This window comes from Hyla sarda, chromosome 5 (genome assembly GCF_029499605.1).
Source record: "Hyla sarda isolate aHylSar1 chromosome 5, aHylSar1.hap1, whole genome shotgun sequence".
NCBI lineage: Eukaryota > Metazoa > Chordata > Amphibia > Anura > Hylidae > Hyla > Hyla sarda.
In genome coordinates this window covers 361,264,634-361,320,412 of record NC_079193.1, presented here as the reverse complement: position 1 = coordinate 361,320,412, position 55,779 = coordinate 361,264,634, and the positions used below count along the sequence as shown (strand labels likewise).

Below are 55,779 nucleotides of genomic sequence, written 5' to 3'. Positions count from 1 at the left end.
GCACTGCACAAAAATAACACCTAGGCCAAAATATTAAAAAGAATGTGTATAACTATTATATATCCTGATAGAGATAGCAGCAGCAGTTTACAGATAGAGCTGGAGGGGAGGTTTATAACTACTATATATCCTGATCCCATAGAGATAGCAACAGTATACTGAAAGAGCGGTATGGGGTATATAACTACTCTATATCCTGATCCAATAGAGATAGCAGCTGCATCAGCAGCCGTATACAGATAGAGCTGGAAAGAGGGTATAGAACTACTATATATCCTGATCCAATGGAGATAGCAGCAGCAGTATACAGATAGAGCTGGAAAGAGGGTGTAGAACTACTATATTTCCTGATCCAATGGAGATAGCAGCAGTATACAGATAGTGCTGGAAAGAGGGTGTAGAACTACTATATATCCTGATCCAATGTAGATAGCAGCAGCAGCAGTATACAGATAGAGCTGGAAAGAGGGTGTAGAACTACTATATTTCCTGATCCAATGGAGATAGCAGCAGTATACAGATAGAGCTGGAGAGGAGGGATCTGTGAGCTGCTGGTAAGGGATCTGGAAGGCAATGATGTCATGTAGTTTTTTAGGAACTCAGACCCAGAACTAACATCCTGTTCTAACCACTATATTTGGAGAGTCAGACTGATGATCACAAAACCCAGTTATAGCAATTAGAGATGAGCGAACTTACAGTAAATTTGATTCGTCACAAACTTCTCGGCTCGGCAGTTGATGACTTTTCCTGCATAAATTAGTTCAGCTTTCAGGTGCTCCGGTGGGCTGGAAAAGGTGGATACAGTCCTAGGAAAGAGTCTCCTAGGACTGTATCCACCTTTTCCAGCCCACAGGAGCACCGGAAAGCTGAACTAATTTATGCAGGAAAAGCCAGCAACCGCCGAGCTAAGAAGTTTGTGACGAATCAAATTTAATGTAAGTTCGCTCATCTCTAATAGCAATGAATACAGCAAGAGTAAATGAGAGGCACTCACCATTCCATGTGCTTCCTACGCTGTATTAATTTCTTTGTGCACATAACATTGCAGCAAGGTAGGTACAGACACCACAGATGGAGCTATAGTGACAGCTGTTTCACACTCTTAATGTGTTAGTTTAGACTACAATTCTTCGCCTGTGATAGCACAATGTTTAAATAAACATACTTAAATCGAGCCTGTCATTGAGTCCCAAATCACCTAATGCTTGAGTTTTGAGTGTTCAGCGAGCTTTACACTGAAGCAGTGTTTTCTCTTTATCTAAAGTGATAGTGAGTGTGCATGTTATAGGCAAAAAAAACAAAAAAATAAAAACGGAGGGCTTCTTTAAAGCCAAGGTCGAAAAGCTGGCTACTGCAGGAAAAATTTGGTATTGAATGAAGTCTGTTAACCCCTTAAGGACTTAGCCCATTTTCACCTTAAGGACTAGGCCGTTTTTTGCACATCTGACCACTGTCACTTTAAACATTAATAACTCTGGAATGCTTTTAGTTATCATTCTGATTCCGAGACTGTTTTTTCGTGACATATTCTACTTGAACTTAGTGGTAAAACTTTGTGGTAACTTGCATCCTTTCTTGGTGAAAAATCCCAAAATTTGATGAAAAAAATTTAGCATTTTTCTAACATTGAAGCTCTCTGCTTGTAAGGAAAATGGATATTCCCCCCAAAAATTTTTTTTTGTTCACATATACAATATGTCTACTTTATGTTTGCATCATAAAATGTATGAGTTTTTACATTTGGAAGACACCAGAGGGCTTCAAAGTTCAGCAGCAATTTTCCAATTTTTCACAAAATTTTCAAACTCGATATTTTTCAGGGACCAGTTCAGTTTTGAAGTGGATTTGAAGGGTCTTCATATTAGAAATACCCCATAAATTACCCCATTATAAAAACTACACCCCCCAAAGTATTCAAAATGACATTCAGTCAGCATTTTAACCCTTTAGGTGTTTCACAGGAATAGCAGCAAAGTGAAGGAGAAAATTCAAAATCTTCATTTTTTACACTCGCATGTTCTTTTTGAATTTTTGAATTTTTGCAAGTGGTAAAAGGAGAAAATGTTTACTTGTATTCATAGCCCAATTTTTCTTGAGTAAGCACATACCTCATACGTCCATGTAAACTGTTCGGCGGGCGCAGTAAAAGGCTCAGAATGGAAGGAGCGACAAGGGGATTTTGGAGAGAACATTTTTCTGAAATGGTTTTTGGGGGGCATGTCACCTTTAGGAAGCCCCTAGGGTGTCAAAGCAGCAAAAAAAAAAAAAAAAAAAACACGGCATACCATTTTGGAAACTAGACCCCTCGGGGAATGTAACATGGGATAAAGTGAACCTTAATACCCCACAGGTGTTTCATGACTTTTGCAAATGTAAAAAAAAAAAAAATGCTGTTTTCCCAAAAATTTTACATTTTTAAAAAGGGTAAGATCAGAAAATACCCCCCAAAATTTGAAGCCCAATTTCTCCCGATTCAGAAAACACCCCATATGGGGGTGAAAAGTGCTCTGCTGGCGCACTACTGGTCTCGGAAGACAAGTAGTCACATTTGGCTTTTTGGGAGCAAATTTTGCTCTGGGGGCATGCCGCATTTAGGAAGCCCCTATGGGGCCAGGACAGCAAAAAAAAAAAAAACACATGGCATACTATTTTGGAAACTAGTCCTCGCGGGGAACGTAACAAGGGGTTAAGTGAACCTTTATACCCCACAGGTGTTTCACGACTTTTGCATATGTAAAAAAAAAATATTTTTTTTTACCTAAAATGCTTGTTTTCCCAAAAATTTTACATTTTTAAAAAGAGTAAAAGCAGAAAATACCCCCCAAAATTTGTTAGGCAATTTCTCCCGAGTACGGTGATACCCCATATGTGACCCTAAACTGTTGCCTTGAAATACGACAAGGCTCCAAAGTGAGAGCGCCATGCCCATTTGAGGCCTAAATTAGGGACTTGCATAGGGGTGGACATGGGGGTATTCTACGCCAGTGATTCCCAAACAGGGTGCCTCCAGCTGTTGTAAAACTCTCAACATGCCTGGACAGTCAGTGGCTGTTTGGCAATACTGGGAGTAGTTGTTTTGCAACAGCTGGAGGCTCCGTTTTGGAAACAGTGGCGTACCAGACGTTTTTAATTTTTATTGGGGAGGTGAGGGGGGTTGTATAGGGGTATGTGTATATGTAGTGTTTTTTACTTTTTATTTTATTTTGTGTTAGTGTAGTTTTTTTAGGGTACAGTCGCACGGGCGGGGGTTCACAGTAGTTTCTCGCTGGCAGTTTGAGCTGCGGCCGAAAATTTGCCGCAGCTCAAACTTGCAGCCGGATAATTACTGTAAACCTCCGCCCATGTGAGTGTACCCTGTACATTCACATTGGGGGGGGGGGGGGGGACATCCAGCTGTTGCAAAAACTACAACTCCCAGCATGCGCTGACAGACTGTACATGCTGAGAGTTTTAGTTTTGCAACAGCTGTAGGCACACTGGTTATGTATCACTGAGTTTGTGACCTAACTCAGTGTTTCACAACCAGTGTGCCTCCAGCTGTTGCAAAACTACAACTCCCAGCATGTACAGTGCATGCTGGGAGTTGTAGTTTGCAACAGCTGGAGGCACACCGGTCGTGAAACACTGAGTTAGATAAAAAAAACTCTTGAGTTTCACAACCAGTGTGCCTTCAGCTGTTGCAAAACTACAACTCTCAGCAGTCACCGACAGCCAACGGGCATGCTGGGAGTTGTAGTTATGCAACCAGCAGATGCACCACTACAACTCCCAGCATGCACTTTAGCTGTTTGTGCAAGCTGGGAGTTGTAGTTATACAACAGCTTAAGGTACACTTTTCCATAGAAAAAATGTGCCTCCAGCTGTTGCAAAACTATAAGTCCCAGCATGCCCATAAGGGAATGCTGGGAGTTGTGGTGGTCTGCCTCCTGCTGTTGCATAACTACTGCTTCCAGCATGCCCTTTTTGCATGCTGGGAGCTGTTGCTAAGCAACAGCAGAAGACTGTCACTCACCTCCAACTGCTGCTACACGCCGCCGCACACAGGTCAGTCCCTTGCCGCCGCCAACTTCCAGCATCCGCTCACGTCCTCCGGAAGAGGGGCAGAGCGGGTTGCGGGAGTGACACCCGCAGCAGGTGCCCTGATTGGTCGGCCGGTAAACCAGCCGACGAATCAGGTCGATCATGAGGTGGCACCAGTGCCCCCTCACCCCTGCTGGCTATGGCTGTAATTCCGGGTCACCGGGTCACTGGAGACCCGATTGACCCGGAATCGCCGCAGATCGCTGGGCTGAATTGTCCAGCGATCTGCGGCCATTGTCGACATGGGGGGACATAATGACCCCCCTGGGCGATATGCCGCGATGCCTGCTGAACGATTTCAGCAGGTATCCGGCTCCGGTCCCCAACCGGCTAGCGGTGGGGACCCGAATTCCCATGGGCGTATGGATACGCCCTGCGTCCTTAAGAACTCGGAATGCAGGGCGTATCCATACGCCCTGCGTCCTGAAGAGGTTAAACTTAATAAGCACAATGAGTCCTTTAGAACGGCTGATGCTTGTTGTGTTTCTTTGTGCTGGCTTATAGAGAGAGGCCCAGAAGTTGTCTTTAAATCTTTGGTTTGACTCAAAAAGATTATTGCAGTCCGAAAAAACACTTTCTTTATTATGTAAGTAGTTTTCACCACACTCAACAATGGTTACTGGAAAATTAAAGGTCGTTTAAAGGGGTTATCCAATATAAGGTGACTTTAGTTATTAAGGGTCATACAGTAATGGACATGCTTACCAAGGATCTGTGCTTGTGTTAGTGGTCGTGTCCTGTGTTCCTCATCACGTTGCTGGCTTGCTTTTAAGAAACTAGCTACTTCCTGTTTCTGTGGCCTCCCTCAGACTACAATCCCCAGGATCCTTTGTTTCAAGGTGGGAGGCGACTTATTTCCCACCCAAACATCAGTCACCCCACCCATTGCAGACAAGCCACGCTCCCATTGATCACATGACTTGCCCGACATCACCTGACACACAAGCTGCGGATCTGTGTGATGACGAATGCACGCACATGTGCGCCGGTAACAGAATCAGGGGTCCGGCTTCACACACAGCAGACAAACCAGCCAAGCCCCCTTTCAGCACCTGACTTGTGATGTAATGTCTTGGGCTGCACAGCAAGCTGGGAAAGGTCCGAGACAACACTCATTTTGTAGGCTGCGGAAAATAAACTTCCTGGGAAAAGAAAGACATTTGATCCCAGCCACCAAAAATTTGATCCCAGCCACCAAACACAGGTAAGTGAAGTATATTAGTAACTAGACTAACTCTGCTGCCCCTTTCTCATATTCAAAGAACCAAAAATCCCAGAATACCCCTTTAAAATATATATGTTTTTCACATGGAGGGAAAACATCTTAAGAAAATTGCAACGATTGCAAGAATCCTAACGATCACTTGCCATCTTTATTGGGAAACACTGAGGTATGGTAGCCGTAAATACATTTTAATTTCTAAAATATTTTTTATATGAGTTTTTCTGTATTTATTTATTTATGTAGTTGAGTAAAATATCAGTGGAAGCTTACTTTTCCATAATTATTTAACATCCTTCTCCATCTTGACTCGCCCACTAACATTTTGGATATTTTTGAATATATCTCTCCCTCTCACAAAGGTCCATAAAATAAGTCACAATAATGACGGATCAGATATTTGAAGGCTGAATTCCAGACGACTGTTCTCTCTGTGACCTCTTCCTACAACTTTACCCATATTCCCAGTTGTGTCCTTTCCTTCACTTCTGGAGATGTTGTGTAGTAGCTGGGGGCGAAAACATTTCATTGACAAAAAAAAAAAAAGTTCTAGTTGTGTATTACGAGTTACAGGAAGAATCGGGGGTGGTAATTCCAGTCAGTGATGAAAGAGTCTCAACATTTATATCCACCTCATTGTAAAGAAACACAACATGGTTTCAATTCACAGTTTAGTAGCATGATTCCTTTGTGTATTCCAATAAAGGGATTTCCAAAAGTCATCAATGCTTCACAACCAAAGACTGAATCTAGACTGGTCTAAGTGGTATCATTATAAGACAACAATATATATATTACTATTTTTATACATAAAAAAAAATATTTATGCTCAGAGATGGTGCAAAATAAGAAAGAAAAACATGAAAAAATGTACAAATATTACACAATTTTTGCATGGAAATATCATAGCGAAATTTTACCCAGATATCCTAGTGGGTTTCACCTTTGAAAGACGGAATAGTTACTCAGTTAGAGTAAAAAGAATGGGGGTGGGGGACATTTTTGGAGCTAAACTATATGAACACTGAAAAAATTGGCAATAACTGATACATTTTAAAACATCATAAACAAATAACATAAATAAACACAAAACAATATATAAAAAAGATCAAACAAAAAAATTAAAGCCTTCAATGTAACACGAAGGAAAATGTTATGCCGACAAAAAGTTATATAGAGACAAAGACATACATGTAGTGTCACAACATAATCTAAAGGTCAGGGATAGTAATATGAGGTATATCCCCCCCCTATTAGAAGGAAGGGAAATTACTGGATTTTAGGATGGATACGTTGGGGACTATATCACCACCGGAGCCTTTCAAACCCTTTTTATCTGGCGTACTTGCCCCAACCTGAAGACTGTCGCCACCTTCAATTTTTTGTCAATTCTTTTGTCAAATCTGGTACAGGAGCAAAGTCGCCAGTCGAATTAACAGGAATGACTGCTCCTTTACCTAGTTTCTGGTGTCTTAAAATAGGGTATCAGAAATACTACATAGGAGAGCAGGGACTCCTGTCTTTATGACAGGAGTCCCTGCTTCTCCATCATTAGCAGCTTCTTACTTATCTTTAAGCAACAGGAGGTAAATAATGATACTGCGCATTATTACTTAACTCCTAACACTCCCTAGGCTGGAATCTTGGCACCTGATCTGGCAAGTGTAGGCCAAATCCAATTGGCCATAAAATGAAGTTAACAGGTGATTCCAGTGAAATCTCCCAAAATGAATTTTTAGAGGTTTGCTCATCTTTATAGTGAATATAAAGAAAGGACTTATTCTCTTTTTGCAGGATTCCCTTTTGCATTATGAATTGTAGTGACTTTTTCCCCAAAAATTTCACGCATGAAAATGGTTAAAATACATAACAAAAACGCAGGTAGAGTGAATGTGATACAGAGTAAATTGCAGACTGATATAAAGGAAGGGAGAGGGGACACTGTCCCCGAGGCAGAGGAGGAGCGAGACAGCTGGTCTTCTATGAGAGGTTCGGTAAGTGGCTGTTCCCAGTACATGGTCATTGTAGGTCATTGGCTTTCTTGAAGAGATGGGTCTTCAGATGGCTTTTGAATGTCTCGTGGAAGGATGAGAGTTCGGTAATAAGTTCCAGTGTATGGGGGAAGCACGGGAGTCATGTGAGGTGTGGAAGAGGGTAGAGCACACAGGGGTCTTGAGAGGATCAGAGATTGCGTGAGGGGCGGTGTGAGGAGATAGGGTCAGAGATGTATGGAGGGGACTGGACGTGGACGGCCTTGTATGTTGGTGAATAGTCATCGGGCAACAGGCAGCCAGTGAAGGGATTGGCAAAGGGGAGAGGCATAAGAGAAGTGAGGGGAGAGGTGGATCAGTCGGTCAGCAGAATTGAGGATGAAGGGGAGCAATAGTGTTTGATGGAAGGCAACAGAGGAGGATGCAGTAGTCCAAGCGGGAGATGATGAGGGCAGGTACCGATGGTTTAGTTAAGTCAAAGCTGAAGAATGAGCGTATTCCTACACAACTGTGTCTCTTCAATAGGAACCAGTAATCCCAAAACCACAGTAACTCAAAAGCCTAAGTGAGCAAATCTGGAGATGGCTGAAGACCGCATACAACAATTATGGAAAGGATTTTATCTGTGTTACTTCCCCAAACCTACAGTAAATCTGAAAAGTAATGTTTGATGATATGTTCAAACATCTGTTGATAGAATTATTTTGTAAAAAAAACAAAAAAAAAACATATATATAAATATATATATATATATATATATATATATAAAACTTTGTGAATAGGGGAGGAATGACTGGCCAGTCCATTCGGACGTGGTCTGAGGTCCCATCCAGGTGAAGGGCCCACCGCAGCCGCTGGTACTGAGTATCCAGGACACTCGTCCCGGATCCCCAGGCAGACAGGGCAAGTTTCTGATGTATGTGCGGCTCACGCACATAAGGGAAGAAAGCCTTCTCTCTGTATAAGCTGCATCTGGGGCCTACACAGAGAGGAAACGTGACCTCCACCCCCATGCAGCATGCAGTGCAGGCATCGATGACGTCACTCATTGGTGCCTGCACTATGGAGGATGGGACACGTGGTCCCCTGCAGTGGAGGAGATCGCTGCGATTGACATAATCAGGTGAGCAGATTTTTTTTCCTTCCTGGGGAGGGGACTCTGCTGCCTGTACCTACTGTGGGGGAACTCTGCTGTCTATACCTACTGTGATGGAACTCTGCTGCTTATACCTACAGTGGGGGAACTCTGTTGCCTATATCTACTGTTGGGGGAACTCTGCTGCCTGTACCTACTGTGTGGGAATGCTGATGCCTGTACCTACTAAGGGGGAACTCTGCTGCTGCTTATACCAACTGTGGGGGATGTCTGCTGCCGTCTATACCTACTGTGGGGGAACGCTACTGCCGTCCATACCTACTGTGAGCAAGGAGACACACAATGGCCTGACGAAAAGGCCATCCTGGTCTAGAAACATGTTGTGTGTTCAAAATAAAACAGTAATTTTACCCTTTGCTTGTCAAGTTTCAATATATTGTCTCACCGGTAGTGCTGACATCCACTTCCAGAATCCATTGTGTGCCTCCTTGCATAAGTTGCCCGCCAGCTTGGTGTGGGAAGCCTGCGGCAGCCGGAATTACCATTACCGTGATCTGCTATCACGAGTGTTGTGCCTTACTCTGCACACCCTGAGAAGGTTAGTATATATCGTACCTACACAACACTGATATTGTAATAACTTGTTCTGCACATAGGAGTGCTCCATGTTGTCTTTTCTTTTCTATACATACTGTGAGGGAACTCTGCTGCTGCCTATACTTAGTGTGGGGAAACACTGCTGCCGCTTATACCTACTGTGGAGAAACACTACTGCCACCTATACCTAATGTGGGGGAACTGCTGCATACCGAATGTGGGGGACTTCTGCTGCCTAGCGAATGTGGGGGACTATTATGTTCCTGCCTAGCTAATATGGGGACAAGCTACCAAACTAATAGGAGGGCTACCTACATAGGGGTTTTCATACAGGGTCAGCTATCTGTGGAATTAACCTACAGGGGGCATGACTACCTACCTGGGGCACATTAACTTCCTGGGGGCATGACCTACTAGGGGACACTACCTACCTGGGGACATTACCTACATGTAACTTCCGTAAGCAACACCTTAATTTCTGGCTGCCAACACAAAATACTCTGATAGTGCCTACTTACATATCTTGATACCTACCTAGATACCTGGCTACCTAACTATTTACATACCTGACCTTCATAGATGGATGCCTAACTACCTAGCTAGCCACCTACCTACATGCCTGGCTACCTATCTACCTCTCTGGCTAGTCACCTACCTGGCTACCTGATCTACCTACCTAGTTACCTACCTACCTGGCTTCCTACCTACTTGCCCTTTTACTGTGCAGGACACCAATGAAGGCATTATTACAGTTTGTGGGCCTATAGATGGGAAAATGATGTAGAGGATAGGATGGCAAGGTAAAAATGCAGAGTCTAACATGTTTGTCCTGCAGATGTTAAGATATCGACATGGTGGTCTTCTCCGGATAGAGAAGAAAAGGAAAGAAGGTGCCGTCAATCAGAAAAGATGTAATTGTAAGTCCCTAGAGGTAACTGTAATCACTTCTATGGAATACAGATCCTGTGTACAGCTGATATCTACCACTATATGGTCCTGTATATAATCACTTATATAGTATACAGATCCTGGTCTGTGTATAGTGCTTTTATTCAGAACAGAATGGCGGAACTATCCTGTTATTGTGCGGAGGTATATATTTACTTGTATACTGGTATTATTGGTCATGGAAATTATTTTACCTATTTTACCTACGTTAAAGCATTTCTTACATATATAAAATTTAGTTTATTTTGTGTGTAGGATTTGGGTGGAATAGGGACATAGCAGAAGTGTGACCAGCGGCAGGGGGCCCTTGCCTTTTTTGGTCCGGGGCCCTGAGTGTTGTTAGTTCGCCTCTGTCTGGGTATGTGCTTATACATGTGCATATGTATGTTTCAGCATAACTTACAAATAGCAAATTTCAATTGAACTTAGTACACTATATGTCAAATTAAATTAAAGTAGAGTTTAGGGATGTCCCGATACGACATTCTCTGCTACCTGAAAGAAATGTGATCAGTAAATGTACCGAAAGCCATAAACAAGTCTATGGGACTTCAAGTACATTTCCTGATTGCAGAACTCTCGGGCTGCGGAGATTGCCTGGGAGTTTTAATCTTCCTGCTGCTGGTAAAGGAAGATTTAACTATGCAGCAGGCAGGTGCAGCGCAGGGAAAAGGGACAGGGCAGGTGGGGAAAAAACATTTATTGTGGGCTAAGAGAAGACATCAGTACAAGGGCACGGAGAGGGCATGGCAACGCTGCTGCAGTAAAGAGTGCAAAGGGGACGAGCAGCTTATCCCTGCTGTGGCTTCAGAAGACTGGTAAAGCTGGGTGGGATTCAGTATGTGTGCCACCCAGCTTTCCCAGTCTCCTGAAAATAGCTAATATACTAGATAAATATACTCTTCAGCAGACTGGGAAAGCTGGGTGGCAGTCCACAGGGCAGGGCTCACAGTACTCCCTCAGATTAACCAGTCTGCTGAAGAAATGACATATCTGGAGATGCAGCCATATTGCAGACATGAAGAGAAGTCGCAGATGTAACTTAGCTGTGTTGCTTTTTCTCCCCCACAATGGAAATATTTTTTCCAGCCGCGTAAATGAGTAAGATGTCACATATTTATGCAACTGGAAAACACCTCCATTTTTTTTTTTTACACATTGTGTGCTCAGACAGCCACTTTTCTATAGACTTACATAGAGCACATTAATGTTACAAGTATGGACGTAGTTTTACCTGTAATGTTATTGTGTTAAAACCAAAATTTAGAAACATTTTAGCAAATTTGTATCTTTTGTTTTCCTTCTAAAAGATTTGCATTATAGGACAATATAGGACATTACTCCTGTAAATTATTTTGTAATTTTATGGTATTTTTAAGAGGAATTTTATGAGGCTGCATTGCTGGTAATTCAGTAACACTTTTATGGCTCATTGTGGTCTCCCAGCTGCTGTCAATGACTGGAGGTCAGAGATATATTCTGTGTGAATCATAGGGCAGAGCAAAACATACAGACATTGTAATATCATTAGATGGATATAACATGTTCCTACTCTGGTCTCAGTTGTGGTTTACCCCATGGCGCTTGGGCCACTATAATTCTGCTTAAATATCTCTGACAAAGTGGATGGGAATATTGTAAGAAAATAAAAAAATAAAAATTACCATTAACTACTAAAACTGCCCCAGTTTCCCCTATATACAAGAATATTACTACTATAATACTGCTCCTATATACAAGAATATAACTACTATAATACTACCTCCTATATACAAGAATATAACTACTATAATACTGCTCCTATATACAAGAATATAACTACTATAATACTGCTCCTATATACAAGAATATAACTACTATAATACTGTCCTCTGTACAAGAATATAACTACTATAATACTACCTCCTATATACAAGAATATAACTACTATAATACTGCTCCTATATACAAGAATATAACTACTATAATACTGTTCCTATATACAAGAATATAACTACTATAATACTGCTCCTATATACAAGAATCTAACTACTATAATACTGCTCCTATATACAAGAATATAACTACTATAATACTGTCCTATGTACAAGAATATAACTACTATAATACTACCTCCTATATACAAGAATATAACTACTATAATACTGTCCTATGTACAAGAATATAACTACTATAATACTACCTCCTATATACAAAAATATAACTACTATAATACTGCTCCTATATACAAGAATATAACTACTATAATACTACCTCCTATATACAAGAATATAACTACTATAATACTACCTCCTATATACAAGAATATAACTACTATAATACTGCTCCTATATACAAGAATATAACTACTATAATACTGCCTCCTATATACAAGAATATAACTACTATAATACTGCTCCTATATACAAGAATATAACTACTATAATACTGCTCCTATATACAAGAATATAACTACTATAATACTGCTCCTATATACAAGAATATAACTACTATAATACTGCTCCTATATACAAGAATATAACTATTATAATACTGCCTCCTATATACAAGAAAATAACTACTATAATACTGCTCCTATATACAAGAATATACCTACTATAATACTGCTCCTATATACAAGAATATTACTACTATAATACTGCTCCTATATACAAGAATATAACTACTATAATACTGTCCCTATATACAAGAATATCACTACTATAATACTGCTCCTATATGCAAGAATATGACTACTATAATACTGATCCTATATACAAGAATATAACTACTATAATACTGCCTCCTATATACAAGAATATAACTACTATAATACTGCCCCTATATACAAGAATATCACTACTATAATACTGCTCCTATATGCAAGAATATGACTACTATAATACTGATCCTATATACAAGAATATAACTACTATAATACTGCCTCCTATATACAAGAATATAACTACTATAATACTGCTCCTGTATACAAGAATATAACTACTATAATACTGCTCCTATATACAAGAATATAACTACTATAATACTGCTCCTATATACAAGAATATAACTACTATAATACTGCCTCCTATATATAAGAATACAACTACTATAATACTGCCCCTATATACAAGAATATAACTACTATAATACTGCCTCCTATATACAAGAATATAACTACTATAATACTGCCCCTATATACAAGAATATAACTACTATAATACTGCTCCTATATACAAGAATATAACTACTATAATACTGCTCCCTATATACAAGAATATAACTACTATAATACTGCTCCTATATACAAGATTATAACTACTATATACTGCTCCTATATACAAGAATATACCTACTATAATACTGCTCCTATATACAAGAATATAACTACTATAATACTGCTCCTATATACAAGAATATAACTACTATAATACTGCTCCTATATACAAGAATATAACTACTATAATACTGCTCCTATATACAAGAATATAACTACTATAATACTGCCTCCTATATACAAGAATATAACTACTATAATATTGCTCCTATATACAAGAATATAACTACTATAATACTGCTCCTATATACAAGAATATAACTACTATAATACTGCTCCTATATACAAGAATATAACTACTACAATACTGCTCCTATATACAAGAATATAACTACTATAATACTGCTCCTATATACAAGAATATAACTACTACAATACTGCTCCTATATACAAGAATATAACTACTATAAATACTATAAATACTACTATAAATACTACTATAAAGCCTTTATTGCATTGCCTCAGGATTTCATTATTGTACAGGGATATTTGCTCTTTGGTGCCACTTTTTTCCCCTTTCTCTTTGGACATATAACTACTATAATACTGCCCCTATATACAAGAATATAACTACTATAATACTGCCCCTATATACAAGAATATAAGTTTAGTGAATCACAAGAGCCATATGTTTTTTTTTCTATTTTATTACAAGTGGATGATGACTGCAAAATGATATTTATTGGAAGGATCAGGAAAGCAGTGTAACGTTATCCTGTAATGGGTGAGTTGGGGACAAGAAGAAACTTTGCACATTAGTGATGGGGGAGATTTTCAGTGATTCGTAGATTTTCTTGTCATTGGGCTGATGTCCTGGGAAGAAACCAGAATACTAAAGATCAAAGTCGTTCTATAGAAGAAAACACACATTGTCAGGGATTGATACAATAGCATTAGATAGGAGCCCCCCACAGTCTGCGGATGCAATGCATTTCATGGCGATGAATCATCCGCCGCTGTTTCACGGGGTTAACTGCAGCTGTTCTGCCCTCGTGCCAGGTTCGTGGGGGCAGAGTTATTACAGCAACAGCCTGAGGGCAGTTTTTTCCCAAGCAGAATACCTCCAGATGTTGCAAAACTACAACTCCCAGCATGCCCGGACAGCCTTTGGCTGTCCGGGCATGCTGGGAGTTGAAGTTTTGCAACAGCTGGAGGCACCCTGCTAGGGAAACGCTGACCTAAGGACATGCGGATCAGTATCACGTTCCACCCAAATTGTGCCTTACTGACAGTATATTCCCATTGCATAAAAAGATTTTATATTACTAGGATATGCCATCATAGGATACGGTACAAGAACCCCTTTAAATTAACTGATTCTTAGGCCATGTTCATACATCCGGAATTTCCGTCGGAGATACCGAAGCAGCAGAGTCCGTTGTTTTCAATGGGATTATGCTATGCTGTGCACACAGCAGAATTTCCGCGCCAGATATTTCTGGCTTGAAAAGTCCGTTTTCCGTGTCCGCAGAAAGAATGAATCTGTTTTTTTCCCCCTAGTCTAATGCAGACTCCAAAACAGGAGACACCAGACCAGACCCCCTAGACTAATCCAGACCCTTAATTAATAAACTCTTAATTAATAATCTCCTCAGACCACTAGAATAATACAGACCCCAGATCAGACCCCTAGACTAATACAGATCCCAGATCAGACCACTAGAATAATACAGACCCCAGATCAGACCCGTAGACTAATACAGACCCCAGATCAGACCCCTAGACTAATACAGACCCCAGATCAGACCCCTAGACTAATACAGACCCCAGATCTGACCCCTAGACTAATACAGACCCCAGATCAGACCCCTAGACTAATACAGACCCCAGATCTGACCCCTAGACTAATACAGACCCCAGATCTGACCCCTAGACTAATACAGACCCCAGATCAGACCCCTAGACTAATACAGACCCCAGATCAGACCCCTAGACTAATACAGACCCAGATCAGACCCTAGAATAATACAGACCCCAGATCGGACCCCTAGACTAATACAGACCCCAGATCAGACCCCTAGACTAATACAGACCCCAGATCAGACCCCTAGACTAATACAGACCCCAGATCTGACCCCTAGACTAATACAGACCCCAGATCTGACCCCTAGACTAATACAGACCCCAGATCAGACCCCTAGACTAATACAGACCCCAGATCAGACCCCTAGACTAATACAGACCCAGATCAGACCCTAGACTAATACAGACCCCAGATCGGACCCCTAGACTAATACAGACCCCAGATCAGACCCCTAGACTAATACAGACCCCAGATCGGACCCCTAGACTAATACAGACCCCCAGATCAGACCCCTAAACTAATACAGACCCCAGATCAGACCCCTAGACTAATACAGACTCCAGACCCTTAGATAATAAGGAAATTAAAACTATAAAATAATAGGATGTAGCTGGTTACTATATAAGCATATTTTTTAATGATAAAAATCTTATAAAAAGCATTTGTGGTCATAGCTTCCCATGAGAGAGACGTACTTACCCAACCTATAACCTATAAGCGTCCGAGGTGTGCCATAACCGCACTTATTGAGGGAACACCTATAGAGGGCATACCCCATAGTAAATATTATGAAAAGGGGGAAGGCTGGGTGGGAAAAATGCAACACCCGCCCTGAGGTAGCGCTATGAGGGGGTTTATATAATGATCAGCCCCTCCCACAAATACAGCCCTTTGGGCTTTATACTTGTGGTGATGGCTTCCCATGAGAGAGACGTACTTACCCAACCTATAACCTATAAGCGGCCTGAGGTGTGCCATAACCGCACGCCTATAGAGGGCAAAAGACAAGCCAAAATAGGTAAATCATTTCAATGATTAAGAGTTACAAAACTATCAACTTAAAGACATCAGACATTTCTTTCTCTGGATTTGGAATATACCGAACGTAACAAGATGATTTCCACCTACCCAGCCTCTAAATAACATGTGCGGGCACCTTGTGTTTAGACGCAGCCGATGCGGCCCTTATTCGGAAACAATGCCTCGAAAAACTATGTGCCTCTAAACCTAGCATAGACAACAAAGAACGGACCGAACTTATGAAAGAACTAGTGGTGAGTGGACCCATACCTAATGGTAGCAGAGGAGAATTAGGACCCATCCCGCTTGTGGCCACCAGAAACTCAAACACCCTGACGGACACTACTTATGACCGGTGGGGAAATATGTAATCAACACTTCTGATTTAGACGTCTTAGTAGACAAAAGGGACAAAACACATCGATCACCAACTAGTGCCAACTGCTGCCTTAGCACTGCTTTATCTCTACCGGAAATGGTAGTAATTTCGCCAGGCCTCAGAAAACCATAAAAGCTAAGTTCATAGCTGTTTTGATTATGGAACTACGTACAAAACCGAACGGTGCTGAATCAAGCAGAATGGATAATTCCTAGAAGTATCACCGAAACATACAACCTGACCCCTCTCTTAATAGTCAATGTGCTATGTATACCACACAGCATGAACCAAGAACAGTGAAGGCCGGCTTGGGTATTCCATCAACAAGAAATGTTGTATCCCTACCAAGTATACCTTAATCGTGTTATAAGATAACTTTTTCATATGATGGCAAAAATCACAAAACAAACTAAGTTAGATATAATCATTTGATTCCCTACCACCCTCTGCCAGTGATATTATTGCTCTGAAGGCATGTCAGTAACAATAATTTCACAGTGCTTTACCCTGCAGGCATGGCAGGCATAACAGGCATACTACCCCATATCGGTCATGATATTATTTCTCTGAAAATGTGTCAGTAACAATAATTGTGCAGTGCATTCCCCTGCAGACGCTGCAGACATAACAGGTATACTACCGCATGGGTCGTGATATTATCGCTCTGAAGAGTTGTCAGTAACGACAATTGCGCACTGCATCCCTCTGCAGCCGTGGCAGGCATAACGGGTATACTACCTCCTATGGGTCATGATATTATTACTCTGCATGTCTCAGCAACAATAATTACGCAGTGCATACCCCCTGCAGATGTGGCAGGCACAACGTGTATACTACCGCCTATGAGCCATGCTATTATTGCTCTGAAGACATGTCAGTAACAATAATTACGTAGTGCATCACCTTGCAAACGTAGCAGGCATAATGGGTATACTACTGCCTATTAGTCGTGCTATTATTGCTCTGAAGACGTGTCAGTAACAATAATTACGCAGTGCATCACCCTGCAAACATAGCAGGCATAATGGGTATACTACTGCCAATGAGTCGTGATGATATTGCTTTGAAGACGTATCAGTAACAATAATTACACAGTGTCTTTCCCTGCAGGCATGGCAGGCGTGACATGTATGCTATCATCTATGAAAAAACATCTGAATATCGCTTAAAGTTATGTAAGGCTTTGAAAACCAATTATACCAACCTGAAGCAGCAACTCTCAGCTATAGTACCATAACCAGAATATCAGCTATACTAACCTAAACACCGAAATCCTATCTGCCGAACAGTATAAATTATGAACCTATGCACATTCTACCCTATAATGTAAACACTGTATAAGACTATAAACAGGAACATGCTAAAAATGCTAATGCAGTGTATACATACTATAAATAATGAAGGTATATACGCTATGAATGTGTCACTTTCATTCTATGAACATTTACCTCCCGTACATGTTACCAAGAACATTTCACACAAAAAATGCTATGAATCTATACACATTCTAATTGCATGGAAAACTTACGTATGCTGCTATAACCATAAAAAATTATTAATTTTTTTAATGCTATGTATGAATGCTATGAGCGCATGTACAGTGAGAACGCTAACAAACGTATGTATAGTAATAGTTCTACAAACGTATGTACAGTATAGATGCTATGAGCGTATGTACCGTATGGACCCTAAGTACTACTAGCTTATGACCAATATAAATGTTATGAGCGTATGAACAGAATGACTGCTATGAGCATATGAACCTTATGAAAGCTATAAATGTACACCTGGCATAAATGCTATGAGCTTATGACCAGTAAAAAGCTATGTATCTATGTACCGCACCATACTATAAGCGCATGAAAATGCTGTGGGCGTATGTGTGATATACAAGCTATGAGCGTATGTACAGTATAAAGGCTAAGAGCGTATGTACAGTATAAAGGCTAAGAACGTATGTGCAATATGGGGGCTATGAGCATATGTGCAGTATAATGCTATAAGCGTGTGTGCAGTGCAAACACTATGCGCGTACGTGCAGTACGTACAGTATAAATGCTATGAGTGTGCGTACAGTATGAATTCTATGAGTGTGCGTGCAGTATGAATGCTATAAGCTTATGTGCAGTATAAAACTATGATCGTACGTGCCATATAATGCTATGAGCGTACATGCAGTACAAATGCTATGAGAGGCACGTATCGGCGTCCGACTCGAGGTGACAGAAGTGGGGCAGCTGAGGTAGTGCTGGCACTGGTGATCCAGGCGTCCTCGTGCGGCAGTTAGAGCTTGAGGAGCTCAAACACACACGTTGGTGGTCCCGGTTTAAGGAGACTGTAGCGCTTGCGAGGGATGGACTCAAAGGTAGGTAAATGCAGAAAGGTGACAATACTGGTCAAAGTAGTACGGTGGATAATCCCAGACTTGTTTCTGGGAGGTCCCCCTTTATCAATGGCTGAATAGCTATTTGATGCTTACTGTGCCCGGATCTTCTATTTTCTGTATCTGCTAAGGAGGTGCATCGGCCGTGCTAACTGGCCCTCTGATGTCAGTGCCGCCTTCCGCAGCACCGCCCAGCTCACCAATATTCCTCCCCTCCCTCCACCTCTCCCTCTTCTCCCCACTCTGTAATGAATAGGGAGAGGTGGAGGGAGGGAAGGAATATTGATGAGCTGGGCGGCACTGACATCAGAGTGCCAGTTAGCCCGGCCGATGCCAGTTAGCACCTCATTAGCATATGCCGAAAATAGAAGATTACGGCCGAACGGCGCGGCAGATCTGGGCACAGTAAGCATCAAACTGATCAGCGTCCCCCGCACTACCAGCCAGTTCCACTGATTAGTGCGGGGGAGAAAGCTGACAGTTTTTCTTTAAGCCATTGATAAATGGGGACCTCCCCGAAACGCGTCTGGCCAGAGCAGGAGAGGTTTTCTATGGGGATATGCTTCTAATCTGGACAGTTCCTGACATGGACAGAGGTTTCAGCAGAGAGCACTGTGGTCAGACTGGAAAGAACTTAACAATTTCCTCTGTAGTATACGGCAGCTGATAAATACTTGATGCTAATTTACAAATCTGTTTAACTTTCTAGCACCAGTTGATTTGAAAACATTTGTTTTCCACTTGATTTCACTGGAGTTCCCCTTTAATAAAAACCATGTGATTATAGAGAAACCAGCTACATCCTATTCTGTTATAGTTTTAATTTCTTAATTCTGCAGAAATGTCAGCTATTTTTTGATTGCACATGTCTATGGCACTATTGGGTATAGTGTAACTCAATATCTCGGAACAGACACAAATTTTATCCATTTTAGTGTGTAGCCACTCAATATCTTTATATTTGTTTTCTCCTTAGATAATAAAGACCCCAAACCAGACCACTAGGCTAATACAAACCCCAGATCAGACCCCTAGAACCCTAGACTAATACAGACCTTAGATCAAACCACTAGACTAGTACAGACTCCAGACCAGACCCCTAGATAATAAAGACTCCAGATAAGACCCCTAGATAATACAGACTCCTAGACTAATACATACTCCAGATCAGGCCCCTAGACTAATACAGACTTCAGACCAGACCCCCTAGACTAATGCAGACCCCAGACCAGACTCCTAGACTTATACAGGCCCCAGACCCCCCTAGACTAATACAGACCCCGGACCCCTAGACTTATACAGACCCCAGACTTCTAGGACACCCAGAAGGACTACTGTACAGTAAGGTTAAGCCTGGTAGAGCATGACACAGAAATTTAAATAACAACAAACATAATCCCTGTGTCATACCTCATCCCCTTAGGCACAAGGCATAACAGTTAATCGGTTTTACCTAGATTGTTCCTTTCACACCCAAGAACCCTCCAAACCTGCAGATGTCGAACTTATATAATTCCAAGTTCTAATAAACTGCTGATGTGGCAAAGTCTTGTGCCCAGGACATGTTGTCAATATGGAACGTGCCGGTAGCAAAGGGCGTTTGTCTCTTCGATCCAAGGGTGTGCCATCTGACGCACTTGTAAGGAAGAGATTTCAAAACAGATGGATGTGTCTCCCAGTGTATGAGGCCAAGAATATTTTATTGTAAATGGAGCAATTATACAGCAAATTGCATATACCTGAAGGCATTTCCATAACACAGCAATGTAAAGGAGGTCAAGGAACAGTAATGGGAGGAGAATTGTCATGTGTGAAGAAGCATGGGCAATATCTTACTTTTGTATTATTAAAGGGTCCTTGAACATCTAAAAAGTGCATCCTGTTCAACCTGAATCCCAGAGATATCAGGGTTACTTAGTTACGCTACAGCCAGGTCTTCCATGACGAAACTATACAGCAAGATAGACAATGAACAACCCTGAAGGGTTCTATTTGCGATGTCCATTGGGATGTCCTGAAGGGTTTCATTTGCGATGTCCATTGGGATGTTCTGAAGGGTTCCATTTGCGATGTTGTCCATTGAGATGTCCTGAAGGGTTTTATTTGCGATGTTGTCCATTGGGATGTCCTGAAGGGTTTTATTTGCGATGCTGTCCATTGGGGTGTCTCGAAGGTTCCATTTGCAATGTTGTCCATTGGGATTTCCTGAAGGGTTCCATTTGCAATGTTGTCCATTGGGATGTCCTGAAGGGTTCCATTTGTGATGTTGTCCATCGGGATGTCCTGAAGGGTTTAATTTGCAATATTGTCCATTGGGATGTCCTGAAGGGTTTTATTTGCCATGTTGTCCATTAGGATGTCCTGAAGGGTTCCATTTGCGATGATGTCCATCAGAATGTCCTGAAGGGCTCCATTTGTGATGTTGTCCATCGGGATGTCCTGAAGGATTCCATTTGCGCTGTTGTCCATTGGCATGTCCTGAAGGGTTCCATTTGGAGTGATGAGAATCTGCTTGAATTCAACCTGAAGGCTAAGAATAAAGCACCATGACCCGTTCTACAAAGCCCAGTCCCAACTCAATCTGTTTTAAAGATATCAACAAGAATCTCCAATGAATCCTGACAAACACATTTTCAGCATCTATTAACAGATACATTGTTGAGTCAGAGCATTTGGCATGGTCAATAAAAGTCAGTGTCCTAAGGGCGTTCTCCCTTCCTCTCTGCAACCAAACTCACCTGATCATCATGGATAATGCTCAAAATGACCCAAGCTGAAGAACAAGAATTTTAAAATAAAGCTTGATGTCACAATAAAAGAAGAATATAGGATGATAAATGCATTAGAGTGTCAGATCCTTATTCAGCTTAGGCAGGACCACCATGTTAGCTTTTAAAGGGGTACTCCACTGGCCAGCGTTCGGAACAGAACACTGTATGTGTGCTGCAGGGATTGATGTCAGGACCTTCGTCATGTCATGCCATGCCCCCTCAATGCAAGTCTACAGGAGGGAACTGTTCAGAGTACAAGAAAATCCCCATTGCAAACCTATCCTGCTCTGGACAGATCCTGATATGGACATAGGTGTCAGCAGAGAACACTGTGGTCAGACAAAAAATAACTCTAGAAAAAAATACAACTTCATGTCAAGAATACAGCAGCTGATAAGTACTGGAAGGATTAAGAATTTTTAATAGAAGTAATTTACTAATCTGTTTAACTTTCTGGCTCCAGTTGGTTTGAAAAAATAAAAATAAAAAACATTTTCCACCATAGTACCCCTTTAACAGTTTCTGAAGCTGTGCGCCCCTTTTCTTCTTGAGCCTGGCCCCAGGCTGATTCAACACACCCCATATAACACACCTCAAGGCTTCCTACTTTTTAGGGATGGGCAGTTGGTTCTTTTCATGGTTGAGGGTAATGTCTGTGATAGCCAACTCCACAGCGGCCTACAGACCAAATCCTTCAGAAGCCACTCATTGAGCCTCCAGGTCCATTTCTGAGGCACTAACTCCAGTAGAGTCAAGGTTAAAAAAAAGACTGGAGAGTGGATGGACCAAATTGCCGTATCAATGGAGACGGATAGGGTGCCACAGGAGAGCATGATGCAGGATGAAGAAAAAGTTCAGTCCATACAAGCCGTGAGCCCCAGAAAATTGTGTGAAATCCTGATCCTTAGGGTGCAAAATGCGTCAAATGTCTACGAGCTTGTAAGACAGACTGAACAATAGAAATGGTGGAGCGGGCCAAGAAGACTTTCCAGTAGAAAATTCTAACCAGGGGTCCAAACCAGTTCAAAGTCAACCTGAAGAAGCAACGTTCCCTTAAAGAAGTACTCCAGGGAAGTTAATAAAAATAAAAATGCCCCAAAGCCACCACAATACCTGTTATGTGTCCCCTGTAGTTATCCATGTGGTTTTGGCAGCTCCTTTGGCCCCTGATGTCTCCTAAATACTTTTTCCTTGTTTGCAGCCCACACTACAACTCCCAGAAGTCAGTGCAGCTCTGTGTAATGGCTGCCAGCCAACTGCTTTCACTATATGTGTGCATGCTTACACTGCAGCTCACACACACTGTCTTTTCTTTCAGACTATCCTTCCTCCAGCAATAAATCATGCTGCGTTCTGAATGGCAGCAGTCAGTGATTAGATATTCAGCAGAAAAACAGCAGCTATGTGCTGAGAATCTTCACTGCTTTTCTCTCACAGCTCACAAGCTCCTCACACAGGGAGGGGGAGGTGTGGCTGTACAGCCAGGGCACTTTAGACCAGACAGAAATCATCACGTGGTGTTGTCCTAAAGGGTGGGGGCTAGGTCTCAGTGAGGGGTTTACACCAAAACACGGTGGATTTGAGAATTATGCTTTTCTCTCACTCCCTGCATGTAGTGACAGCTGAAAGAGGCAAACTACTCTATATAAATAATGAATAATATTTAGACAAATACATAAGTTGGTGAGAGGGAAAGGAAGGGCTATGAGTTTTGTTCCCCGGAGTACCCTTTTAAGTTTAAAGTCTCCCCAAAGAAGCAAAGTTACCAAAAAAAAAAAAAAAAAGTGCTCATTTTCCTAACAATATCAACTATTGTCTGTCCCTGATCCCTGTTAGGTAGATAAATGCAATCGTGTAAATGTTCTGCCGGATTTTCAACTTCCCAAAAGCAAAGCGCCCCTCAAGACTGACCAAAGTAATAATGTAAAGATCTATGTAGGGCAGTGGTCTCAAAGTGTTGCCCTCCAGATCAGGGTTCAAGTCCTGCAGGAACGTGTGGGAACCAAGTTCCTGCACTTTCTCCACAGCAGGAACACTGTTTCCATTAGCAGACGTCCTGCAGGACCAGCCCTTGTGTGGAAGAGTTCCCTTTTTTTTAGGACTTGACCTCTGCTCCAGATGCTGCAAAACCTCAACTCCCAGCATACCCGGAAAGCCAACAGCATGCTGGGAGTTAAAGTTCTGCAACATCTGGTGGCCCAGTTTGAAACCAATGATGTAGGGCGAGTCCCCTCGTGACTTGGACCCAGATATAGTCCTATAAAGACAGTAAATGAAGTGTCTGAGACACATGCCCGGCACATGACCCGTCCTAAATGTGTCTCTTGTAACAATAAAACATGAACCTTATGTTTAGGAACAGAATAGGGGGTCTGAGATGTTTCTCAGGAGCATTGAAGACTCCAGCGTTGAGAATGTCTAGGCTTATAAAGGCAGTAGACATTGTCCGCTCCGACAGGGGGAGGAGAAACAAGCAGAGGAAATTCATGCAGAGTAAATTTAAAGGGGTACTACGGTGGAAAAAAAAATTTTTTTAAATCATCCGGGGGCAAAAAGTTAAACAGATTCGTAAATTACTTCTACATAAAAATCATAACCCTTCCAGTACTGTTATCAGCTGCTGTATGCTCCAGAGGAAGTTGTGTAGTTCTTTCCAGTCTGACCACAGTGCTCTCTGCTGACACCTCTGTCCATGTCAAGAACTGTCCAGAGCAGGATCAAATCCCCATTGTAGACAGTTTCTGACACGGACAGAGATGGAAGCAAAGAGCACTGTGGTCGGACTGGAAAGAACTGCACAACCTCCTCTGGAGCATACAACAGCTGAGAAGTACTGGAAGGATTAAGATTTTTTAATAGAAATTATTTACAAATCTGTTTAACTTTCTGCCACCTGTTAATTTTAAAACCTTTTTTTTTTCTCTGCCGGAGTACCCCTTTATGGATGGAGCTGCAGTCTGTCACCACATGCTGGGAGTTGTAGTTTCCAAACAGGTAGAGCACCACAGGTTAAAGATAAGAATGGCTAACTATTTTCTCTTGATTAGTGTTGAGCGTGAATATTCGAAATGCAAATCAGCACTTAGCACTTTCGCAAATATTTAGAATACAGCGATATATATTCGTAATGACGAATATTTTTTTTTCTTTTTATGCAAAATTATGCAAATATTTATGAGAATATCGGCACTTCCAGAGGACACTGATCACTCCCTTCTTTTTGGTGAAAGATATAATTGCGCATGCGCACTATGTGAGTTTCATTACGAATTTTCGCATGGAAAAAAAAGAGAGCGAACATAGCGAATATGCGAATTTCGAGAACATAGGACGAATATTTGTCCATATATTTGCGAAATATCGCAAATTTGAATATGGCCTATGCCGCTCATCACTACTCTTGATGATAGTAACATGACTCATCCATCTACTGTTCCATGATATCTACCAGAAGATACAAGAGGACACAGGGTGCGCACCCCTGGGTGGAATCGGATATAGTGGGATAGTAAGGAACACGATCAAAATGCACTTACCTGTGCGCGTTGTGCGAATAGAGGAACAACACTCAAAGCCCTTGTCAGGCCCAAGGCCTGATTATTAAAATCCTATATGTGTATTATAATTATAACTGTGTGATGTATTATCCAAGCCATGGGTGAGAGGTCATTCAGACTGTGTTTTTGTGTATTGCATTTTATTGGGGGTCTGGCTGTTTGTTTACATCTCCTTTGAAGTCAAAGGCTTTTTTGAAGTCATGCACTTTGGTCCGATCATATCATCAAAGAGATAAGGGGTTAGGAAGAGAGAAGACCCCCTGGTGGGATCAGAGGGGAGGGGAGAATGGAGTCTCCCTCCCAAGAGAGCAGATATGATATTTAAACAATGCTAGACTAAAAGTTGGGTGTTCAAGGCTGTACAACAAGCTAACAAGACCATCCTAAGAACAGCACTCTCACTCACTCATGGACTGCTATATCATCTGCTGTATGAACTTCATCTTTTGTTTTCTGAACTTGTCTTGCAAAACTCTTTTATATATTTTTGTACCTGTATGTCATTTTTCCTGTATATATATATATATATATATATATATATATATATATATATATATATATTTAGCACTGTGATACCTTTTATCAGATTAAATGTTTTATTAATCAGCTCTGGTCTTTGATCTCTAAATATATGAACTCACCTTTCTGAAGGCAGCTCTGGTAAAACACGTTTATCTAAGGGTTAATTTGGTGACTTGCTGGGACTAGTAGTGGATACCCAGAGGTCTGGCAGCTTTAACCCTTGCACCATCACACTCTCTCTAATGTCTTGGCTGGACCGATAGGGTGTGATCGTAACAGCCCTTAATCAAGTTCCTTAGATGGCGGCTGCTGCGGCTCCCAGCGTCTGAGCGCAAAATATAGATTCGGAAGTGTCCAGGAAAGGGAGATATGTTGCGCTGCCACCAGACATGAACTTTAAGGGGTATTCTAGGAAAAAACTTTTTTTTATTTACCGTATTTATCGGGGTATACCACGCACCGGCCTATAACACGCACCCTCATTTTACCAAGGATATTTGGGTAAAAAAAGTTTTTTACCCAAATATCCATGATAAAATGAGGGTGCGTGTGTGCGCGTGTGTACCCCGATACACCCCCAGGAAAGGCAGGGGGAGAGAGGCCGTCGCTGCCCGCTTCTCTCCCCCTGCCTTTCCTGGGGTCTAGAGCGCTGCTGTCGGCCCTTTTCACCCCCTGGTTATCGGCGCCGCTGCCCGTTCTGTCCCCCTGACTATCGGTGCTGGCGCCGATAGCCAGGGGGAGAGAAGCGGCGCCGACAGCCAGGGGGAGAGAAGGGGCAGCGGCACCCATTGCCGGCGCCGCTGCCCCGTTGCCTCCCCCCATCCCCGGTGGCATAATTATCTGAGTCGGGTCCGCGCTGCTCCAGGCCTCCGTCGTGCGTCCCCAGCGTCGTTGCTATGCACGGCGCGGTGCTCTGACGTCATGCGCCGCGCCGTTCAGCGCATAGCAATGACGCCGGGGACGCACGACGGAAGCCTGGAGCAGCGCGGACCCGACTCAGGTAATTATGCCACCGGGGATGGGGGGAGGCAACGGGGCAGCGGCGCCGGCAATGGGTGCCGCTGCCCCTTCTCTCCCCCTGGCTGTCGGCGCCGCTTCTCTCTCCCTGGCTATCGGCGCCGGCACCGATAGTCAGGGGGACAGAACGGGCAGCGGCGCCGATAACCAGGGGGTGAAAAGGGCCGACAGCAGCGCTCTAGACCCCAGGAAAGGCAGGGGGAGAGAAGCGGGCAGCGACGGCCTCTCTCCCCCTGCCTTTCCTGGGGGTGTATCGGCGTATAACACGCACACAGACTTTAGGCTAAAAATTTTAGCCTAAAAAGTGCGTGTTATATGCCGATAAATACGGTATATCAACTGGCTCAAGAAAGGTAAACAGATTTGTAAATTACTTCTATTAAAAAAATCTTAATCCTTTCAATAATTATCAGCTGCTGAAGTTGAGTTGTTCTTTTTTGTCTGGTAACAGTGCTCTCTGCTGACATCTCTGGTTGTCTCGGGAACTGCACAGAGTAGAAGAGGTTTGCTATGGGGATTTGCTTCTAAACTGGGCGGTTCCCGAGACACGTGTCATCAGAAAGCACTTAGACAGAAAAGAACAACTCAACTTCAGCAGCTCATAAGTACTAAAAGGATTAAGATTTTTTTTATAAAAGTAATTTACAAATCTGTTTAACTTTCTGGAGCCAGTTTTTGCCCTGCGATTCTTGTGGCATAAAAATGCCAGAAAAACTGCCACAGTTTTTCCCTGCGTTTTGGTGTTTTTTCTGGCGTTTTTACCTTTGTGTGGAATTTGCCGTTTTTGGCCTCTTTGGCATTTTTTTTACAAAATGGTTGGGTACCAAAAAAAAAAAGGATACAGTAGGGATGTAAAATGTATTTAACTAAATGTTTATTTTTTATAACAAAATTTTAATAAATTATTTTTATAAAGTTGTGTGTTTAACTTTTTTCTCTCTTTTTTCCCACATTTTTTATGTAGTACTTCTAATCCCAGCATGGAACACACTGTTCCATGCTGGGAGTAGTAGTACCTGTACTATAGACATATCGCCCCGGGTGTCAATCTGACACCTGATGGGATCGTCCATAATATAGCAGTGATGTGGCTCTATGCAGCACTCACATCTCTGCTCTATTTACATCACTGGCCGTTCATATTTTCCGCCCAGAGCTGTGATTGGCCGGATGGTTGCAGCCAATCACAGCTCTGAGGAAAATATGAATGAATGAGTGGCCGGCCCGGAGTACAGAGCAGGGATGCGAGCGATGCATACAGCCACTCCATCTCTGCTATAGACAGGACGATCACAGCGGGTGTCAGTAGTGATACCCGCTGTGATCTTTCCTTAACTCCAGGCACTACTACTCCCAACATGGAACCCACTCTGCACACTCTGCTCCATGCTGGGAGCTGTAGTACCTGCATTAATAGACAGATCGCAGCGAGTGTAATTTCTGACACCTGCTGCGATCTGTCTATTAATGCAGGTACTACAGCTCCCAGCATGAAGCAGAGTGTGCTCCATGTTGGGAGTAGTAGTAGCTGCAGTTATGGAAAGATCACAGCGGGTATCACTCCTGACACCCGCTGTGATCCTCCTGTATAATGTATGGATGCAGCGGCCTCTCTCCTATGGTCCCCTGCACGCCGTATATATACACACATTCCTATTTCTCACAGAGAGCTGTGATTGGCTGGAACCATCTGGCCAATCACAGCTCTCTGCGGGAAATATGAATAAGTGTATATATACGGCAGTGCAGGGGACCATAGAAGAGCGACTGGCTGCATCTATACATTATACAGGAGGATCGCAACGGGCAATCTGTCTATTAGTACAGGTACTACTACTCCCATGATGGAACAGCGTCTTCCATGCTGGGAGTAGTAGTACTACCTAAAAAATGTAAAAAAAATTAAGTGAAAAACACGCACACACTACATTTTTATTATTGTCGGCTACATTTTTAGTGCTTTACCCGCCCACATAAATTGATCCCTGTTTAAAAATGAATAAACATTTCGTAATAAAAAATATAAATTTCGTTAGATACAATTTTTTCCATCACTACTGTATCTTTTTTTTATGGTACTGGTAAAAGAATAAAAAACGTCTGCAAAAACGCAAAATTTAGAACCAACACAGCGTTTTTCTTGGCGTTTTTGATCTCCCATAGACTTCTATGAAAGGAAAACGCCACGATTTCAGGGCAAAAAACGCCAAACTAGGTTTTGTCAGGCGTTTTGAAAATCCAGCCTCTGAGCCCGAAATTGCTGAAAAACGCCAAAAGGATTAAAAAAAACGCCAAACTGAAAAATGCCAAGTGAATCTGGCATTTTGCAGTTTACTATTGACTTGCAGCTAAAATCTGGATGTGGCATTTTTTCACTGAAAAAACGCGGTGTGAGAAAATTGGTGTTTTTTATGGCGTTTTTGCAAAAAAAACCTCAGTGGAGTTCCAGCCTTAAAGGGGTACTTCGGTGGAAAACTGGTGCCAGATAGGGAAACAGATTTGTAAATTACTTTAAAAATGTTTAATCCCTCCAGTACTTATTAGCTGCTTAATACTACAGAGGAAATTCTTTTCTTTTTGGAACACAGAGCTCTCTGCTGACATCACAAGCACAGTGCTCTCTGCTGACATCTCTGTCCATTTTAAGAACTGTCCAGAGTAGGAGAAAATCTCCATAGCAAACATATGCTGGTCTGGACAGTTCCTAAAATGGACAGAGATGTCAGCAGAGAGCACTGTGCTCGTGATGTCAGCAGAGAGCACTGTGTTCCAAAAAGAAAATAATTTCCCCTGTAGTATTCAGCAGCTGATAAGTACTGGAAGGATTAAGATTTTCTAATAGAAGTAATTTACATATCTGTTTAACTTACTGGCACCAGTTGATTTAAAAATGAAAAATTAAGTTTTCCACCGGAGTACCCCTTTAAGTTCATGTCTGGTGACAGCGCAACAAATCTCCCTTTCCTGGACACTTCCGAATCTATGGTATTTACCAGGGAAGATAATCTAAGCCTCATACCGAGGAGTGGTGGCCCAGGATCACTGTTCTGGGACAATGCTGAGGTATGTTCTACCCACAGGTTGGCACCGGCTACAACAGTTGGCACAGCTTCATCCTAATGAATCAACCATTATGTCACAGCTGTATCCGTTCTCATTGGGGGAGCAGCGTTGCACAAGGTTTCCCGTATTCACATGAGTTGGGTCATGCTTGGTGGAATGTAACCTTGTTTGTTTAAGTAAAGTGCAAGATATTTATCTTATTCCAAACCAAACGGCAGTATACAAGTATTACCCCACCTGGAGCAGAATCACCCTTTAGTCTCCGAGACACCCATAGACACTTATCGCTGATAGTATGGCCAGGAATGATAGTAAAGTGCAGGGCCGGCCCAAGACATTGTGCTGCCTGGGTCCAGGATTGTTATACTATACCTGCTCCCCCCAAAAAAATAAAAATAAAATAAAAGTACTATGCCATTGCATATCAGGAGGACATGATCCAAAAAACGCAATTCTGGGGTTTAGTATTTTTGTACTTTTACGCCATTTACCGGCCAATTACGCACGTGGCGATACCTAATATGTTTATTTTTATTATAACTGCATGGAGACAGAAGACAGGACAGCACTCACCATCCAATGTAACTTTATTCAAGCATCTCAAAGGTGACAGGCAGATGGAACGGTGGAGGCAGGGGACGGGACAGACTGTTTCACGCTCTCAAGCCGGTATGCCTCCATACAATTATATTGATACTTAGTGGACATTGCGCCGCCGGCCCCAACTATATATCGGCTGATCCTGTTACGTCCCTCCGTTACCTGTGAATCGAGTGCCCTAGTCCTGCATGTGCCGGGCCTTTTTCTCTTTTTTTTTCTTTGTTTATTATTAACTTCTAGCACATGTCCACAGAACTCCTCCTTCCCCAGCTTTAGTCACTGTTCTGTTCATTTGCTTGTGCAATCCGCCATCTACCGGACACTTTGTGTGATTGCAGTATAATATCAAAAATAATCCCAGGGGGTTAAACAGGTTTTGAGTGTTCAGGCCTGACTAATTGCTAGAATGAGCTGAGAGAAAAGCACACTCCTGGCTCTGTGCCATGTGACCAAGACAAACTTACAATGTAAGTCTATGGAACTGATCCAGCATCCATACCAAACTGCTAGCACCTTCTTTATTGTGTACCCGCTCTCAGGGCCATACACATGGTGCCAGCTGCACCTGGTACTGCAGCTTAAAGGGGTACTCCATCCCTAGACATCTTATCTCCTATCCAAAGGATAGGGGATGAGATGTCTGATCACGGGGGTCCTGCCGCTGGGGACCCCCACGATCTCGGCTTCGGCACCCCAGACATCCGGTGCACGGAGCGAACTTCTCTCCGTGTCGAATGACTGGCGATGCGGGGCGGAGTCTCGTGACGTCATAGTCACGCCCCGCTTGTGATGTCACGGCCATGCCCCCTCAATGCAAGTCTATGGGAGGGGACCATAGACTTGCATTGAGGGGGCGCGGCTGTGACAACAAGAGTGGGGCGCGGCCATGACATCACGAGTCTCCTACGCTGTAAATGAACGCCGGGTGCAGCAGGGAGATCTTGGGGGTCCCCAGCGGCAGGCCCCCCCATGATCAGACATCTTATTCCCTATTCTTTGGATAGGGGATACGATGTCTAGGGGCGGAGTACCCATTTAATCCGCTTCTACTGAATAGAACTAAGGTTGTAGTAAACTGCCATACCAACCAGAATCCCATGGGGGCGCTGTGTTTAATAAACAATAAAAAGGATGAGGCTCAGGTGCGATTAGATGGAACCCCCCCCCCATCAAAAAATCCCTTCAAACACATTGCTGCTCTATCATGAAAGTTTGTTACAATGGTTCAGGGTGGAGATGAGTAGAGGATCCGCATGGTTACATTGTACAGAAAGGACACAAATAATCTGTGTCATGTGATCAGCTGTGGGATAGGACAATGTAACACAGGATAGGCCAGGGATAGACAAGACCTAACATTAAAGTGAGTTCCCGTTCATATATGGTTTAAAGTTTTCTGCTGAATCATTTCTTATTCTGTCATATTTCTGATACAAATACCCTGCACAAAGAAAGAGTCAAACATTCTGCCTGCCTGCAGCCACCACTAGAGGGCGATCAGGAGCTTACTGCATACTGATATACAGGGAACTCAGTAATAACATACTGTAGGGACTAGAAGCAGATCTCACTACAACAGAGATTTGCTATATAGCAAGTACCTAAATATAAATAACCAGTATGCCAACATGTGGGTATGTATACTGCAGATGGCATAACAAATCAACTTATCTACAATATAAAAAATAACTAAGAAGAAACAGCATCAAAACTTCTACATCTATCTATCTCATATATATCTATCTATCTCATATCCATCTATCTATCTCATATCTATCTATCTATCTCATATCTATCTATCTATCTATCTATCTATCTCATATCTATCTATCTCATGTCTATCTATCTCATATCTATCTATCTATCTATCTATCTGTCTCATATCTATCTATATATCTATCTATCTCATGTCTATCTATCTCATATGTATCTATCTATCTGTCTCATATCTATCTATCTATCCATCTATCTCATATCTATCTATCTATCTATCTATCCATCTATCTATCTCATATCTATCTATCTTATATCTATCTATCTATCTCATATCTATCTATCTATCATCCATCATGTCCATGTTCCTCTCTCTCTTCTACTCATGTATCTATTTATTTCCATTAAACATACATTACTGTTCTTACTTCCATCCCAGGAGAACATCGTTTCCTCTCCTGCCGGGCTCAGGGGTAACACAATTTACCTTCATTCCTTTGGGCATCTGTATCGCATTATTTCAGATATTTTTTTTCTGGGGAATAATTCAGATAAAGCCGCTGGTATTATCAGGTTTCCGTATCTTGGAATCAGCCCCTGGAACTAAAGATTGTGGAGCAGCTATGGAGATTACAGGGGAGATTACACCGTAATGTTATACTCCGCAGAATGCACAAACCTTCCCTCGCTTTATACACTTATATTTGTTTATTATGATTATTTTTTTCTCTTTTACATATTTAAAATAATGACATGAAAATGTAGGCAAAAACATGCAAAAGATTCCAATTTTATTTTTTCATCCTTGACGGAGCTTTTTTTTTAAAAAATTTTGCGAAAGGTTTAATTCCTTCAGTACTTATTTACTGTATGTAAATACGCTTTTGTTATTCTAATGTAACAATAAATAATAAAATTTTAGTGGTCACACTTTAGCGCCATTCTAGGTTAAACTAAATATTAACACCCTAAATAGTGACCCATCCCTAAAACGATATGCCTTATTGTATCACTTATAAGATTATTAAAAGAACAAACAATGTCAAAGGTTCTCTATACAGGAATAATGTTTTCCAAACAGTGGGTCTCAAACTGTTGCAAAACTACAACTCCCAGCATGCCTGGACAGCCAGAGGCTGTCCAGGCATGCTGGGAGTTGTAGTTTTGCAACAGCTGAAAGCACACTAGTTGGGAAACGCAGGCCTTGGAGATTCAGTATCCCTGATGATGCAGTTGCTACAGTGAAACATGTCGAGAAAACCTCTTTAGAGTGCTTTTTAAATACATTAGAGCCATTAGAGCTTCGCCTTCCCTGATGACATAGTTGGTACATGTTGGTGTTTATCAATACAGTCTAAGATACAGTAAAAGGTCCCTATGCAGGAGTAGTATAATCAATCAGCGCCTGCAGTATGCTCCTGGAAATAACTGCTGCTTAGACAGTTTAAAAAAAAAAACACTCTAAAGAAGTTTCCCCAACATGTTTCACAGAAACAACTGCGTCATCAGGAATAATGAGGCCTTAGAGCCTCAATATTCCTAATGATGCAGTTGCTATTGTGAAACATGTTGGGGGAAACTTCTTTAGAGTGTTTTTAAATACATTAGAGCCTTTAGAGGTTCGCTATCCCTGCTGATACAGTTGGTACTGTGAAACATGTTGGGGAGGCTTCTATACAGTTATTTTAACTACAGTCTAAGCAGTGATTTCCAAAAGCATGCTGCTATTGCCATATTGACTCTGTCTTCAAGAGTGTCGACTTAAATACAATTTAAGGTACAGTAAAAGGTCCCTATACAGGAGTAGTATAATCAATCAGCGTCTGCAGTACGCTACTGGAAATAAGACAGTATTTAAAAAAAAAAAAAACAATCTAAAAAAATTTCCCCAACATGTTTCACAGAATCAACTGCCTCATCAGGGATGGTGAGGCCTTAGAGCCTCAATATCCCTGATGATGCAGTTGCTACTGTGATACATGTTGGGGAAAACTTCTTTCGAGTGTTTAAAATACATTAGAGCCTTAAGAGGTTCGCTATCCCTGCTGATACAGTTGGTACTGTGAAACATGTTGGGGAGGCTTCCATAGAGTTGTTTTAAATACAGTCTAAGCAGTGATTTCCAACAGCATGCTGCTATTGCCATATTGACTCTGCCTCAGGCAGACTGTACTTCAAGAGTGTCGACTTAACCGTTCACTGCTATGCAATTGATCGGGATAAGCAATCTAATGATTGCCTAGGTCCCTAAATGTAAAAAAAAAAAAAAAAAAAAATTAAAACCCCCCTCCCTTAATAAAAATGTCAAAGTGCAAGTGCAAATAATTACATATAGAACCATAAAGTGCAACGCATACCAACAAATTGAAGATCTGCCAGGGAGCCACCGGAACGCAAGCCCCAAGGGCTATGTATTTCAGTGTTTTAAGTTTTTTTTTTTTTACTAATAATATATATATATATATATATATATATATATATATATATATATATACTCTTACTTTAAATTTGAAGTTCCATGTAACATTTTTTGCAGGTTTTTGTGCTTGTATTGGTTACTATGGGCAACTTGATATTTTGGTGTAGGATAATATTAGCCTAGGGATACATAATGTGTGATGCACATACGCCCCCTATACTTTTGGGATTTCTGGCTATTGCGCAATTTGTTGTCCATTTTTCTAATGAATTATTTTTTTTAATCGATAAACAGATTTTGTACTGCCACATGCGTAAATGTCCAAACTTTTAAACAAATAATGTTTATGATTATATACGGTGAAAGGAATGTATGAAAATGAATAAAAAATAAATAAATACAATATATAAATAAATACATAGCAAAGTCCAAATTGCTGATTTTTGATTACATATTATATTACAATAAACATTATAAAAAGTTATTAAAAAGTCCCATCTATACAGCAATGGTACCAATAAATACTACAGATCACGGTGCAAAAAATGAGCCTATATACCGCCCCATATGTGAAAAATATTAAAGTTATAGGGGGAGATTTATCAAAACCTGTCCAGAGAAAAAGTTGCTGAGTTGCCCATAGCAACCAATCAGATTGCTTCTTTCATTTTTCACAGGCCTTTTCAAAAATGAAAGCAGCGATCTGATTGGTTGCTATGGGCAGCTCAGAAACTTTTCCTCTGGACAGGTTTTGGTGAATCTCCCTCAATGGGGGAGATTTATCAAAACCTGTGCAGAGGAAGAGTGGTGCAGTTGCCCATAGCAACCAATCAGATTGCTTCTTTCATTTTCCACAGGCCTCTAAAGAGGCCTGTGAAAAATGAAAGAAGCAATCTGATTGGTTGCTATGGGCAACTGCACCACTCTTCCTCTGCCCAGGTTTTGATAAATCTCCCCCAATGTGTCATTTTTACCATAAAGTGCGCTGCGTTAAAAAACAAGCAAACTAAAATTTGCAAAATTGCAAAAAAGATTTAAAATAAAATTTCTTCAATTTCAACCCCACCAATAGTTGTTTTTCATAGATTTTGTGATAAAATGAATGATGTCATTACATGGTGCAGTTGTTCCCACATAAAACGGGAGAATAAGATTGGAACAACTTCCGGGGGAAAAAACGCTTTTTTTTTTTAATCCCAGACAAACCCCATAAAGAACATCAGAAAGAAAAGGAAATCACGGATAGAACTAAATGTACGAGGATGAGAAGAGAATAGAACAAGATGGAGGTACGGATGGCAGAGGGGGGTGAGCCGGACCTACGGGATGACATATTCCGTATGCCGGGAGTCTGATCCGGGAGCCTGGCCGCCTTCACTGTGAGTCTAGGCAGCACGTAATGTTTGGCGCGGATGTTCTGAGCGTTTCCTTCATCATTTATTATACGTTTACCATCAGTCTGTTTGGCCTCGGGGAGGATAACTCCGATCTCGCACTACTTTGTGACTGACCTGACACCGGTGTCTTCTCATGGTGGCCATAATCTTATTTGATTTGATTAATGACCGACTTTATTTTCATAAAACATATAACAGTGAATACGATTAGAAACTGGAATAACCAGGTTTTAGGGTTTATAAATTCCTTAAAGGGGCACTCCGCTGCCCCATCGTTGGGAACATTGAGCGGGCAGCGGGGGTTGTGACGTCACAACTAGTGATGAGCAGCAGGGGCCATATTCGAATTTGCAATATTTTTCCAATATATTGACGATTATTCGTCCTATGTTCGCGAAATTCCCATATTCGCTATGTTCATTAACTTTTTTTTTTTCCATGCGAAAATTCGCATGAAAAATTTGCATAAAAATTTGCATGTGGAAAAAAAACGAAAATCTACATGGAAAATTCGTATTAAAAATTTGCATTCAAAATAATGAATATTCGTCATTACGAATATATAGAACTATATTTTAAATATTCGTGAAATCGCAAAGTGCCGATATTCGCAATAAAAGTTTGCATTATGAATATTCGTGCTCAAAACTAGTCATGACCACGCCCCTTGTGACATCACATCACACCACACCCCCTCAATGCAAGTCTATGGGAGGGGGCATGGCGATAAGGTGCCTTTAAAGGTGGGGGCCAGAGAGATTAGGGAGGTGAGTCGGGCCTCTTTCTTGAGATTTCAGGGGGACCTAGAGGTCAATCAGCAACTTATCCCCTATCTACCATTTAAAGGGGTTATCCAGGAAAAAACTTTATATATATATATATAAGGGGTCAGTACTTTCCTCAGGGAGAGGACACCTCTTCAGGTGTAACGGAGATTCAGGTTAGGCCATTTAGCACTCCGCAGGCATTCTGGGTAGGGGAATATGCAAAGCAGCTCATTACACAACCTTTTCAGGTAGTGTTCCCTGGTATCAGCTTAGCTCCTGCTAAGGAATATAAAAAGCTGAACGGGATATATGCCAAGCCAGACTACTCCCCAAAAGGGAAGTTTCGACCCATCTGCAGACAGCTGTTTCGGGGTTTTTGCCCCTCATCAGTACAGAGCAGGGTGATCTGGCTTGGCTGTGGTGAGAGGCCATCAACTGGCTCCAGAAAGTTAAACAGATTTGTAAATTACTTCTATTAAAAAAATCTTAATCCTTTCAGTACTTATGAGCTTCTGAAGTTAAGGTTGTTCTTTTCTGTCTAAGTGCTCTCTGATGACACGTGTCTCGGGAACCGCCCAGTTTAGAAGCAAATCCCCATAGCAAACCTCTTCTAAACTGGGCAGTTCCCGAGCCACGTGTCATCAGAGAGCACTTAGACAGAAAAGAACAACCTTAACTTCAGAAGCTCATAAGTACTGAAAGGATTAAGATTTTTTAATAGAAGTAATTTACAAATCTGTTTAACTTTCTGGAGCCAGTTGATATATATATATATATATATATATATATATAAAGTTTTTTCCTGGATAACCCCTTTAAGGGTCAAGTTTTTACAAACGGGAGTCTTTCTTCAAGGAGTTATTGCCAACGCCACAGGTTACGCCTTATCTGCAGAATAGGGGACAAGAAGTTGATTAGTGGGGGTCCAACCAATGCCAAGAACCAAGAACCCTACAAATCGCAGGAATTGTCCCATGCATGAATAGAGCGCTCCGTGCATACACGACCAGTGCCTCATACCTTGTCTAGGGGCCTCAGTGCTAGGCAATATCCGGAAGCCCCATAGGAAACGAATGGAGAGCTGGGCGTACACACACCATGGGAGAGATTTGTCCAGAGGAAAAGTTGCTGAGTTGCCCATAGCAACCAATCAGATCACTACTTTCATTTTTGAAAAGGCCTCTGCAAAAGTAAAAAAAAGTGATCTGATTGGTTGCTATGGGCAACTTGGCAACTCTTCCTCTGGACAGTTTTGATAAATCTCCCCCCCCCCCCCCCATGTGTTCCATTCATTCCTCTTTTCCCTAGATCAGTGGGGGTCCCAGCAGTCGGATCCCCACCAATCGGCTGGCTATCCCCTATCCTGTAGGGGCTTTTATCATCTTTTGAAATTGGGAATAGACCTTTAATTCTATGACTGTGCAAAAAGACGCAGAGGGTCAATACGTCTTCTAGTTTTTATTGTTATTGTTTACGGTTGAGTCGTCATCGCTCCATTAATCATCATCATCCAGACGTTGTTGATTATGTATTTCTTTTTTTTTTTTTTTGGGGGGGGGGGACGGGGTAGTTGACCAATACTATACAGCACAATGTAAAGAGAGGAAACCTACAGGAAATTCTTATAAAATGACTAGCGGAGCCTTCACAAACAAACAATGCATAACCAATCCCATAGGAGCATCCTCTGGAAATAGATTACTTCTAGCTGTAGAGCAGCGGTCTCCAAACTGTGACCCTCCAGATGTTGCAAAACAACCACTCCGGGCATGCTGGGAGTGGTAGTTTTACAACATCTGGAGGGCCACAATTTGGACACCACTGTAGAGCAATGATTTCCATGTTTTTACATATTGCTGTGTTTCCTTTATTTTTGGTAGGATTTCTTCTATTTTAGCTTATAAGAAGGTATATTACTCGCCAACAATAAAGAAAATGTATGTGTGTATATATATATATATATATATATATATATATATATATATATATATATCTATATCTTATAAAGTACAGCACAGGCTATTTATTAGAAAATAATTTAGAGGTTCTTGTGTATGCCTTGTGCTTACCTGTTTTAGCTGATGTGGCAGGCGTTTTGTTTTTTTATTTTTATATACCGTATTTTTCGCCCTATAGGACGCACCGGCGTATAAGACGCACCCAATTTATAGGTGCAAAATCTAAAAAAATAAAGATTTTGAACCCAATAGTGGTCTTCAACCTGCGGACCTCCAGATGTTGCAAAACTACAACTCCCAGCATGCCCGGACAGCCGTTGGCTGTCCGGGCATGCTGGGAGTTGTAGTTTTGCAACATCTGGAGGTCCGCAGATTGAAGACCACTGCATAGGAGGTAATACTCACGTGTCCCCGCCGCTCCGGACCCGTCACCGCTGCCCTGGATGTCGCTCCATTGCTGTCGCCGTGTCCCCGTCGCTCTGGAAGGTCTCTGCTGCCGGCCGGGTATCCTCGCTCTCCGTCGCCGCCATCACGCCATTACGCACGCCGACGCACGTACGCGACGACGAGGAAGGAGAGCGCCGGCCATACAGGGGATCCCTGAACGGAGAAGACACCGAGGAGGCAGGTAAGGTCCCTCCCGGTGTCCTGTAAGCACTAACCCGGCTATTCAGTAGGGCTGTTCGGGACCGCCGCGGTGAAATCGCGGTGGTCCCGAACAGCCCGACTGAACAGCCGGATTAGTGTCCCTTTCCCTTCAGACGCAGCGGTCAGCTTTGATCGCCGCGTCTGAAGGGTTAATACAGGGCATCACCGCGATCGGTGATGTCCTGTATTAGCCGCGGGTCCCGGCCGTTGATGGCCGCAGGGACCGCCGCTATAGGGGTGTATTCGCCGTATAAGACGCACCAACTTTTTCCCCCCCCGTTTTGGGGAAGAAAAAGTGCGTCTTATACGTCGAAAAATACGGACTGTTTATTTTTATATTTTATAAACAATTTTTCATTTTAACAGTAAGGAAATCAAAAAAGAAAAAACAGACATTGAAAACAAATAAAAAGAAAAAAATATATCGTTATTATCTTAATCCGAACCAATAAGTTGTTAGTCCTCTAATTGTATAATTCACTTAGACGTGTCTTGTAATCATAACTTTCAGTTTCGTTTTTACCCATATTGATTTCTATTTCAGAACAGAAATGATTTCCTCACGCTGCTTACATTTTCCATGAATCCCCTCGTTTTGAAGGGAGAGGGGATGAAGTTTCATCACTACAATTAACCTAATGAGCTCAACGTAATCACCTGACTAAACTCCAGCAACCAGAAGCCTAAGGTGGTGATGATGCCCAAGTGGGATGGGATCAGTTCATATTATGTGCAGATTTGATGTGTTTTCTTATTCAAAGTGTGTTTTTATTTTTTTATTTTTTTTAGAAATATTTCCATGAGGCGAAAGTAATTTAACCTATAATCCCAATTGAGGTGTTTTATGAAAATTTTAAGTCTTCAGGCTGGGTTCACATGTTATGATAAATAATACCATTTTTGCCATGATTTGGGAAAAAAATACAACAAAAGAAAAATTGCAATGCATAAACTACTACTATATATCCTGATCCCATAAAGGTAGCAACAGCAGTATAGAGATAGAGCTGGAGGGGAGGTGTATAACTACTATATATCCTGATTCCATAGAGATAGCAGCAGCAGTATACAGATAGAGCTGGAGGGGAGATGTATGATTACTATTTATCCTGATCCCATAGAGATAGCAGCAGTATACAGATAGAGCTAGAGGGGAGGTGTATAACTACTATATATCCTGATCCTATAGAGATAGCCGCAGTATACAGATAAAGCTAAAGGGCAGGTGTATAACTACTATATATTCTGATCCCATAGAGACTGCAGCAGTAAACAGATAGAACTAAAGGGGAGGTGTATAACTACTATATAACCTGAGCCTATAGATAGCAGCAGCAGTATACAGATAGAGCTGAGGTGTAGAACTACTATAAATCCTGTTTCCATAGAGATAGCAGCAGTATACAGAGTTGGGAGGGGTATAACTACTATATACGCTGATCCCGTAAATATAGCAGCAATATACAGTGCTGGGAGGGGAAGGGGGTATAACTTCTTCCTATCCTGATCCTGTTAGAGATAGCAGCAGCAGTACACAGATAGAGCTTGAAGGGGAGGTGTCTGGAAGCTGCCTGGAGAATACCATAGGTGATTATGTCCTGTTTTAGCTCTCAGGAAGTCATCTGACCCAGGACAGACCACTCTCTTGTTTCTAGGTTTCTGATTTGCTCTGGGTCAGTCTACCAATCACATGACTCAGTTACAGTAAGCAATCACACGGATGCAGCTTTACTGGAATGGAACAAATGGTGCTGTAGATATGGGAAAAACAAATCTAAACAAAACAAAACCTGGTGTTTTATTTTTTATTTTTTTTGTTTTTTAAACAAGGCCATAGATACAAATCTTAGGTTGTCTTTATGATACCCAATCCCCCTGTTGCTGTACTCCCATGGGTGCCCGGTCAAGGCTCGTCAGCCCTTTCTGGTCTCCCCATTGACTCAAGGAAATGCCCGCTTGGCCAATCATGGGCTATGGTAGATCTCAGAAATTGTCTGAGCGGTCACTTCCTGTGTGTAGAGTCAAGACCAGGAAGTGCTTATCAGCAGGTATCGGGAACTGCCGGAACAGGAACGGCGGGAATCGAGCAGGTTGAGTACACCAAACAACCAATGTAGTAACATAACCGTATGTTCATCATGACAGATTTATTAGTTGTTGGCAGACTGTTATAATGTTGTATGTATTCAAATTTATGGTCAGATCCATAATGTCAGTGCATATATATATATATATATATATATATATATATATATATATACAAATAATGGTTTTACAATCCTAAAAGTATCTAGGAAAAACTGTCTCTGCCTCATAGATTGCAGAATAAGTTCTTCTAATGTTTGTTTACATAATGGGGGCGGGGGGCAATAAATTCCAATTCACTCCCAAGCCTTGACTTCATAGGAAATTCATTCATAAGCTTCCCTTGTCAGGTGCCGCCAAACACTTACCGAGAAATCAAACATGTAACCGTCAAATATTGTGAAAGGAAGGTGTTGTCAGGTATGCAAACTACCCAGATGTTCTTCGAGATATGACTCCCACGCTCTGCAATTCTAATTTATCTCCGACATAGTAACAATGTGTATTATTACCTGATCAGTCACATATCAAGGATTTGGAGCAGTGTTTCCCAACCAGGGTGCCTCCAGCTGTTGCAAAACTACAACTCCCAGCATGCCCGGACAGCCTTCGGCCCACAAGCTAAATGAAGGGAGGGATCAGTGTCCTCTGGAAGTGCCGATATTCGCGAATTTTCGCATATTCACATATACAAAATATTCGCGCTCTACACCGACTCACACAGTAAATATTATTGGAGCCATCTTTTTGACCACAAGCCTGAAGCAGGGAGGGATGATCACTTTTTATCTACACAGTACACATCATTGTGATATGTACTGTGAAAAAAAAAATAAACTAATAATCGTCATAGCGAATATATATCGCTATATTGTAAATATTCGCGAAATCACAAAGTGACGATATTCAGGGTAAACATTCATAATTCGAATACTCGTGCTCAACACGATTTGTAACCCCAGTAGTAAGGTGATTACATAAGGAGGAGGTTTGTTACACTGCGTCACTCCAGGAGTAAGGTGGGGTGTGTCAAAGGGCGGGGCCATTGGGCGGGGTTAAGGGGCACCAAAATTAGCCCTGGACGCCCCCACCTGGTGTCCAAAGGAGCAGCTGACCCTGGCACAGGTAAAAAGTAGTACAGAACATGTAATACCTCCCTGTACTGTAGGGGGCGCTACCAGACACCAGTCAGTGCATACACTTCAGTCATACAGGGGTTTCACCAGTGAATGCCCATTCTGATTGGTCAGATCTTCCAGTTATTGACACGTTTCGTAGATCTGAACTGTCTGTAGCATTGTATGGCAAGTCGGGATTCAAGTTACAATCGTCCAGAAAATATTGTAACCTGAGGCCAATGTAAGTTAAGGGATCAGTGTAACAGTAAACAGGATCACTGGCTGGAGATAGATAGAACGATTCATCGGGAAGTGTCCACAATTTGTTGTAGGGGCCGGGATAGATTAGTGGACCTTCCAGCCGAGGTGGCTTACCAGAAAGTAAACTTTCCATTACATGATGTCACTTGATTAACCCTGGAAGAAGTAGAGTGCTAACTAAGTAGAGTGCTTGTACACAGAGAAAAAAAGCCATACGCTCTATGTCAAGCTGCGCAGTTAAAATTCACTGACCCTGGAGCAGATGCTTTACCTATCACCTCTTACACTTCACATGTTCACTAAGCAGCAAGGCATAAAATGTTTGCCTCACAGCTCAGTATGTAGAGGAGCAGGGACTCCTGTTATTGACAGGAGTCCCTACTCTGGTACATCAGCCTGAGGTAAGGCAAGCTTAAACTCACTAGTACATTCACAGATAAACAGCTGGATTCAAAATGGCCATCCAATCAGAATTTCAACAACAGCCCATTCACAACAAGTCCTCCTGAAACAAATCTCAGGAGGTTCATTCATCTTTAGAAACTTCAGCAAGTTCCTAGAGCCTCGCCTGTGGACTTCCATCTGAGTTCTGCAAAGGCATGCATTATTTTCTACTTTAAAAATTTATTTCAACACAGACATGGTGATATATTAGATGCCCGTGCAAAGAAGACACCAGGCTCTAGGTTAGAGACATGCGAGTTTCCTGTAAAAAGATAAGGCTTAGAGACCACATGAGACAGTAGACAACAATACTCATTATTTAAGCACTGATTAAGTGTGCTTAATTGTTATCACTGTTTACACAACAGGAACTGAAAAGTGAGGTATAATGCTGACACCAGATAACTTTCTTTAATCTGAGAAACATCGTCAATAAACCGTCCTCTTCATCCTACATCGGCAACAGTCATTTGTTTTTTCTCAGTGTATAAAAATACTCAGTCAACCTGTCACAACCATTATAATCACCATCACCATTTGCATCAATATCATGAGTTGAACAAATCTATGTGTGTATAAGTGTAAACATTGACGCGTACAGTAATTTGAGAAGGGGTCAGTTGAATGAAGATATGTTAATAAGTCATCAATATGTGTTCATTGGAGCATTCAAGCACCTTTTGGAGCACTGTGGACCCTTATTTAGGGTATTATACATTGGAGTATGTATACAGTATTTGGCCCTGAACTCATCCTAAGCCCAGCTCCATTCACTTGAATAGGGTGAGTTGAAGTATGAGGCTAAGCCCTATGAATAGAATAAAGCATAAAATGTTATGTTTCATAACAGTCTGACACACGTATGTCTGTTTATATTATCTGAATTTTTTATAATACAAACCAAAAGTGCACAAAATGAAAAATTAAATAAATAAAAAAATCTGACAAAAAGAAAGAAAGGAAGGTCAAGTCTTCAGACATGACTTTTGGATGTGGTGAAGATAAGGACCATGTTGTGTCTGCTCTTCTCTGACATCCATTAACACCACGTCCATCTTACCATGACCCTTGTGGATTTTACAATACAATACTGTGTCATTACATTTCCTCAATCTGTTCCCAAATTTTCCTGTAGCTGAACGTCCATCATCTTCATTCATCTGAAACAACACACGCTTGTTATTTGGCTTCTTGTCTTGCCATACAATGTGGACCTTCCTTCCTTTTCACATTATCTTGTTTGCCTCGAAAAAATCCAAAATGAAAGTTTCTATTTTTAAAGATTTTTTTATCCACTCTACCCACAACCCTCAAAGGTCCCGAAAGCTGAGATTGAAGAATATATTTGTCAAGGTCTGCAGTAGTACTGCTTTAGCTGTTCATGACATGGTGCATACACTACAGTAAAAAAAAAATTCAGAACCAGAACAGTAACTATTATGTAGATCAGTAATCCATGATAAGCTAAAGCACAACTTGTGAATCAATGGGTCAATATTTTCCCACACCTACTGCAAAAACTTTGTTTTCTGTAGTGTTGCTCGCGAATATTCGCAATGCGAATTTTATTTGGGAATATCGCATATTTGCGAATTTGCGAATATTCGCGAATATAGCACTATATTACGAATATTAATTTAATTTTTTATTTTTTCTTCACAGTGCACATCACAGTGATCATCCCTCTCTGCTTCCAGCTTGTGTGGTGTAAAGTTTGTGAGACTGACATATGCGAAAATAAAACGTGAATATTCCGAATATGCAAATTTAGCGAATATATGATGAATATTCGTCCATATATTCACGAAATATTGCGAATTCGAATATGGCCAATTCCGCTCAACACTAGTTTTCTGCTCTATTCCAGTATCTATATACTCTGGTCAAGGCAGAGTGGCTTGTTGGTGCTCCACACTTCACCCAATACCTTGGTAACATGCTTCCCCAACACTTTCTTCGCTACTTCCCCAGATACTATAGGTTAACTATTTTCATCAATCCAGTATTGTTTTTAATATTAGTGTAATGACTCGTCCGTGTTTGAACCAAAGAGTTAAACTTTCCTGAGTTTTGGCTTGGCCTGGTTGCTTGGCTATGTCCTAGACAATCTGGGCTGTGAGCAGCTAACCAGGCTGAGCCTGCCCCTGTGGGGATAGCTACTTAAGTCCAGCTCACTCTGTTTGCAGTTGCCAGTGAAAAAAGTTTTAGTTTAAGTAGCCAGCATTATTTGTTCTCTGTTATCTGGATTTTGATCTTGGCTCGGCTTTTGACCTTTCTGCTGCTCTTGTATTTTGGTACTTTGCTGGTACCTGACAAGTCTGGCCCCAATTTCTATGTGTACTTGTGTGTGTTTAGATTTATTTTTGTTAGTTTTGTGTGTCTCTAGCTGTTTCCCGACTCCAACTGTTTTGTATTTTATTGTTTCACAACGCTGCCCCAGCACTTAGCAGGGAGGGTTTGTTATCGTGGTTCTCGATCCGTCATTTAGGGTAGATAGGCATTAGGTAGGGACAGTGGCTGTCGGTGAGTTAGGGCTTCACTGTTTCCTGCCCATACATGTCACTTAGGTTGTGATGATTGAAGTCCCTTAGCTGGTGTTTTTAATTAAGGGGTCCTTATTCAGTACCACAGCCCAGGGCGTGATTCTTATCCCCCATCTTCCACTCTTCCTTTTCCATCTTATGTCAGAGAGAATGGTTATGTGATGTTTAGGAGTAGTTCTAACTACCATTTTTACTGGTGCTGGCTTGTAGATATGTGAAGTATATTTTCTAGTATTTTGTTAGTATATGTAGGGGCACAGAAGTGGCCAACCCGAGCTGGGAACTTTTTTTTACTAGGGATATATAGCCACTTTATGGTAGATATGACCTCATGAAAATGGTCTATAATGCTCAGAAAATAAATAGGATTGCCCAAGATAAGTGTATCCCTTCTACTGCCAGTAGTTTGCAGTCAGGTTCCCCTTGTTTCATAAAAGCACCACTCCATTTTTTGGGGCTTTGTGAATAAGAAAACCTGGCATTATAAGGCACATCCATATTCTTCTACATCTTTACAGTGGCTGAGGATTAGTGTTGAGCGGTATAAGCCATATTCGAATTTGCGATGTTTCGCGAATATATGGACAAATATTCGTCATATATTCGCTAAATTCGCATATTCGTAATATTCACGTTTTTTTTTTCGCATATGCGAAGATTCGCATATGTGAAAATTTATGAACTTTATAGCAAGTATACCAGTGTAACTTGATAGAAGCAGCAGAAGGGAGGGATCAATATTCGCAAATATTCGCATATGCGAATATTCGCCCGGCGGTCTCAAACAGTAGTATTAGAGACTTCTTTAGACCACACAAGCTGGAAGCAGAGAGGGATGATCACTGTGATGTGTACTGTGAAAAAAAAAGTGAATATTTGTAATTTCGAATATATAGTGCTATATTCGCGAATTCGCGAATATGCAATATTTGCGAATAAAATTCGAATTGCAAATATTCGCAAGCAACACTACTGAGGATAGGGGTAAACTATGAGTCTCTATGGCAGCAAATGGAATGGTATTAAAGTTTAAGCCCATAGCTGGTCTCCCGCCTGGTCTTCACGGATCGGTGCAACTGTTTGATACCCAGTGAGTTCCGTGGATGTGCCCTTTTCTGATGAACAGGACTAGTGCACGGAACTTGCTGGGTGTCATATAGTGGCCTTGGCTGTGCAGAATGGGTGCGAGAGCAGCTTAGGACTTAGGCTGGGTTCACACTGCAGAATTTCTGGGCAGAATTTCTGCCGGAGATCGAGCCGGCGGCACTAGGACTTTGCGGACTGCATTGCCGTCCCCATAGACGGCAAAGCATTTCTGGGTGGATCCTTTGGGAGATCTGCTCAGAAATGCATTGACATCTTTGGCGGTGGCAATGCAGTCCGCGCGGTCCTAGTGCCGCTGGCTTGATCTCTGGCAGAAATTCTGCCCAGAGATTCCACAGTGTGAACCCAGCCTTACACTAGACTTGTAGCCACCATAAGGTACCTCCGGGAGACACCATTTTAGACAATGAAATCAATGTTTGAAGGGGAAAATAGATAAGTAATGGAGCATGGCTCACCGCCTTTCATTGGTTACACAAGAGCTACAATATGTGTCTATGGATTGGAATGGGTGCCACATTGCAATCTCTACAATATGGATTTATAGTATGGTCCTTTGCAAAAGGCCTAAGGCCGATATTTTGCAATTGTGGAAAATTTTGGAAAAAGTTGCTTGTGAGTTTTTCCCATATCATAAACAGTCTGTCACGGTTTTATCACAATTCTCATGCAACTGAAAGTTTTCCTGTCTGAAATGATTGTGTTTCCTATGTCTAGACATTATATAGGTGCATTTGACTTTTATGCGTTCTGTGTGTCCCGTCCTATTTGTTTTAATAAACATCCACAGACAATGAAATAACGGTAGACAATGATGTACCGCACTGATGTCTACTATACTCCGGGGGTTGCTGGTTAAATTGATCTGTCAGTCCGTAATACTTTGCTTGACTAAATGAATGTGCAGAGAATATTAAATCTCCGACTTTGTGAAAATGTTATTTATTATTTAAAGTCTCGGCAGGCGTTGTCAGGTCAGCACCATCAATTATTCACCTTCCTCTTGTTTAATTGAACATACATTTCTTACCTTACTCATCACATTCACCCCGAGAAAAGAAGCAAATAGAACAATAAAATCTCTTGTGTCTGTTATCAAGGGACAATTTAATATGATAATAAATGTGTATTCAGAAGATATTACCCATTGATGTGAGATCCTTTAATAAATGACGGATGTTTCTAAAAATAGTTAACTTGTTAACTTGTGTTAAAATATTTTTGTTGACTTTCAGGCTGGAATGGTTAGGGGTGTGGTGGTATTTACCAACATCATTTTAAGCTTTGCAATGAGGCCCCGTAACCTCTATGTACACCCAGAGGTGCTTGGCTCCAAGGTAAAATATATAACAGGGCCCCCACCTGTAGTAATGATGTCTTTTGACAGCGTGGCTTTAAAGGAGTACTCCAGTGCAAAATAATTTACCCCTTATCCAAAGGATAGGGGATAAGTTATAGATCACGGGGATCCGAGCGCTGGGGCCCCCGGGATCTCCTGGACGGGGCCGCGGCAGTCTGCAGGAAGTGAAGTTTTGTTCCCAGCAGAAAGAGGCGGCAGACACGCCCCCTCCATGTATCTCTATGGGATTCATGGAGGGGGCGTGTTGGCCGCCGCGTCATGCGGGGACAGAACGCCCCCTTTCCTGTATATTGCCGCAGCCCCGAACCGAAGATCGCGGGGGGCCCCAGCGCTCGGACCCCCCGCAATCTAAAACTATCCTTCGGATAGGGGATAAGTTATTTTGCACCATAGATGTCCTTTAAGGCCCCCTCAGCCACAATGGTATGTAAGTTATTCTTGCCTCTGAATGCCTTATAGCCACATCCCTTTGTAAGCTCCTAACTAGAGATGGGCGGATCGAAGCTGACGAAGTTGAATTTGTTCTGAATTTCATGAAATTCCTCGTGCTTCGCGGTAACGAATCATGTCCTCACACGTGTAGCCACCATTTTAGCCCCCCGGCATGAGGACATGGGGCAAGGGAGTATGGGAAGGCGGGAAGGCAGGTAGGCGGGATCACCCTGAATCACTTGGCGGCATGCAGCCTATCAGCAGCCAGCCAGCCCTGTGATTTCACAGCCCTATATATTCGGCAGCCATTGCCAAAGACTGCATTTCTCATTTTGCTGAGAGAGCAGAGACTGTGTGTGCGCACTAATCACCGTTATTAACAATACAGATCTTTTCAGCGGCGAATCCATTCACCTCAAGGCCGCATTCCTTCTGGCTAGAGAGAGAGCAGACACTGTGTGGTTACTAATCAGTGTTGCTGACAATACAGATCAGCACGGGGGAAATCCATTGACCTCAAGCCTGCATCACTGCAGGCGGCAGGGAGAGTTTAGAAGTAGTTTCATAGTCTGCCAATTGAGATCATTACAGGAAGCACTCCCCATTCAAAGACTGCAAGAAACCATTGCGATGCCATATGGTCTCCCAACCCATGCTGCCACATCCAAACTCTGTCTAATAGCGACACCTGTAATCTGCATGTCATACTGAATAACAGTATTATTTCACTACCCTGGCATACTCCCTATGCATGTTACGGCAAAGCAAAATGTTCTACACCCCTATTAAGGCTCTCTGTAGCCCTGAAATAGCCGTTTTTAATAGCGATTTGCCCGAATATATTAGGATCGAACCACATTTTTTCTGAATGTTTTTATTTTTATTTTTTATTCGCCCATCTCTATTCCTAACCATAGGAAAAATGTACTCCCTTAAAGCTGTTTCTGTACCCTATGGAAATAACCTAATGGGGGTCCAAGAAGCTTCCACCAAACCCTGGTTGGGAAACAATAGCCAACTTCTCAGATGTCTCCAGTGCCTATGAGTTATCCCAAAATTAAAAGTTTTCCCATTTCCACAGGATAGGGGTACCAACTAATCAGTGAGTGGCAGTACACATGCTGGGTCCCGACATTCACTGTCTTTGAGACTTCAGAACGTAGCTAAATTCAGTGCTTGACAATGTTCGGTAGTTGAGGAGTCCATCTTTGTTGGAAAGACAATTCAATGGTCTTGAAAACTCAGGAAAAACAAATAACGTGTGTGACCACCCTGACATCAGGACAAGGGGTCAGACTCTCTCATTGACTCTCCATGAGAGAAAGAGTTGTCCCAAGATTAACAGTTATACCATATCCACAGGATTGGGGATACTAACTAATCTATGGGTTGCCAACTGCTGGGACCTTCATCGATCACAAGAACAGATGTCAATTATTCCTCAAGTGCATGGAGTGGCAACACGCATGCTTGGCCCCCATATCATTCATTGTCTTTAGGACTTTGGAACATAGCTGAGTTCAATGCTTGACAACAGTTGAGAAGACCATCTTTATTAAGAAGATTATTCAATGTAGACGCAGGAAAAGACAAAAAACATGTGTGACCACCAGAGCAACAGGATAGGGGCCAGATTCTCTCATTCCCTCTGGAATCCCAAGGTTGAAAGTTATCCCACATCCACAGAATAGGTGATATTAACTGATCTGTGAGTGGCCAACTGCTGAGACCTTCACCGATCACAGGAGCAGATGTCAATTGTCTCTCGGGTGCATGGAGTGTCTTCGGGCTTTTGGAACATAGCTGAATTCAGTGCTTGACAATGTCCGGTAGTTGAGAAGACCATCTTTATTAAGAAGACCATTCAATGGTCTTGTAGAAGAGACAAAAAACATGTGTGACCACCATGACACTAGGATAGGGGGCCAGACTCTCTCATGGATTCTCTTTGATGTTTTCTAACAATGCTGAGGGTCTGGTCATAAATGTATTTTCAGGAAACCCTTGCAAAGGTTTATAGGGGAAATAAAGTAATGTCACATACAGTTCTGTTCTTAGATACATGTCAGTCATATGTCCATTCACATCCTGAACTGGAAGCAGCCATGATTCATCGAGCCGTCATTGTAAGTGTATTTACATGATATCATCTGGAATGAAGGGAACAAAATTCACCATCTGTGGCCGTTCGCATACTGAGTCCATCACAGTCGGCAGAGCTGATAGCGGTGACATTAGTAACACTGTCTTTGTGGTTAAACAAGAGGGCGATGACTCTTACACTAAAAATGAATCACAACATTCAGCAATATGGCTGATTACAGGAAGCCAACAGCTGATGAGAAGACACATATGTGAGAAGACTAACAGGAGGAAAGGCAGGAGTCTGTCCTAATGATCCTGAGGGGCCGATATAACAAAGGTCACACAATGTAAAGAAACAAAACATGTCCCGTACTGCAGCAAGAACCCTCAGCCCTAACTGTGTCTGCAATTGGAGACAAGGAAAATTAAAGGGTTATTCCGGGCAAAAACATTTTATCCCCTAAATAAAGGATAGGGGATAAGATGTCTGATCGCGGTCTCCCTGCAGCACCCGCATTCTATGTGGGTGCTGAATCTCCAGTATCGGAAACCTCTGGGTTTCCGGGACTGGGGACTTGACGTCACGCCCCCTCCGTTCATGGCTATGTACATCACTGACTATCTGTACATCTGTACATTATTATATACTGACTAGACATTAGTATGGTAGTTACTGATAGTTACTTTTACTCTCTATACCTGGCTGGTAACTGTCCCTGGCAGTGAGGTAAGTGGATAAGGTTCTCCTGACAGAGCCAGGATACCTCCTATACAATTGCCATGGGTACAAAAGACATTAAAGCACTTTAGACATTTTATATGTACATTTTATATACACTTTATTACAATGTATTTTAAATAATACAGTTTCACAACAATAACAATATTACTCTGTAGTTAGAGTTGGAGTACCGCTCCACAGTTCTGGTACATTAGAGTTCTCAGTAGAGGATCACGGCTATAAGCCGGGCAAATTAACTTATGCAAAATGGTTGCAAAGAGTTCTTGGTGAGTCCACCAGTGTTTTTCTTGAACATTGCAGGAACCTAGAAAACAACAATGATGCTTCACAAAAACAAAGTTAGTCTCTCGACTAAATAGCAAAGTTATCGCACATAAGCTCTTCAGCCACAGAATTTTCCATCCCAGCCTCGCCTATCAGACCGATTCCTGGGCTTGGACATGTAGCGGGGCCCACGGGACTGTGCCCCATCATAAGGGCTAACACGAGTGTTCCAATTCACTCTAGATAGGGTAGACTCGGTTATGGTGAGACTAATGGTAACCACCATTTGAACAGCAGCAGCTTGCGCCACTGGGGACAAGGTGTTGGTGCCTGTTGGGCCAGCCAAACCTCCTCCTCAGCAGGGGTAGGCCGAGGCACTTTAGTTGGTATCCGGTGGTTAGGCCAAACCTCCTCAGCAACAGGAGTAGGCCTAGGCACATCTGCAGACGACTTGTGTGATGGCCACAGGTGAGGTCTGCAGCCACCGCTACACTGGGGTTAGCCACTTGGTTCTTGGGGGTATTAACCCAGGGTCGGATGGTATTAACCCTTAATGTCACGTGATGCCACTGTAGTCTTGGTATTTCCCGGGGTACTACAGGTCCGGGAAACTCCGTCTCCCCACAGGCTAGCAAGGAAAGAATTGACTCCACACTATGTTGCAGTTTAACGGAGGCTTTACTAACTTGAAGATAGGTGGTACAATCTCCACAGCGCTCAACCAAAGTCTCCCAAAGGTTTAACAGACAGTCTCTAGAGGACCACACAGCTTGCAGTGCCTGGACTTGATATTGCATATATGCTTGGCTCTTACGGCCGGACTAGGAGTTTTAGGTCTGCGCTATATTAGACTTCAGATTAAAGTCACTTACTGAAGTGTCGGTAGATTTGTGGCTTTTCGCCGGAAGATAATGAATTGTCCTTTAAGAATTTTCTGATCAAGGCTGAAGTAAAGGCTGGATATTTCTCCACTCTGTACTCTGACTGAAATGAGTTGATGATTCTTCACTCTGAACTCAACTTCTCTCCTGAATTCCTGCACTCCACTTCTGAACACACGACCTCCAGAACACCACTGAACTCTCCAGAACTACTGACCCCTGAACTCTCCAGAACTGCTGACCCCTGAACTGAACTACACAGGAAATGCCACCCCTTATGAGGGAAGGCTAAACTAAAGCCCTTTGGCCAGGCAGCTGTGGACCATAGAGTTGTCTGTCTCTCCTTTGGGAATAACAATAAAGTTACGTACAAGTAATAACATAATACCTTACACAAAAGTTTAGTCTAGCCCTCAGTCCTCCACTCTCACATACCCTGACTAGGCATGAGATTGCTAGGTAACATACTTAAAGCTACAGATACCTAATAACAGATTATTAAGTTATAACAGTGCAAATACACATTAGAAATGATAAAACCTATAGCTTATGCCTCTAGGACCTCACCAATGGTGCATAATGGTGTGGACAAAGATAGATGTAACAGCGTTTAATCAAAAATTGCTTTTAATTCAGATATAAAATGTAATATATATATAAATAAAATAGTAGCAAAATATCAAAATAGTGGCAAAATATCACATTACACTGGCATTGATCTAATGAAAATCTCACTGGGCCCTAGTGAGGTATGAAAAAATGTGTGAATTAATATTTAAATAAGTCCATGAATCTGCAGATAAAAAAATATAAAAATAAAAATACCAATATAAAAATAAGTCCGTAAGAAACGTATGGATATTGTAACAAAGTCAATGAAGAAATTAATAAAAAAGTTGATGAATGGATGATACGGAGTATCTCTCACCACTGCTTCTGGCTTGGTCTGTTGTAGTGGATGGATCGCAGCCTCATAATCCTCATGTGCCCCAATGAGTGGAAAGGGGGCACAGATTGATAGATCTCCCTTAGCAGCCCCGTTGGCAAGGGGGCGCAGATGTTGCGTATCGTGGGCTCCGATGGTAGGGGAGCAAGCGGCAGTTGCAGCGCTCGGGACCTCGTTCGCTTACCGGCTTAGCACAGACGGTACTAGTCTGGCACTCCGGCAGGAGTGTCAGTCGGCTCGGGTGCGACAACGGGTCTGCTGGTGATGGTATTCCGGGAGCAATGGAAGGTCTGGGATTGGCGTCCCACGTGGAGGCAGAAGATGAGGCTATGAGATGCAATGGATGGTAAGGTTACAGCCAGGCAGGGCGGAGTAGAACAGGTTTAACTCCTCTGTTGCCGAGGTATTTGCAGATGGACGCTGATGATAACTGTGTGAATAGTGCCACATTAGAAATGGTTGAGTCCCTGCAGGGGAGCCCCCAGGACACTGGAGGTCTCAATCTGACAGGGCCTACAATACCTTGACACATTGTACCTGTACTGGGACACCACACTTGTGTTGGTATTACAGTGCCATGATCGGCACCTTGGGCAAATAGGCTTCTTCCTCTTCTTCTGGACAAGGCTCTCTGTGTTGAGGAGACAGTAAAGAGAAGGAATCTGGATCCCAGTCATCCGACGGAAGTATGTGAAGGGAATCTGCATGGGGTTCTTCGGACGGATCACCGCTGCCGCCCACTCTCCTCTCTCGCTTTGCACTGGAGTATATTCCACAATCTCCCCGCTCTCTAGAAACTGATAATCAGTTGGGAGATAGTCCCTTTCAACTGCTCGTCGATTCTCCAGGATGGTCCCGCCATGACGACAGTCCATGAGGGTGCCAAACCCCCGCACCTTATCAAACTTTATAACTGTAGCTCTGCGCCTTTCCAGCGGTTGCTCTCCCTCTCAGGGGTGATACAGCATCCTAATAAACAGGGCCTCTAGGGTTTTTGTGTCCTGTTGCTGAGCTTGGCTCACTTCATAAGGTAATGATTTTTGCCCGTACTCTTCTCTTCTTTGTGCCCTCATCTCCTCCACTATTTCGTCCACCTGGATTTCTTTATCAGCCCTCTTGGACTGGGCCGTTGGAACTAAGGGATGGGGGCTTCCCTGGCAGGGGTAGAAGGTGTTCTCTCATATACTGGATCAGACTGGGTTCATCGCCACATAGCCACCGGGGCAGCGGTGATGACAGGGGGGGTGCTGCAGGCTTCTGGACCTGGGGGGCATGCTCTGGGCTGGGGTAGATGGAGGGGTAGAGAAAGTGGCCTCAGCTGGGTTACTCACTTCCGACAACTCTGTATGGGGAGGGGACAGCCTCACCGACGACGCTCCTCTGGAAGAGGCAGGCATTCCACGTGCTGGAGTCGCTGGCCACTTTCCGTCATTCTCAAGCAGTGGGACTTTGAGATAGGCTTCCTCGGCCCCGATGGCGATTCTCTGTAAACGATCCGCCAGCTCTTGAAACATGTGCGTCTTTCCGGGCCTCCGGCGCCATCTTGGGACTCTCTGACCCTGTACTTAATTGCTCCGCCATGTTGCTCACTCCACAGACTTCTGGCAATCTGAAGTAGTCCAGTGGCGATGGTTCTTTTATGCAGGACTTCGGGAAAATGGCCACCGGACAAAAGTGCGGTGCAGCAGTGACTGGCTGAGCTGGAAGGTCCTGCCATAGGCGCTCATCTCGGAAGCAGAAAAAAAGAGAGATTTATTTGGGCACTGTATGGCACACTTGGGCAATATATGGCATTATTTATGTGGGTACTGTATGGTCCTTTTATATTTATACTGGTGCCCATTGACACTATATGTGCACTAGTAATTTCAGCACCCTATGGCTCTATTTCTACAGGCACTGGATGGTACTACTTATATGTAGTATTTTTCTGTCTCCGCTCTCACCCATCGCAGAATATCGGTTGGTGAATCTTTAATGAACCACTGGACTACCCAATAGTACAGTGTTTGCCAAGCAGGTTGCTTCTGCTGTCCTGTCAGGCAGACTCCTTCAGTGTCCCCAAGGCCCCCTGTACTTGTTTCCCCATTGTAAATATGTTTTACCATGTAAAGTGTTATAAAATGTAATGTTGCTTTAAGAGTTATACCATGTGATATGTCATGTGATTGTTACCCAGGAGGTACCAGTGACCAGGTGACCCCAGGAGTGACCTATGCACTCCCTGCTAGACTGTTGAGACC

General features: G+C 42.2%; 1 long non-coding RNA gene across 1 annotated transcript; it reads right to left on the bottom strand.

Annotated features, from left to right (window-relative positions):
* Positions 1-5,579: 5,579 nt before the first annotated feature.
* On the bottom strand, positions 5,580-37,777 carry LOC130272768 (uncharacterized). Its single transcript, XR_008843732.1, has 3 exons — positions 37,686-37,777; positions 32,570-32,685; positions 5,580-5,813 (listed from the first exon to the last, which is right to left on the bottom strand). It is a non-coding gene; the product is annotated as an uncharacterized LOC130272768 (long non-coding RNA).
* Between the last annotated feature and the right edge of the window lie 18,002 nt (positions 37,778-55,779).